General features: G+C 34.1%; 5 protein-coding genes, 1 long non-coding RNA gene and 3 other non-coding genes across 9 annotated transcripts; 3 read left to right on the top strand and 6 right to left on the bottom strand.

Moving 5' to 3' along the window:
• Positions 1-7686: 7686 nt before the first annotated feature.
• Positions 7687-8648, top strand: LOC142233799 (uncharacterized). Its single transcript, XM_075304830.1, has one exon. It carries the CDS (start codon positions 7726-7728, stop codon positions 8539-8541), a length of 816 nt encoding a protein of 271 aa, XP_075160945.1. The 5' UTR covers positions 7687-7725; the 3' UTR covers positions 8542-8648.
• Positions 8649-15526: 6878 nt separating this feature from the next.
• Positions 15527-16240, top strand: LOC142235785 (uncharacterized). Its single transcript, XM_075307043.1, has one exon. The coding sequence runs from the start codon at positions 15527-15529 to the stop codon at positions 16238-16240; it is 714 nt and encodes a 237-aa protein (XP_075163158.1).
• A 7302-nt stretch (positions 16241-23542) lies between these two features.
• On the bottom strand, positions 23543-25312 carry LOC142233386 (uncharacterized). The gene is made up of 4 exons (XR_012721398.1): positions 24957-25312; positions 24528-24891; positions 24132-24463; positions 23543-24067 (listed from the first exon to the last, which is right to left on the bottom strand). It is a non-coding gene; the product is annotated as an uncharacterized LOC142233386 (long non-coding RNA).
• A 6298-nt stretch (positions 25313-31610) lies between these two features.
• LOC142233385 (tRNA (guanine(37)-N(1))-methyltransferase) lies at positions 31611-32208 on the bottom strand. Its single transcript, XM_075304281.1, has 2 exons — positions 32073-32208; positions 31611-32012 (listed from the first exon to the last, which is right to left on the bottom strand). Exons 1-2 carry the CDS (start codon positions 32202-32204, stop codon positions 31836-31838), a joined length of 309 nt encoding a protein of 102 aa, XP_075160396.1. The 5' UTR covers positions 32205-32208; the 3' UTR covers positions 31611-31835.
• Positions 32140-33946, bottom strand: LOC142233384 (tRNA (guanine(37)-N(1))-methyltransferase). The gene is made up of 2 exons (XM_075304280.1): positions 32279-33946; positions 32140-32216 (listed from the first exon to the last, which is right to left on the bottom strand). Exon 1 carries the CDS (start codon positions 33766-33768, stop codon positions 32299-32301), a length of 1470 nt encoding a protein of 489 aa, XP_075160395.1. The 5' UTR covers positions 33769-33946; the 3' UTR covers positions 32140-32216; positions 32279-32298.
• Positions 33947-39287: 5341 nt separating this feature from the next.
• On the bottom strand, positions 39288-41899 carry Klp64D (kinesin-like protein 64D). The gene has a single exon (XM_075304824.1). The coding sequence runs from the start codon at positions 41804-41806 to the stop codon at positions 39773-39775; it is 2034 nt and encodes a 677-aa protein (XP_075160939.1). The 5' UTR covers positions 41807-41899; the 3' UTR covers positions 39288-39772.
• A 5660-nt stretch (positions 41900-47559) lies between these two features.
• Positions 47560-47724, top strand: LOC142237298 (U1 spliceosomal RNA). Its single transcript, XR_012722435.1, has one exon. It is a non-coding gene; the product is annotated as a U1 spliceosomal RNA (small nuclear RNA).
• Positions 47725-51194: 3470 nt separating this feature from the next.
• On the bottom strand, positions 51195-51267 carry TRNAV-UAC (transfer RNA valine (anticodon UAC)). The gene has a single exon. It is a non-coding gene; the product is annotated as a tRNA-Val (tRNA).
• Positions 51268-54680: 3413 nt separating this feature from the next.
• On the bottom strand, positions 54681-54753 carry TRNAV-UAC (transfer RNA valine (anticodon UAC)). The gene has a single exon. It is a non-coding gene; the product is annotated as a tRNA-Val (tRNA).
• Positions 54754-72089: the final 17336 nt, after the last annotated feature.

Below are 72089 nucleotides of genomic sequence, written 5' to 3'. Positions count from 1 at the left end.
TTCATATAAAAATTTCAATATTTTTAGGGTTTGGGTGGATTTTTAAATTTTTTGGGGGTGGTCACGAATTAAAGTCCTTTTCGCTCTAGGACGCTGAATTTAGGAGATATGGGCAAAAGAAGTTTTTCATATAAAAATTTAAATTTTTTTAAGTTTTGGGTGGATTTTTCAATTTTTTTGGGTAGTCACGAATTAAAGTCCTTTTCGCTCAAGGACGCATATTTAAGGAGATATGGGCAAAAGAAGTTTTTCATATAAAAATTTCAATTTTTTTAGGTTTTGGGTGGATTTTTCAATTTTTTTTTTGGGGTTGGTCACGAATTAAAGTCCTTTTCGCTCTAGGACGCTTAGTTTAGGAGACATGGGCAAAGGAAGTTTTTCATAGAAAAATTTCAATATTTTTAGGGTTTGGGTGGATTTTTAAATTTTTTGGGGGTGGTCACGAATTAAAGTCCTTTTCGCTCTAGGACGCATATTTAAGGATATATGGGCAAAAGAAAGTTTTTCATATAAAAATTTCAATTTTTTTAGGTTTTGGGTGGATTTTTCAATTTTTTGGGGGTGGTCACGGATTAAAGTCCTTTTCGCTCTAGGACGCTTAGTTTAGGAGATATGGACAAAAGAAGTTGTTCATATAAAAATTTCAATTTTTTTAGGTTTTTTTAGGTGGTCACGAATTAAAGTCCTTTTCGCTCTAGGACGCATATTTAAGGAGATATGGGCAAAAGAAGTTTTTCATATAAAAATTTAATTTTATTAAGTTTTGGATGGAATTTTTAATTTATTTGGGTAGTCACGAATTAAAGTCCTTTTAGCTCTAGGACGCTTAGTTTAGGAAATATGAGCAAAAGAAGTTTTTCATATAAAAATTTAATTTTTTTTAAGTTTTGGGTGGATTTTTCAATTTTGTGGAGGTGGTCACGAATTAAAGTCCTTTTCGCTCTAGGGCGCTTAGTTAAGGAGTTTTTCATAAAAAAATTTTCATAAAAAATTTCAATTTTTTTAGGTTTTGGGTGGATTTTTCAATTTTTTGGGGGTGGTCACGAATTAAAGTCATTTTCGCTCTAGGACGCATAGTTTAGGAGATATGGGCAAAAGAAGTTTTTCATATAAAAATTTCAATTTTTTTAGGTTTTGGGTGGATTTTTCAATTTTTTTGGGTAGTCACGAATTAAAGTCCTTTTAGCTCTAGGACGCTTAGTTTAGGAGATATGGGCAAAAGAAGTTTTTCATATAAAAATTTCAATTTTTTAGGTTTTGGGTGGTTTTTTAAATTTTTTGGGGGTGGTCACGAATTAAAGTCCTTTTCGCTCTAGGACGCTTAGTTTAGGAGATATGGACAAAAGAAGTTTTTCATATAAAAATTTCAATTTTTTTAGGTTTTGGGTGGATTTTTCAAGTTTTTGGGGGTGGTCACGAATTAAAGTCCTTTTCGCTCTAGGACGCATATTTAAGGATATATGGGCAAAAGAAGTTTTTCATATAAAAATTTCAATTTTTTTAGGTTTTGGGTGGATTTTTCAATTTTTTGGGGGTGGTCATTAATTAAAGTCATTTTCGCTCTAGGACGCTTAGTTTAGGAGATATGGGCAAAAGAAGTTTTTCATATAAAAATTTAAATTTTTTTAAGTTTTGGGTGGATTTTTCAATTTTTTGGGTTGGTCACGAATTAAAGTCCTTTTCGCTCTAGGACGCTTAGTTTAGGAGATATGGGCAAAAGAAGTTTTTCATATAAAAATTTCAATTTTTTTAGGTTTTTTTTAGGTGGTCACGAATTAAAGTCCTTTTCGCTCTAGGACGCTTAGTTTAGGAGATATGGGCAAAAGAAGTTTTTCATATAAAAATTTAAATTTTTTTACGTTTTGGGTGGATTTTTCAATTTTTTGGGGTGGTCACGAATTAAAGTCCTTTTCGCTCTAGGACGCTTAGTTTAGGAGATATGGGAAAAAGAAGAAGAAAATTTCATTTTTTTTAAGTTTTGGGTGGATTTTTCAATTTTTTTGGGTGGTCACGAATTAAAGTCCTTTTAGCTCTAGGACGCTTAGTTTAGGAGATATGGGCAAAAGAAGTTTTTCATATAAAAAATTAAATTTTTTTAAGTTTTGGGTGGATTTTTCAATTTTTTGGGGGTGGTCACGAATTAAAGTCCTTTTCGCTCTAGGACGCTTAGTTTAGGAGATATGGGAAAAAGAAGTTTTTCATATAAAAAGTTCAATTTTTTTAGGTTTTGGGTGGATTGTTCAATTTAGGAGATATGGGCAAAATAAGTTTTTCATATAAAAATTTCAATTTTTTTAGGTTTTGGGTGGATTTTTCAATTTTTTGGGGGTGGCCACGAATTAAAGTCCTTTTCGCTCTAGGACGCATATTTAAGGAGATATGGGCAAAAGAAGTTTTTCATATAAAAATTTCATTTTTTTAGGTTTTGGGTGGATTTTTCAAATTTTTGGGGGTGGTCACGAATTAAAGTTATTTTCGCTCTATGACGCTTAGTTTAGGAGATATGGGCAAAAGAAGTTTTTCATATAAAAATTTTAATTTTTTTAGGTTTTGGGTGGATTTTTCAATTTTTTGTGGTGGTCACGAGTTAAAGTCATTTTCGCTCTAGGACGCTTAGTTTAGGAGATATGGGCAAAAGAAGTTTTTCATATAAAAATTTCAGTTTTTTAGGTTTTGGGTGGATTTTTCAAATTGTTGGGGGTGGTCACGAATTAAAGTCCTTTTCGCTCTATGACGCTTAGTTTAGGAGATATGGGCAAAAGAAGTTTTTCATATAAAAATTTATTTTTTTTAAGTTTTGGGTGGATTTTTCAATTTTTTTGGGGTGGTCACGAATTAAAGTCCTTTTAGCTCTAGAACGCTTAGTTTAGGAGGTATGGGAAACAGAAGTTTTTCATATAAAAATTCCAATTTTTTTAGGGTTTAGTGGGTTTTTAAATTTTTTAGGGTGGTCATGAAGTATTGTCCTTTTCGCTCTAGGACGCATACTTAAGGATATATAGCCAAAAGAATTTTTATACCCTGCGCCACACTGTGGAACAGGGTATTATAAGTTAGTGCATATGTTTGCAACACCCAGAAGGAGACGAGATAGACACATGGTGTCTTTGGCACAAATGCTCAGGGTGGGCTCCTGAGTCGATATCGCCATGTCCGTGAACACATTTTCGTAATCAAAGTCTAGGTCGCAGTTTTAGTCCAATCGCCTTCAAATTTGGCACATGTTCCTAATTTGGGTCAGAATAGAACCCTATTGATTTTGGAAGAAATCGGTTCAGATTTAGATATAGCTCCCATATATATCATTCGCCCGATATGCACTAATATGGACCCAGCAGCCAAAGTTTTATACCGATTTACTTAACATTTTGTACAAACATAACACTTAGTCGTATAGTCAAGTGTGCAAAATTCGATTGAAATCGGTTCAGATTTAGATATAGCTCCCATATATATATAAAAAAAATAATAAATAAAATTGGATTGAAATCGGTTCAGATTTGGATATAGCTCCCATATATATCTTTCGCCCGATATGGACTTATATGGCCCCAGAAGCCAGATTTTTGGCCGAATTTGGTTGAAATTTTGCACAGGGAGTAGATTTAGCGTGCCAAATTTGGTTGAAATCGATTCAGATTTAGATATAGCTCCCATATATATCTTTCGCCCGATATGGACTTATATGGCCCCAGAAGTCAGAGTTTTGGCCCAATTTGGTTGAAATTTTGCACTAGGAGTACAATTAGTAATATAGTCATGTGTGCCAAATTTTATTGAAATCGGTTCAAATTTAGATAAAGCTCACATATATATGTTTTTCTGATTTCGACAAAAATGGTCAAAATACCAACATTTTCCTTGTTAAATCGCCACTGCTTAGTCGAAAAGTTGTAAAAATGACTCTAATTTTCCTAAACTTCTAATACATATATATCGAGCGATAAATCATAAATAAACTTTTGAGAAGTTTCCTTAAAATTGCTTGAGATTTAAATGTTTCCCATATTTTTATACCCTGCGCCACACTGTGGAACAGGGTATTATAAGTTAGTGCATATGTTTGTAACACAAAGAAGGAGACGAGATAGACACATGGTGTCTTTGGCAATAATGCTCAGGGTGGGTCCCTGAGTCGATATAACCATGTCCGTCTGTCCGTCTGTCCGTCTGTCTGTGAACACATTTTTGTGATCAAAGTCTAGGTCGCAATTTAAGTCCAATCGCCTTCAAATTTGGCACATGTTCCTAATTTGGGTCAGAATAGAACCCTATTGATTTTGGAAGAAATCGGTTCAGATTTAGATATAGCTCCCATATATATCTTTCGCCCGATATGCACTAATATGGACCCAGCAGCCAGAGTTTTATACCGATTTGCTTGAAATTTTGTACAAACATAACACTTAGTCGTATAGTCAAGTGTGCAAAATGTGATTGAAATCGGTTCAGATTTAGATATAGCTCCCATATATATCTTTCGCCCGATATGGACTTATATGGCCCCAGAAGCCAGATTTTTGGCCGAATTTGGTTGATATTTTGCACTAGGAGTACAATTAGTAGTATAGTCAAGTGTGCAAAATTTGATTTAAATCGGTTCAGATTTAGATATAGCTCCCATATATATCTTTCGCCCGATATGGACTAATATGGTCCTAAAAGCCAGATTTTTGGCCCAATTTGGTTGAAATTTTGCACAGGGAGTAGATTTAGCATTGTTGGTATGCGTGCCGAATTTGGTTGAAATCGATCCAGATTTAGATATAGCTCCCATATATATCTTTCGCCCGATATGCACTTATATGGACCCAGAAGCCAGAGTTTTATCCCGATTAGCTTGAAATTTTGCACAAGGAGTACAATTGGTAGTATAGTCATGTGTGCCAAATTTGATTGAAATCGGTGCAGCTTTAGATATAGCTCCCATATATATGTTTTTCTGATTTCGACAAAAATGGTCAAAATACCAACATTTTCCTTGTTAAATCACCACTGCTTAGTCGAAAAGTTGTAAAAATTACTCTAATTTTCCTAAACTTCTAATATATATATGTCGACCGATAAATCATAAATAAACTTTTGCGAAGTTTCCTTAAAATTGCTTCAGATTTAAATGTTTCCCATATTTTTTTTTTACTAAAATTGTGTTCCACCCTAGTGCATTAGCCAACTTAAATTTTGAGTCTATAGATTTTGTAAAAGTCTATCAAATTCTGTCCAAATCGAGTGATATTTAAATGTATGTATTTGGGACAAACCTTTATATATAGCACCCAACAAATTTGACGGATGTGATATGGCTTCGAAAATTTAGATCTACAAAGTGGTGCAGGGTATAATATAGTCGGCCCCGCCCGACTTTAGACTTTCCTTACTTGTTTTTTACTAACATTGTGTTCCACCCTAGTGCATTAGCCAACTTAAATTGTGAGTCTATAGATTTTGTAAAAGTCTATCAAATTCTGTCCAAATCGAGTGATATTTAAATGTATGTATTTGGGACAAACCTTTATATATAACACCCAACACATTGGACGGATGTGATATGGTATCGAAAATTTAGATCTACAAAGTGGTGCAGGGTATAATATAGTCGGCCCCGCCCGACTTTAGACTTTCCTTACATGTCTTTCTTTTCATTTCAGGTATTACCAAGACCGATGGAAGGCAATGTACCGTCGTTTGCGGCTAGGTCAAGTAGACCGTCATGTAGGCTTTGCCGTTCTGAGTACGGGCGGCAGAGGAAAACGCGGGCATACTGCTTCGGCTGCGGCAACACTGTTTGCGGAGAGCATAGCATACTTTTACATCGCTGCAACACTTGCGCACAGGGCAGGGGACAAGAAGCACACGTTCAACAACAATAATTTTTAAATTTTTTTTATAATAGTCTTAAGAAAATTCAAGCAAAAAAACTTAAAAAAATTGAAAAAATTATTTTTGTATGTAGAATTTAGTTATAAACAATAAAAACAAAGCAAAAAATCAAAAAAAATTGTATATGAAAAAAACATGATTTACAAAAAAAAGGTCCGTAGGGACCTTTTCACATGGCCGTGAAGTTCAGAACTGTCACTCATCGGAGGGTTAAAAGCACTTCCAAAAATGTCCTCCCAAAGATGTTTTTTACTACACAGGAAGTTCTTTTAATTCAATTTTTTATAGCTCGCTGTTTTTATATTTTTAATGGGTAATATTAACTTTTTTTGTTTCAAATAGATTAAAACGCGAGTAAGAGTTAATAAAATGGAACAAATTATTCAAATTTTGTCGAAAAAAATGCTAAATCCATTCAAGAAAAATTGCGAATTTTTGAAAATATTTAAGGTCAAACGTTTTAGACTAGCATTAGAGTGCGTTAAAAATCATAAAATATTATAAAAAAATATTTATTTGCAAAATATCACAAATTTTTTGAATTCACATCCAAATTCAGTGCAACGTCTGTTGAAATGGTGGACATCCGTCCTATGACAAGCCCATGTTAAATTCATCGCTTCTGTGCCAATTTTGCACCACTTCCGGATCCAAAAATAACACTTTCATACTTTTTTGGCGACGCTTTTTTTGCTAGGGTGGGCTGACCTCTCCGATAGACTAGAAACATAAAAGGAGCTTCTTCGTTTCTACGAAGGCGGCCGGTTGCCGAGTTTAGTTTTCTCCGATGGGAAGCCATTCCAAATTGAGCAGCATCATTACCGCCGATGGTAATGGTGAGGACCGCCGTAACGGACGATGGTCGCTTCCCGCTCGAATTCATTTGTTGTGGGGTCCAAATAAATACTGAATATTATCGGTAAAATGCCTTAAATGCCCAGTTTGAAGCCTTGGCAGACAAATATTCCGGCACACTCAGCACGCGTCAACCAAGAATGGCTTAAATATGGGGTTCCTCGCTTCCTTTCTACCGCATTGCGGCGTGGATTTCGATCAAATCTGGCCATTCACTTTCGTACACGGTTCTCACAGTTTTACTACAGCAGAACCCAATGATTTGTGATTTAAGAAGAGTAAACAAACACAAAGAAAAAATACTTTCCTCCGAAACGAAATCATAGACTAAGTAAACCCCAATTTATTCTACGATTCTTTTTTATTTGCATTTAAAGAAAATATTTTAGCCTCCGAAAGAAAATTTCGTTTGTCCAAAAATGTCATTCCTCAGAAAAGTTTTCTTTCAATGCAGAATATTCTAAAATGTGAGTTTTCCGGCAAAATTTGTTTCTTCATTGCAGCGAACTTTATACAAAATACATTGTGATAATGACAATCTCTTGGAATGTTTTCAATTTGCTCCTAATCGCTGCAGGCTATCATCTAAACAAGACTATCAAATTGTTATCTCATATACCATAAAATCATCGAAGATATCTTAAACAGGAAACAAGATTTTGCACAAAATTCAGATAACAAAAATTATACTTGCTTGCGACAAATCTTTATTCAAATAAGGGACACTATTCCAAATAAACAAACATCTGAGTCACCAGAATATGAAAAGTTTGCAGTGTGAGGGAGGGAGATGGAAAGTGAATTTCTGGGCCAACGATAAACTCTGACCCATGAGACAACAAAAGTATACGTTAGGTTTATCGCAGCATTAAGAAAAACAAGATAAGAAATTTAGAAATATATCACTGATTTCCCATATGGTTCCTATAAATGGTGGACGATGTTGGGTATTCCAGATATTCTTCCAACGAAAGTAAAACGAAACATACAATGAAATTCTTAGCTGTACTGGGATTAGTAGGGATTTGTGCCATAGGCTCTTTGGCCATGGTACCTCCACCAGCATCAGCACCAACTACGGGAGCAAATGGAGGCATCGTTGTCATACCCACACCACCACCAGCTCCAACCATGGCTCAGGACTTGGATGAGATAATGCGCATGATCAACTTCTTGCAAATCAATCAACTTATGCGTCGTTATCTGCTCAACGATGCGGAATTCCAATCTTTTGTTCGTATCATCAATTCCCAGGATGCCTTCCTCACCTACATGCATTTCCGTTCGCAACCAGAAGTTATGGCTTTCGTTTCCTGGGTCAACGCTCAAATCTTGGCCTCCGGTGGTGAATTCAAACTAGAAGAAGGTGAAGAAATGATGTCCATCTTTAATACCTCACCATTCTGGGCTAACACCGTCTTCGGTTGGCAAGGATTCATCAGTGAATTTATGCTCTACTATCCTTCAAATATGATAAGTGCTCATGTTAACATGAAATTGACTCAAAATGGTATCTTTGCGCAATTGTGGCAACGTTTGGTTGCTTTGAAGCCCGTTTATGAACGTGTCATTGCTGCTCCTCAAGCTCAACGTGTCGCTGCTGCCCTTCAGTTACATGGCATTGACGTTGCCCAATTGGATACTTTTATTCGCAGTCAGTTTGGTTGGCAAGTACCCCCAACTCTTGCCCCAACATCAACCACCACCGCCGCCCCGGCTGTTTCTAGCACTACCGTGACCCCATCGACCACATCTGGTACCATTGTTGAACCTTCTGCCGCAGTTCCTGTAGCCCCAGTTGCATAATCTCCAAAGTTTAAATTGGTATAATTTATATTATCACCTTCTTCAGTATAATTCATAATATTGTCAAGATATTCTATATCCGTATTTATAAAGACTTTTAAAGCATGGTTAGAGTTCTATTGATTTATTGACCACAACAAAAACATCCTATAACGAATTGGTTAAATATGGCATAGGTGAAATGCCTCTTCATCTTAAAAGTAAATAGTAGGCTCCAGTGCAGTCAATAAATACCAATACACTCTCGTGGACATTTGAGAATGTATCCAGCTGGACCATATATGGGTAGAAAATGCTTCGAAAATTGTCATTAAAACTGAGCCAATGAAATAATTTCATAAATACAATGAAACGTTTCGTTAATGTAATGACTATCTATTAAATAATGAAACATTTCATTTTTTTATTAATGGCAATATTCATTATTTTAATGAAAAATTTTCATTATTCCAATGAAAACATTTCATAGGCTCGATTTTAATGAAATTTTCTCTGTGTGTTTAGGATCCATTTTTTCACCCACCACCATAAGTTGGTGATTTTGTTTATTTTTAAAACTTTTGTTAGAAATGAACTTTTCACAATGAAATTTTCTTTATATCAAGTTTATCTAAAAACTTTTATCAGCTAAACTTGGGTATACATTTTAATGACCGTAGAAATAAGTTCAATGCTAACTAAAGCAGAAGAAAATTTTCACACACTTCTCAAAAATATATAAAAACAGGTAAGTAAAGTCTAAAGTCGGGCGGCGCCGACTATATTATACCCTTCACCACTATGTAGGCCAAAATTTATGTTACCATCTCAACTACTTCACATTTGCTGGAAGCTATATAAAGGAGGCAATTTTTTTACTTCTACAAAAACTCTAGATTTAAAATTTAAATCGGCTAACGCTATCCAGTTAATTGGAGGAAACTTCCATTGAAAATGGGTCTAAAATGTGTAACAGTCTACCATATTTCCCCAACACTGGTGTACGTATATATGGGAGCTATATACAATCTGAACCTGATTTTGACTAAATTTGACATGTACCACTGTGGTATCACAATGGACTGAATAGTCTAAGTGAGCCTGATACATCGGGCTGCCACATAACCTAACCTACCCATAGTCAGAATAATAATTCTGCTATCTATGCGAAATTTCAAGTAAATGGGAGTATAACTTTGACCCCCTGGTCATATGAGTGCAAATCGGACGGAAGATATATATGGGAACCATATCTAAATCTGAACCGATTTCAACCAAATTTGGCACAATTACCGATACTACTAAATGTACTCCTTGTGCGAAATTTGAAGCAAATCACGGCAAAACCCTGGATTTTGAGGCCATATAAGTTCAAATCGGACGAAAGATATATATGGGAGCTAAATCTGAATCGATTTTGACCATATTTGGTACATACAATAGTATCGTTAAAAGTACCGCTTGTGCAAAATTTGAAGTAAGTCAGGGTAAAACTCTGGCTTTTGAGACCATATAAGTCCAAATCGGGCGAAAGATAAATATGTGAGCTATATCTAAATCTGAACCGATTTTAACAAAATTTGACACACTTAACGATACTATTAAACGTACCTCTTGTGCAAAATTTGAAGCAGATCACAGCAAAACTCTGGCTTTTGTGGTCATATAAGTTCAAATCGGACGAAAGATATATATGGGAGCTATATCTAAATTTGAACCGATTTCAATCAAATTTACCAAGCATTGGTAGAATGTCAATTCCACCCTCTGTGCAAAATTTCACGAAAATCGGTAGTAAACTTTGGCCTCTGTGGTCATATGAGTCTAAATCGGACGAAAGATATATATGGGAGCTATATCTAAATCTGAACCGATTTGGCTGATATTTTGCAAGATTTTCGAGATTCATAAAATATTTGGATGTACGTTATTTCAAGAAAATCGGTTGATAAACACGCTAACTATGACCAAATCGGGGATAAATATATATGGCAGCTATATCAAAATCTGAACCGATTTTTTCCAAAACCAATAGCGATTGTCTCTGTCCCAAGAAACGGCCCTATGCCAAATTTGAGGACGATCGGACTTAAATTGCGAGCTGTACTTTGTGCACAAAATTACATATACAGACAGACGGACGGACAGACAGACGGACATCGCTAAATCGACTCAGAATTTAATTCTAAGCCGATCGGTATACTAAAAGAAGGGTCTATGACCACTATTTCTTGGCGTTACTACAAATGCACAAACTTATTATAATACCCTGTACCACAGGGTAAAATTGTAATTGAATTTAACTCTTAAGCGTTTTATGTTGGTGAGCAGGAATATTTTCGTGAGTGTAATTCGTTACTCATTTTGGTTTGTTAATCACGCACACTCACGCTGTTGTCATGAACGTGACTCACGCACGAATCACGAAAATTTTCGTGAGTCACGACAATTTCGTGTCACGTGCACACCTGTACTGGATGCCCTAGGTTCCTTTGGTATGGGAACCACTTTATGCATCTTCAATACATCTGGATACTCAGACGAACTTATCATTTAATTAAAAATACCTACCAAGATTGGAGCTATTTCCTCAGCACATTGTTTCACAAATTTTGGAGAAATGTTATCATAACCCGTACCTTTATTTACTTCCATGGACAATATAACATGTGTAATTTCATCTAATGTAACATCATCAAGTCTAAATACATTCATAGCCGCAGAAAGTGTTCTAAGTGAATTAATATCATCATCATCAGGAAAAACTAATATCTGTCTCTTTAGACCCCAAACAGCAGTAAGAAAATACCTGTTAAACGATTCAGCCATAGTTTCATCACTCATTACATTTCCGTCAGAATCATTGAGACTAATCCCATTTGTACCTGACCTACCAATAACATTATTAATGAAAGTCCAACACTTCTTTGGATCATTTCCAAAACGACTTAAATTATCTCTGTAATATTCTTCTCTACACTTCCTATTTGCATATCTCACAATCTTACTTATCCTTTTCAAAGCATCCTCAATTCCTTTCCTCCGTCCCAACCTTCTCCTCTCTTTCAACAACTTCTCTTTAAGAATAATCAAATTCTGAAGCTTTGATTTCCCGAAGCCAAAATTTTCATCCGAAATTTGAAATCTTGGGACATTTTAATGGTGAGTGTCGGTCCATGTTTTGATATAGCCCCCATATAAACCTATCTCCGATATTTGGTTTATATAGGTCCATATTTCGGTATAGTTTCTATATCTTCCGATTTGACATCTTGTGGGCATGGAAGCCCAATTTTTATCCGATTTGAAATTTCAAATCTGTGAGTGCTTTAAGTCAGTTAAGAGCTCTGCGAATATTGGTATATAAAGATACAAATATCATTAATATTAGTGTTTATTTTGTTATTGCCCGCATAGATAGATTGGCTCATATTTAATGCAACAAACCAAAGCGCTATATTTTTATACTCTGCGCCACACTGTGGAACGGGGTATTATAAGTTAGTGTATATGTTTGCAACACCCAGAATGAGACGAAATAGACATATGGTGTCTTTGGTAATATTGCTCAGGGTCGGCCCCTGAGTCGATCTATCCATATCCGTCTGCCTGTGAACACATTTTTGTGATCTAAGCCGAGGTCGGAATTTTCGTCGAATCGACTTAAAATGTGGCACAAGTATGTGTTTTGGGAGAGAAAAGAACCTTATTTCTTTGGAAGAAATCGGTTCAGTTTTAAATATAGCTCCTATATATATCTTTCGGCCTCAGAAGCCAGAATTTAAATTGATTTGCTTTAAATTTTTACACAAGGAGTGCAATTTATAGTGTCGTAAAGTATGCCAAATTTGGTGGAAATCGGTGGAATCGGTTTAGATATAGCTCCCATATATATATATATATATATATATATATATATATATATATATATATATATATATATATATATATATATATATATATATATATATATATATATATATATATATATATATATATATATATATATATATATATATATATATATATATATATATATATATATATATATATATATATATATATATATATATATATATATATATATATATATATATATATATATATATCTTTCGCTCGATATACACTTATATGGCCCCAGAAGCAAGAGTATTACCCTGATTTGCTTTAAATTTTGTACAGGGAGTAGAATTAACGTTCTCGATATACATGCCAATTTTGGTTGAAATCGGTTCAAATTTAAATATAGCTCCCATACATATCTTTCGTCCGATTTACACTCATATGACCACAAAGGTCAAATTTGTAATCCGATTTAAGTGAAATTTTGAACAAGGGGTAGAATTCACATTGTAGCTATCCATGCCCAATTTGTTGAAATCGGTTCAGAATTAGATATAGCTCCCATATATATGTTTTCCGATTTCGGCAAAAATGGTCAAAATACCACATTTTCTTTGTAAAATCGCCATTGCTTAAAACTTGTAAAAATGACTACAATTTGCGTATACTTCTAATATATATATCAACCAATAAATCATAAATAGACTTTCGCGAAGTTGCCTAAAATTGCTCCAGATTTAAATGTTTCCCATATGTTTTTAGTAACATTGTGTTCCCACAGCAGAGTATTGGCCGACATAAAGTCAATCGACTTTAGTCAATAAAGTCAAACAAATTTGGCCAGATCGAGTCAGATTTAGATATATGTATATGGGAACAAAACCCTTTATAACAGGTTGGCTGATAAGTCCCCGGTCTGACACATAGATGGCGTCGCTAGTATTAAATGCATATTATTATACCCTGCGCCACACTGTGGAACAGGGGTATTATAAGTTATTAATATATATATATATATATATATATATATATATATATATATATATATATATATATATATATATATATATATATATATATATATATATATATATATATATATATATATATATATATATATATATATATATATATATATATATATATATATATATATATATATATATATATATATATATATATATATATATATATATATATATATATATATATATATATAGTCGATATAACGAAATGTACAAATATAACACTTAGTCGTATAGTCAAGTGTGCAAAATTTGATTGAAATCGGTTCAGATTTAGATATAGCTCCCATATACATCTTTCGCCCGATATGGTCTTATATGGGCCCAGAAGCCAGAGTTTTGGCCGAATTTGGTTGAAATTTTGCACTATGAGTACAATTAGTAGTATAGTCACGTGTGCAAAATTTGATTGAAATCGGTTTAGATTTAGATATAGCTCCCATATATATCTTTCGCCCGATATAGACTAATAGGGTCCTATAAGCCAGAGTTTTGGCCCAATTTGGTTTTTGCACAGGGAGTAGATGTAGCATTGTAGCTATGCGTGCCAAATTTGGTTAAAATCGATTCAGATTTAGATATAGCGCCCATATATATCTTTCGCCCGATATACACTTATATGGACCCAGAAACCAGAGTTTTATTCCGATTAGCTTGCAATTTTGCACTAGGAGTACAATTAGTAATATAGTCATGTGTGCCAAATTTGATTGAAATCGGTTCAGATTTAGATATGGCTCCCATATATATATGTTTTTCTGATTTCGACAAAAATGGTCAAAATACCAACATTTTCCTTGTTAAATCGCCACTGCTTAGTCGAAAAGTTGTAAAAATGACTCTAATTTTCCTAAACTTCTAATACATATATATCGAGCGATAAATCATAAATAAACTTTTGCGAAGTTTCCTTAAAATTGCTTCAGATTTAAATGTTTCCCATATTTTTTTTTTACTAAAATTGTGTTCCACCCTAGTACATTAGCCAACTTAAATTTTGAGTCTATAGATTTTGTAAAAGTCTATCAAATTCTGTCCAAATCGAGTGATATTTAAATGTATGTATTTGAGACAAACATTTATATATAGCCCCCAACACATTTGACGGATGTGATATGGTATCGAAAATTTAGAACTACAAGGTGGTGCAGGGTATAATATAGTCGGCCCCGCCCGACTTTAGACTTTCCTTACTTGTTTTTTTTTTTTTTGGTTTGTCTTTATGAAATTGTTTTTACATCCAGGAAGAGAATAAACGTTTATCACAAAAAGTATATACTTTTCTTCCAAATAAACTTCCTTACAGCGAAAAGCAAATGAGAAACGAACGTTGTTTGTCTAAAATTTCGTTTGGGAGGAAAGAATTATTTTTTTGCGTGTGTAAGCTGTCAGACCAGCGGTTTAGAAATGATAGCAACCCACAGTTGATTGCAATATGTATTAGCCACCCTGTATTTCTGAATTTCGATGAAAAATAACAAACTTTGCAGCTAGCGTACGAAAATTGATATTTATTTCAGCTAATATAGTTTGCTATTTAAAAAAACTTTATCAAAAGCTTTTAGCAAACATGTTTGCTAATTCGGCAGTGTTTGTTTGTCATTTCAACAAAGAAAAATTCAAAAAGAAAAATTAGCAAACTGATTAAACTAAAAATGTTGACCAATTTAGCGGTTCCAGTGAATCCAGAAATTTTCATACATTTAATACGAATATACAATTTTTCTGTGCGAATTTAGTCATTTTTTGAGAGAAATCGCAATGTTGTTGGATTATTTTGTGACAGAATATGTCATGATTACAGATAAAGCATGATCATTCCAAGAATTAAGAATGGCTTTTATCTTTGATTCGCCATAACAACATTAAAATTTTCTAGAAAATCGCAGTTTGTCAGATAAGGAAACTTGTGTCAAAAGTGACACTATTTCAAATTAAGTTTCCTATGATTCATATCAGGAGCTATTGGTCTAGTTGTGAACTCTGGTATATTCTACTGTGATGGCATTCTTCATATTTACCATTTAAATTTTTTGCCAAATAAGATAAGAAATTCGAAATTATGTTTCATATAAATATTACCAGTTGGTCAATATCCAGACCATTCAACATACGAAAGTCAAGAGATTTGTGGAATCATGAAGGTCTTTACCGTTCTGGGAGTAATCGCTATTTGTGCTTTAGCCTCTTCGGCCGCCCCAAAAAAAGTTGTTGAAAATCCCATAGTTGTTGTACCTACACCAGCTCCAACCATGGTCCAGGATTTAAAGGAAATATTGCAAATGGTGAACTTTAGGCAGATCCAGGAACTCATGAGTCGATATCTGCTCAATGATGCCGAATTTCAGTCTTTTGTGCGTATTATAAATTCCCGAGACGCTTACCTCATGTACATGCGCTTCCGATCTCAGCCCGAAGTTATGGCTTTCGTAACCTGGGTAAGAGCTCAAATTAAGGCTTCTGGTCAAAAATTCAAAATCAAAAAAATGGAAGGAGAAATGGCTCTCATCAATGTGTCACCATTTTGGGCAAACACTGTGTTCGGATGGCAAGGTTTTGTCAGCGAGTTTATGTTACATTATCCGGCTGATATGATCACAGTTCATGTCAGCATGAAAGTGGCTGAAAATGGCATTTTTGCACAATTTTGGCAACGTTTGAATGCCTTAAAGCCGGTATACGAACAAATCATGGCTAGTCTGGAAGCTCAACGTGTTATTACTGCCCTACAAATGAACGGAATCGATGTTGCCCAATTGGATACATTTATACGCAATCAATTTGGTTGGCAATTACTTCTTCCTGCGGGTACCAATAATACCACCGTTACCGCAAGCATTCCCGCTTTCTAACAAGTTTGCCAGGATCTGTCTTGGTAGTCTTTTTAAATATTCGATATACTTATTCCTCCCTATTTAATAATTCCATAATACAATACAATACACTTGAACATTTAATACATCTATATTGTCAAATTGAAATATCATCCATAGACGATAGCTAAAAAGATTTGTTTTACTCATGGGTTTTGAGTATAGAAATTGTACACGCAAAAAAATAATTCTTTCCTCCCAAACGAAATTTTAGACAAACAAAGTTCGTTTCTCATTTGCTTTTCCATGTAAGGAAGTGTATTTGGAAGAAAAGTATATACTTTTTGTGATAAACGTTTATTCTTTTCCAGGATGTAAAAACAATTTCATAAAGACAAACTCAAAAAAAAAAAACATTGTTTTCTTGCTAATTGCATTTTCCCTACCATCTTTCTCACATCCACGAGGTTTTTTAGTTCTTAACACCTTTTCCTGTAATACCAACAATGTAGAAGAAATTATACGATTTTATAAATTTTTAAATTTTTTTTAACTTTCGCCTGGACGGAGAATCGAACCGCGGACCATGCACTTTGTAAGCCAATACACTAACCACTGAGCTATGTACCTGTTATGGTCATCAATAGATAAATATCCATATAAGTTATATTTATATAGCATAGCTTGCGGCGCCCACGAACCGAATAAACAAAGTTTATTTAACAGAAACAAACATTTAGTTTGGCACCGTGGAGCAGTGGTTGCTACGTCCGACTTGCATGCCAAGGGTCGTGGGTTCGATCCCTGCTTCGACCAAAGTTTTTTTTTTTTTTTTAATTTTTTTACATATATTGTAGATATGTTCGGAAGATTCCGAAAAAATGTTCAACATTACATTGTAGTATGTTAAATTTTGAACTGTAAAATGTGTCTTATGAAAGACTTAAAGTCAGAAAAGAAAAGAAAAGTGTTTGATATAAACGAAATGGACTGTGTTGTTATTTCAAAAATAACTTTTTTTATTGAAAAATAAAAATTTTGTAACAAACGAATTTTTTTGGTGATAAAAGTTTAAAATTTTCGAAGCAATTCAAAAAACTCTAACAAAAAAAAAACGTTTTCGGTAAACGTTTTCCAAACGTTTTTTCTTTGCGTGTATGTAAGTCCATACGTGATATATATTAAATCAAACAAGTATATACAGCAGTAAGTTCGGCCGGGCCGAATCTTAAATACCCACCAAATATTAGGGTTTCCTTTGAAATTTTAGGAGGGCTTGAGGACAATTCCCGAAGATAAATTTAAAGATTTCACCTATGAGGACTATATCAGATTCTGGATTTATAAGAACCATTTTTGTTTGAGTTTTAGAGGAATCATTAACATCTCTTGTAAGTGTGCAAGAAAATTATAAAATAACGTCTTGATTTGAAATCTTAAATCTGTAGATTTTCACCCGAGAAGTAAAATCTGGAAATTTTTAATTGAGTTTCAAGCAATTTTCATGATCAGTGCGCCTTCTATACCCTCAAGAAGTGAAGTCGGTCTATACGCAGGCATTACTAAATGGACCGATAAAAACTTAATCCGATACACGTTTTTGTGAGCCTAAAATGCCAGAATATTTACAATTTCAGGCAAATCGGATAAAAACTACGGTTTCTAGAAACCCAAGGAGTTAAATCGGGAGATCGTTCATATGGGGGCTATACTAAAATATGGATCGATATTCACCGTTTTCGGCACACCTCTGTATGGCCCGAAAATACCTCTAGATTTCCAATTTAAGGCAAATTGTATATAAACTACGGATTCTATAAACCCAAGATGTAAAATCGTAGATCGGTCTATATGGGGGCTATACCAAAACATGGAACGATACGGACCATTTTCGGCACACCTTTTGATGGTCCTCAAGTACCTCTAGATTTTCAATTTCAGGCAAATTGGATAAAAAACTACGGTTTCTATAAGCCCAAGACTCCAAATCGGGAGGTCGGTTTATATGGGGACCATACTAAAACATGGACCGATGCTCACCATTTTTGGCACACATCTTCACGGTTCTAAAATACCTCTCGATTTCCAATTTCAGGTAAATTGGATAAAAACTGCGGTTTCTATAAGCCCAAGAAGTAAAATCGGGAGATCGGTCTATATGGGGCCTATACCAAAACATGGACCGATACTCACAATTTTTGCCACACGTATTTGTGGTCCAACAATACCTCTAAATTTCCAATTTCAGGTAGATTGAATAAAAACTGCGGTTTCTATAAACCCAAGAAGTAAAATCGGGAGATCGGAGATCGGAAAATTTTCAGCACGATTGCTTCATTATTGAAGACTGTAGCGTGATTACAACAGACAGACAGACGGACATCGTTATATCGTCATAGAATTTCTCCCTGATCAAAAATATATATACTTTATATAGTCGGAAATCGATATTTCGATGTGTTACAAACGGAATGACAAACTTATTATACCCCCGTCACCATTCTATGGTGGTGGGTATAAAAAGATCGATCAAATACGTATATAATTCAGTTTGACAAAATTTTCTATAGACATAAACTTTTGACAAATTTTCTATAGAAATAAAATTTTAACAAAATTTTCTATAGAAATAAAATTTTCACAAAATTTTCTATAGAAATAAAATTTTGACAAAATTTTCTATAGAAATAAAATTTTAACAAAATTTTCTATAGAAATAAAATTTTGACAAAATTTTCTATAAAAATAAAATTTTGACAAAATTTTCTATAAAAATACAATTTTAACAAAATTTTCTATAGAAATAAAATTTTCACAAAATTTTCTATAGAAATACAATTTGTTTTGTTTTGTTATTGTTGGTTTTGTTCTTTAAGCATTGTTGTCGTTTTTTTATTTCAGCTTAAAACCATACATTGACTAAACTACAAGAGTAGCTTAACCAACAGAGGAAAAGAATGTTTGTCAAATTTATTTGGGCAAAGCCCTATAGACTGCAAGATGGTTGGATGGACGCACGTTTCGGAATTACCACATTCCTCATCAGCATCCTCTACTTGCAGCAAAACTATCAACAAATTATCAGAATAAATTCAGGCAGTTTATTAAACCCAACAAAAACCACACTTGAACCCTCCGAAAAAATGTTTTACATTGATAGCCGGCTTATGCCAAATGAATTCGAAACAAACATATCTCTTTTCCTATGCCACTGTCAAATCATCGATTTGAATTCACATGGCTGGGTTTATTTTGAGCGTGCCTCCTCTTCTTTTTCCATTTGTTTTGTTTTGTTATTGTTGGTTTTGTTCTTTAAGCATTGTTGTCGTTTTTTTATTTCAGCTTAAAACCATACATTGACTAAACTACAAGAGTAGCTTAACCAACAGAGGAAAAGAATGTTTGTCAAATTTATTTGGGCAAAGCCCTATAGACTGCAAGATGGTTGGATGGACGCACGTTTCGGAATTACCACATTCCTCATCAGCATCATCTACTTGCAGCAAAACTATCAACAAATTATCAGAATAAATTCAGGCAGTTTATTAAACCCAACAAAAACCACACTTGAACCCTCCGAAAAAATGTTTTACATTGATAGCCGGCTTATGCCAAATGAATTCGAAACAAACATATCTCTTTTCCTATGCCACTGTCAAATCATCGATTTGAATTCACATGGCTGGGTTTATTTTGAGCGTGCCTCCTCTTCTTTTTCCATTTGTTTTGTTTTGTTATTGTTGGTTTTGTTCTTTAAGCATTGTTGTCGTTTTTTTATTTCAACTTAAAACCATACATTGACTAAACTACAAGAGTAGCTTAACCAACAGAGGAAAAGAATGTTTGTCAAATTTATTTGGGCAAAGCCCTATAGACTGCAAGATGGTTGGATGGACGCACGTTTCGGAATTACCACATTCCTCATCAGCATCCTCTACTTGCAGCAAAACTATCAACAAATTATCAGAATAAATTCAGGCAGTTTATTAAACCCAACAAAAACCACACTTGAACCCTCCGAAAAAATGTTTTACATTGATAGCCGGCTTATGCCAAATGAATTCGAAACAAACATATCTCTTTTCCTATGCCACTGTCAAATCATCGATTTGAATTCACATGGCTGGGTTTATTTTGAGCGTGCCTCCTCTTCTTTTTCCATTTGTTTTGTTTTGTTATTGTTGGTTTTGTTCTTTAAGCATTGTTGTCGTTTTTTTATTTCAGCTTAAAACCATACATTGACTAAACTACAAGAGTAGCTTAACCAACAGAGGAAAAGAATGTTTGTCAAATTTATTTGGGCAAAGCCCTATAGACTGCAAGATGGTTGGATGGACGCACGTTTCGGAATTACCACATTCCTCATCAGCATCCTCTACTTGCAGCAAAACTATCAACAAATTATCAGAATAAATTCAGGCAGTTTATTAAACCCAACAAAAACCACACTTGAACCCTCCGAAAAAATGTTTTACATTGATAGCCGGCTTATGCCAAATGAATTCGAAACAAACATATCTCTTTTCCTATGCCACTGTCAAATCATCGATTTGAATTCACATGGCTGGGTTTATTTTGAGCGTGCCTCCTCTTCTTTTTCCATTTGTTTTGTTTTGTTATTGTTGGTTTTGTTCTTTAAGCATTGTTGTCGTTTTTTTATTTCAGCTTAAAACCATACATTGACTAAACTACAAGAGTAGCTTAACCAACAGAGGAAAAGAATGTTTGTCAAATTTATTTGGGCAAAGCCCTATAGACTGCAAGATGGTTGGATGGACGCACGTTTCGGAATTACCACATTCCTCATCAGCATCCTCTACTTGCAGCAAAACTATCAACAAATTATCAGAATAAATTCAGGCAGTTTATTAAACCCAACAAAAACCACACTTGAACCCTCCGAAAAAATGTTTTACATTGATAGCCGGCTTATGCCAAATGAATTCGAAACAAACATATCTCTTTTCCTATGCCACTGTCAAATCATCGATTTGAATTCACATGGCTGGGTTTATTTTGAGCGTGCCTCCTCTTCTTTTTCCATTTGTTTTGTTTTGTTATTGTTGGTTTTGTTCTTTAAGCATTGTTGTCGTTTTTTTATTTCAGCTTAAAACCATACATTGACTAAACTACAAGAGTAGCTTAACCAACAGAGGAAAAGAATGTTTGTCAAATTTATTTGGGCAAAGCCCTATAGACTGCAAGATGGTTGGATGGACGCACGTTTCGGAATTACCACATTCCTCATCAGCATCCTCTACTTGCAGCAAAACTATCAACAAATTATCAGAATAAATTCAGGCAGTTTATTAAACCCAACAAAAACCACACTTGAACCCTCCGAAAAAATGTTTTACATTGATAGCCGGCTTATGCCAAATGAATTCGAACCCAGCCATGTGAATTCAAATCGATGATTTGACAGTGGCATAGGAAAAGAGATATGTTTGTTTCGAATTCATTTGGCATAAGCCGGCTATCAATGTAAAACATTTTTTCGGAGGGTTCAAGTGTGGTTTTTGTTGGGTTTAATAAACTGCCTGAATTTATTCTGATAATTTGTTGATAGTTTTGCTGCAAGTAGAGGATGCTGATGAGGAATGTGGTAATTCCGAAACGTGCGTCCATCCAACCATCTTGCAGTCTATAGGGCTTTGCCCAAATAAATTTGACAAACATTCTTTTCCTCTGTTGGTTAAGCTACTCTTGTAGTTTAGTCGAAATACAATTTTGACAAAATTTTCTATATGTTATACCTCATTTTTTCATCTTACTATTTTCTAATAGTTATGCTCAAGTTATTCTCTAAATTATATGCCCCATCGCAGGCACTGCATGCCTCAAGTTGTTTGCTGTGAGATTTGCAAAGCTTTTGTATGTCTCTTACGCATCTAATGAAAAAAGAATGCCGAATCAACAAAAATTAATAATGCTAAAACATATTATACTTACCAATGCTTCACAAATTTAGTTTTTTGGTCGTCACGTTTTCCAAGAAATATTGTAATTTACTCGCCTACTTACTTTATGTGAAGAAAATAAACTACCAAGGCGACCAATTAGTTTTTAGCAATGGCGATATGGGGATGTGATAGTTAATACCATAATAATACCAAATGGGAATGATTTGATATAAAGTGGTATCAAAATTGAAAGGTAACGTGAACCAATCGATTAACACCAAACGATAATGGCCACGTACCGCCTTTTTTCTACCAACGTAGCAATAACTGGAAAAATCAGCAAATTAGATACTCACCCTATCGCAGATGTCATAACTTGGAGCCCGGATGCCATGATTCTACAGTTGTCCGAATATGATACAATTTCAAAGCCGTCAGGATGGTGCGGAATTGAAGATTGATAGGGGTTGAATTGAACGTGAGTAATCACCCCAACTTTGAGAACTCACTCTACGAGGCCTTGAATTGTTATGTCTATATTACACATACCACAGGTGTCAGCAGAAATAATTAAAAATCCAACGTTTTGGTTTCTACTTGTAGGGACTTGTTTTCGATGTCCTCGAATGCCCTCGGTAGATCAACCGAAAACTGTTGTTGTGCTGTAAAGTTTACGGAGTCCATGTTAGCAAGTGACAGCTGGAAAAATCTCCTCAAGGCTTGGGAGGAGTTGATTCCTCAAGTGTCTTGGCTACTGGCGAGAGAAGGGAGATCGGTCTGTCCGAGTCTTTACCCGACTTCAGTAGAAGAATCACGCAACCCACATTCCAGAGATCGGGTATAATGAGTGATTCCAAGGACAAATTTAGGAGTCTGGCCAAGTATTCAACACCCAGTATTCACAGATGCTACAACATTAACATAGAAATTCCGTCGGGGTCCAACGGCTTGGATGGTTTTGCACTGTTAATCACAATGGTCACTTCGGCTGAGGTAAATTTTGGAGTGTAGTTGGCGTTCAGAGAACTCTAACTGTTCACTTCAACTTAACTGCTTCAAGTGCTTTAACTATGTGTTTCGTTTGTGGTCGTCGACTATCTTACTAATCTCTACCCAATAAACACAAACGTTTGAAAAATACTAAAATGCAATAATTTTTCAAACATTTTTTCAAAGGATTAGGGTAATATTCAAGTTGAGAAATTGTTGAGAAAATCGCGTTCTCAACAAAAAACAGACATTACCCTCAACAGTAAAATTCAACACAATAGCAATAATCTCTCAATTGTAATCCTCAAATTGAAATGCATTGCTACTCAATAATTCCTCAAACAGTTTTCAATGTGAGACAAATTAAAAATTAATATTGCTGCGAATATTTTCTAACCACAATTGGCATGAAAGTCAATCCCAGTTCTTACTGAAAGTCAATACTAAATTTCTAGTGATTTTGTACATTTTATTAATTTTTTTCGTTAAAAATATAATAATATTAAAAATAACATTAACAATATATAAAAATAATAATATGTTATAATACCAATCAAAACATAATTATCTTATTAAAGGTATTAATAACTAAAACTATCAATACAACTTTAAATAACTTAAACATTTTTCATGTATAATTTCCCCCATAATGTTGGTGTCACATAACTATTAATTAATTAATTATTAATTAATATGCTGACAATTTCAAATAATAACTATCGAGGAACTTGCTGGCCTGCGTGTTAGAATAGATTCCATCAAGTGGAATTCACAAAATATCAAACTGATGACGGAATGTAAATTGATGTTATGCACATTTTCATCCAGAAGTTCTTGATTTAGGAACTGTTGCACTTTGTTTTAATTGGTTGCACTTTGCAAGTTTTCTGGAATCTTTTCTTTGTTGTTTCCTTCATCATTTTTTCACCGGTCAACATCTTCCAAGAATATAACATCCAATGATTTTAGTTTTCTGCAAAACAATCGAGTTTTGTGATTTCCATTACGTTTTCATTTCACTTTTTATTTTGACTTACCAATTTGTATTTCTTCCAACTGACCACGTACTTCGTGATTTCCTCAAGAACGTTGGTGTTACAAAATTGTTGTTATTAAAATACTGGCAATTTTCAGGAACTTGATGACCAGATAATTGGAATAAATTTCCAGCAATTTCAATTCACAAAATAACAAATTAAACCGATGATGCACATTTTCATCCAGAAGTTCTTGATATAGGAATTGTTGCACTTTTTTTTAGTTGGTTGCACTTTGTAAGTTTTCTGAAAACTTTTCTTTGTTGTTTCCTTCATCGGTTTTTCATCGGCCAACATCTTCCAAGAATATACCATTCAATGATTTTAGTTTTCTGCAAAACAATCGAGTTTTGTGATTTCCATTATGTTTTCATTTCACTTTTTATTTTGACTTACCAATTTGTATTTCTTCCAACTGACCAAGTACTTCGTGATTTCCTCAAGAACGTTGGTATTACAAAATTGTTGTTATTAAAATACTGGCAATTTTCAGGAACTTGATGGCCAGATAATTGGAATAAATTTCCAGCAATTTCAATTCACAAAATAACAAATTAAACCGATGATGCGATATAAATTAAACTATCGATGTGATGCGAATTATCATCCAGTAGTTGTTGATATGGAAAAGCATAAATACCAAGTTTTTTTGGTTGCACTTTGATTTATGGAAACTTTCTCTTCTCGATAAGCCACTACCATTTTTCATCGGCCAGCCTCTTAATGTGTCCAAGAATCAGCATCCAAATATTTTAGTTGTCTGCAAAGAGATTTGAGTTTAGTGACTTCCTTAAAGTTTTCATTTCGTGTTTTAGTTTTACTTACCAATTATTATAAGCAATTTCAATTGCTTATTAAAAAATTTCCACATTTTTGTATTTCTTCCACGAACTTTGTTGTCCAAAGTAGTATTGAAAACCATGTGGTTTTTTCGTTGCATTTCAGGGTAGTGTTTTGTCAAAGTTTTCTCTAATTATCTTCAACACATTTTCAAAGTTTTCGTCAACATTTTGACAAATTGGTTGTAATTCGCAAACAATTTGAAGATGAATTGAAGATGAGCTTTTTCAAGTCAAGTTGAATTTATGTTGAAAATGATATTTACCCTCAAACTGAAGAGGTGTTGCATTTGAAAAACGCTCATCCTGTGTTTATTGGGTATGTTCAGTTGTGAGTCCCGTCGCTAGTGAAAATAAGTAATGGGCTATGTTCTTGGTTTCCCTTAAAAAAGATTTCACTTTCCGCTTTGCTTTCACCAAAAAAACATTTTAATTGTCCTTGCAGTTAACGTTAGTTTACCTTCCAATTACGCTTTAGGGAACACAAAAAATATGCACTTATGCGTTCTTAGTATTATGAACCAATTTAACAAACTATTGGGAGGAGATTCTTTAAAGATAGTACGCCTTATTCCATAAATAAGGAACATTCTTTACCAAATATGTTATATAGTAATTTTCTTAAAAAAAAAGAAATAGTTGATGCAAAAGACTTTTGGCGAACGATAGCTAAAATGAGTAATTTACTTAAGGAACCTTATATCCAAATGTATGCATACTTGTAGAATGTAGACTCTAAATTAAACCTTGTGAAAAATAATATAAACTAACTATAAATTTTTAATTGGTGTTTCTTCCAACAAAATTAAATTGTTAAATTTTTGCTCTTTTTCAAAGAAGCTGAGCAATAAGAAGATCTTGGTTTTTGTGATCTTTCCGACAAATTTATAATTCGAATCCTATCACGCAAATTAAAAAAAAAAAAAAAAAAAAACAAGTAAGAAAAGTCTAAAGTCGGGCGGGGCCGACTATATATACCCTGCACCACTTTGTAGATCTAAATTTTCGATACTATATCACATCCGTGTTGGGGGCTATATATAAAGGTTTGTCCCAAATACATACATTTAAATATCACTCGATCTGGACAGAATTTGATAAACTTCTACAAAATCTATAGACTCAAAATTTAAGTCGGCTAATGCACTAGGGTGGAACACAATGTTAGTAAAAAACTATGGAAAACATTTAAATCTGAAGCAATTTTAACGAAACTTCGCAAAAGTTTATTTATGATTTATCGCTGGATATATATGCATGTATTAGAAGTTTAGGAAAATTAGAGTCATTTTTATAACATTTCGACTAAGCAGTGGCGATTTTACAAGGTAAATGTTAGTATTTTGATCATGTCTAAATCTGAATCGATTTCAACCAAATTTGGCACGCATAGCTAGAATGCTAATTCTACTCCCTGTGCAAAATTTCAACTAAATCGGAGGTAAAAATTGGCCTCTGTGGTCATATGAGTGTAAATCGGGCGAAAGCTATATATGGGAGATATATCTAAATCTGAACCGATTTCAACCAAATTTGGCACGCATAGCTACAATGCTAATTCTACTCCCTGTGCGACATTTCAACTAGGTTAGGTTTGGTTAAAGTGGCAGCCCGATTAAATTTCAGGCTCACTTAGACTATTCATTCCATTGTGATACCACATTTAACTAAAAGTACCTATTACATATGGGCACTTCTAGTCTTAACCACTGAACCTTCTCTATTATTTACTTTTGTGGAACCAACCAGATTGTTCCAAAAACATTAATAAACTGCTTAATTTAACGTCTTCCAGGTCCGCCGTAATCTAAAGCTATATGCTCCTAAAATTCGCTTACGCCTTACACAAAAAGCAGGACACTCACACAAGAGGTGTTTAATTGATTCATTTTCCTCCACATCATGACAGCTTATGCAATAGTCATTATACTTCGCACCTATAGTTTTTGCAAATTCGCCTATCAGGCAGCGACCCGTTATAGCAGATATCAGGAGTGCTATCTGACGCCTTGAGAACACTAGCATATCTAGTGTGCGGCTTAATTTTAAATGGGGCCATATTTGCTTGGTGTCGTTACAACCCTAGCAATTCTCCCATTGAGTATTGGCCATCATAACAGCCTTCTCACGCAGTAAGAGCTTGCAGGAGGCCAGAGGCATACCAACAGATTCTACACGCAGAGAAGGAATATGATCACCTCAAACATGTTTCAAGAGCAAAATGTTATTTTTGTATGGTGACCTACATGTTTGTCACTAAAATGTTATTTTCTCGTCAAATATAACCTGCTTGCCGAAATCAGATACATGATTTTCGAGAAAATAACATGGTTGCGAAAACCATGTTACATGGTCACCACTCAAAAATAACATTTTGCTCTTAAAACATGTTTGAGGTGATCATATTCCTTCTCTGGGTGTAGTTCCCCTGGAATATGTAAGGTAGTTCCTAGCCTTGCTAACACATCTGCTTCGCAGTTCCCCGGTATGTTCCTATGGCCAGGCACCCATATTAGGTGAATATTGTGCTGCTCAGCCATCTGAGAGATTTGCGGCAGTCGATGGCCGTTTTCGAGTTAAGGAACACAGAGTCCAAGGATTTTATTGCAGGTTGACTGTCTGAGTATATATTAATGCCAACATTTCGCCACCTCTCTTATTGCTAATATGTCAGCCTGAAAAACACTACAGTGATTAGGTAATCTTTTCGCTATTCGAAGTTCCAGATCTTTAGAATATAATCCGAAACCCACTTGTCCATCCAATTTGGAGCCATCAGTGTAGAAATCTATATATCGTTCTCCGGGGCCTGTGTGCACCACGCCTCACTGTTGGGAATTAGAGTTTCAAACTTTTTGTCGAAAAGTAGTGTCGCCAAAGTATCCACTACGTTAGGTACATCTGGCATTATTTTGAGGACCGAACTGTAACCGTAACTTTTTTCCGACCACAGCGATAGCTCACGCAACCGCACAGCCGTTGTTGCAGCTGACTGTTTGGCCAAAATGTCTAAAGGCAATAGATGCAGCATGACATTACGGGAATTTGTTCCTGTCTTGCTGAATGCGCCTGAGATACACAAGCACGCCATACACTGAACTTTGTCTAAATTTGTCGGCTGGTGAAGTGCCGGAACACCATATAGCATTATAGGTCTAACCACTGCGTGTATAGCCAATGCACAATTTTTGGTTTTAGGCCCCACTTTTTTCCTATAGCCTTTTTGCACGACTACAAAGCTACCGTTGCTTTCCTCGTTGCTTTCTTCAATATTAAGCTTAAAGTTCAGCTTCCTGTCCAAAATAACGCCAAGGTATTTTGCACACTCAGCAAAGGGAATTTCAATACCCCCTAAGGAAATGGGCCTAACCGTGGGAGTTTTGCGCTCATTGCAGTACATGACTAGTTCTGTCTTTGCAGGATTTACCCCAAGACCATTATCTTTCGCCATTTCTCAGTCATCTGCAGGGCTCTCTGTATAATATCTCTGATTGTGGATGGGAATTTTCCCCTGACTGCTAGCGCCACATCATCTGCGTATGTCACCACTTTTATCCTTTCTTTTTCTAGGGAAACCAGAAGGTTGTTTATAGCAACATTCCAAAGAAGATGTGATAGAACTCCTCCTTGAGAAGTGGCTCTGTTCACATACCTTTCTATGTTTGCTTGTCCCAGTGTGGCTGAAATACGTTTCTTTGTTAGAAGTTCGTCTAACAGCCTAAGTATACCTGGATCAACATTCAGAGTTGTCAGTCCATTTAAAATCGAGCTCGGATGGATGTGCCAGAACATGGTTCGACCGTCTGATTTCCAGGAAAATGTGTATCCAATAGTACCTCCAGCGTCTCCTCACTGGACGTTGTCCAATTGCCCTCCGATGTTTTAATGAAACCTGGAGCGGAGTTAGTGGATGCTAGTACCTTCCGTAGTCTGGAAGCCTCGGACGTATTTTCAATACTGCTGCAGTATTCATTCCAAGAGTTATGCTGAGCCTTTCTCAGTTCTCGCTTGTATTCTCTCAGATTCTTCTTGTAAGAGTCCCAATCCTCAGGAGCTCTGGTGGACTTTGCTTTGTTAAAGAGCTTCCTGCAGGATTTCCTCATATTACTTAACTCCGTAGACCACCATGGTGGTCGATTTTTTCCTCTTAGCTTCCCTCTAGGGCATGCAGCTTTCAGTGAGATGTTGAAGGCCTTAGTAATCCTCTCCACTGCGTGTTTGATATCTTGCACAGTGCTCATATTTGTCTCTGGTATTTCCGGTATCATCATATTGAACGATTCCCTATACATATTCCAATCAGCATTCCTAACATTTGGCTTTCATTCAGTTCTTGCGAGGCCAAGGTGACGTCCAAAACCTCTTGCCTGTTTTTAGTGACAAAGGTTGGGGCATCTCCCTTATTGCAAACTACCAAAGTAGTACGCAAAATAAACTCTAGGAGTGACTATCCTATTAATGTCACCACTTCCCCATATACTATGATGTGCATTTGCATCGCATCCCATAATGAGTTTTGTCTTTGTTTTCAATGACTCCTCAACTATGGTGTTAACGGCACATGGAGGCATCTCCCTATCATGTCCCATGTAGACCGAAGATACCCAATATTTGCATTTGGCTAATTCTAAACTGGCAACGACAGTGTCAGTACTGCACATTGAAGGAAGCAGAAACAAGTTGAGCTCGTTTTTAGCATTATACAGGCTCGATTTACATCATTACCAGTATACTGCAATAGTTTGAACCCCGGAGTACTTAATTCACATATTTTGTTTCTATAAACATATGGTTCTTGAATAAGAACTATATCTATGTCCCCTTTCATCAGGAGAACTTTTAAGGCAGAACATGCAGCCTTAGGTTAGGTTAGGTTAGGTGGCAGCCCGATGTATCAGGCTCACTTAGACTATTCAGTCCATTGTGATACCACATTGGTGAACTTCTCTCTTATCACTGAGTGCTGCCCGATTCCATGTTAAGCTTAATGACAATGGAACTCCTTTTTATAGCCGAGTCCGAACGGCGTTCCACATTGCAGTGAAACCACTTAGAGAAGCTTTGAAACCCTCAGAAATGTCACCAGCATTACTGAGGTGGGATAATCCACCGCTGAAAAACTTTTTGGTATTCGGTCGAAGCAGGAATCGAACCCACGACCTTCTGTATGCAAGGCGGGCATGCTAACCATTGCACCACGGTGGCTCCCTTACAATGGTGAAGATTTATCTGGAGGATCCGTTGGGCCATCGAGATTTTCAACAACCGTCACATCAGCCGTTTCAATCGAGTTATCAAGAATGTCCTATTCAGAGATCTCGGTGACTCTCGCAATAACCATAGGTTCAACTTTAGTGAGTTTTGAGGCTGTAGAAACCTCCTCTCGCATACGGTGTCTATCCATGTCTGCATCTTTGGTATCTCCCCGAGGGGAATGTTCCCCGTCAGCATTTCGAAGTTCGTTATACATACACACAAACAAATTTTTGTATGATTCAATCACGAAATTAATTGATCCAATCAATTTTTTAATTGAAATGTCTTCAATCACAGAAATGATAGTTTCAAATAAAAAATTTATTGAAAGTCAATTAGAAAATTAATTGATCCAATTAAAAAATTAATTAATTACTATTAATTTTTGTTTCAATTAAAAAAATTGTTGAATCAATTAAATTTTTAATCGATTATTTTTGTACCCTCCACCATTGGATGGGGGGGTATATTAACTTTGTCATTCCGTTTGTAACACATCAAAATATTGCTCTAAGACCCCCTAAAGTATATATTCTGGGTCGTGGTGGATTGTATTGCAAATGGGCCATATCGGTTCACGTTTACGTATACCCCCCATATTAACGGACCCTCAGATTTGGCTTGCGAAGCCTCCAAGAGAAGCATATTTCATCCGATCTGGCTGAAATTTTGTTCATGATGTTAGTATATGGTCTTTAAAAAACATGCAAATATTTGTCCATATCGGCCCTTGGAGAAGCAAAATTCATCCGATCCGGTTGAAATTTAGTACGTGGTGTTAGTATATGGTCTCTAACAGTCATGCCAGAATTGGTCCATATCGGTTCAAAATTATATATAGCCCCATATAAACCGATCCCCAGATTTGACCTCCGAAGCCTTTTGAAGGAGCAAAATTCATCCGATCCGGTTGAAATTTGGTACATTGCACTAGTATATGGCCGATAACAACCATGCCAAAATTGGTCCGTATTGATCTTTAGTTATATATATTTACGTATTTAATCGACCTTTCTTTTGTCTAATATATATCCCGCATGGACTAACTTACAATTTAGAGGATGATGTTAAGACCCTCACGGTCGGAAGGGACGGGAAAGTGGGCGATGAGACCGTTCGAAAGTTTCTACGCAATCCTTGATGGAGGGTACATAAGATTCGGCCTGGCCGAACTTACGGCCGTATATATATATACCTCAATTAAAATTTTCATTGGAAACATTTTCGTGAAATTTTTTCTGTGTACTTACAGATTGAATAATCTTGCAATACTTGTGATCTTTGCACCAGTTTGAGGTTTTCATTAGCGCGGGAGATAAAAATTGAAATTATGAGGAAGTTATATTGTTGTTTAATTAATTTAGTTAAGGAAAACACACATGTATATCAGTCCTTAAGGCGGTGGTGGGGTTATATTTACTTGAGGTGAACATTTCATACTCAAAAAGATCTATGTCTTTTTAATGGGATTACATATGTTCATAAAACATAAAAATTTCAAATTGTGTACTAATGCTAAATAAAATCAACTAGAACTAATGAAAAAGGTATCATTGGAAGATGACGGTAAGGTTATAATTAAACAACTCCCATTGTTTCATGGGTTGATTTAAAACTTCAGATTTCCTAATTTATCTGAAACATTTTTTGTATTTGCAGTTGCTTTCTTTGCATTCTTCAATGGTTTCGATGTGGACGCTTTAGGTTTCTTCACAACCAAATCTTTGTGAAGTTCTCGAAGATTGGCGTCCACCAATTCCTGTTTCTTGGTAACGACTTCCTTGATCTGTAATTAGGTGGAGTAGTTAATAAAACGAACAGTAAAATATATGACTTCCCATTTTACCTTTTTTAGTTTACCCTGAACTTCCTTGGGTTTCTTTTTCTGTTTCACATCATTTACTTTGAAAATGTTTTTAGTTTTCTTCGAAACTGCTCCCGCTGCACCACCAGTTTTTTGTTTTGATCTGCGACCCATGTTTAGCTAAATCTGTAATAAAAATATCAAACATATCAATAAAGCTATGTGTTTCATGAGAGAGATTTATTTACTTTATTGAAAATGAATAATATTAAGGACTTTTGATTTTGCTTTTTGAAGTATCTGTAAACTCGTCATTAGCTTCGATGTCCAAACTTGCTTTTCGTTTCAGGTTATTAGTTATATTCTCGTTTGAATTACCTATTGGTTGGGTTAGTATTTCCTTAGTTAAGAAAAAGGATAATCTATACATATCCTTGTTGGGTGCAACATTGCGTACAAAATGTACACCTTCTAGATTGATACCTAGAGGCATCTGCAAATTTTCTTCAACCAATCGCAAGACTAATTCTTTGGTATCTCTGCCCTTGGCGAAGGAGTATACATGGACTAGGGGGTATTTGAAATTAGGCTTAGAAAAATCCAAAATGTTTTCCTTAAATTCTTCTATGAACAAGCCTCGGAATGCTGTCAGGAATTCAACAGCCATTGCTGGCAAGTTCATAGTTATGTGCATTTTGAGTTTTACGTCTTTCTCATTAATACTTTGCCAACGCTTTAGCAAATCCTGCTTTATTTCTTGCATTATAAAATCACGTCCATCTTTATTAAATGTTTGCGCAGTACTCTGGCATTTGTTGCGTTTCATGTTGTGCTGTAGCCATTTAAAACTTTCGGGGTTCAAATCATTGGCCAAAACAAAACATTTCTTTTTTGCCGCTGGTACGGAAAAGGGTCCAACACCGGCAAATACATCGTAGAGTACATCACCAGATTTGAGCATATCAACTACTCGTTCATGTTCGGTAGAGAGACGAGGATTCCAATAGACTTTTGAAAAGTCAAATTCAAAGAATACACCATTCTCCTTAGTCTCGACTTGATACCGGGGCTCTCCTCTAAGCAGATCAAACTTAAAATTACGGTAAGTGTTGTCGATCGTAGCCGCTTTATTGACTACCGTCTTGCAATTTGCCACTTTATCCAACAAAACTTGTCCTATAAGATCCCTGTAGGGCAACAGATGATCCCTTAAATTCAAATGCACAATATGGCCAATGCGGGAATACGAAGTCAATCCTTCCTCGTCTTTGGGCAAGACAGCCTTGAGTATTTCATCAGCTCTCCAATTGTCATAACAAAGCTGAATTTCCATAAAACCAAAGTTTTCCACAGTTATTTCTTGTTTTTGTAAATCAGAACATGGCAAATCCTCCCAGCATTTTACAGGGCTGGGATGCAGAAGTATCAATCGACCTTCCACGTTATTTTGCATCATTGGTTTTACTGGCTTCATTTTTTCCATTTTAAGCAACACTTTTTTCACCATCGGCATAACTCGTTGAGCCTTTTCTTCTGGCACCCATAAACGTGGTACTTGTATGGCTTTATTAAACTGTTCCGTATTCAATTCTATCATTCCGAATACCTCATTGGGGGGTTTCAAGAGATCACAATCCATGTTTTTCCAATAATGCCGTAAACGTACTAATTGATTCTTGGGATTAAAAGAGAAAAATATTCCAACTCGACAGATATGCCCCAGACTAGTTTGAATCATGAATGTACCCAGGGAATATTGGGACAGTTCAATCAGAAAAGTAGGTCAAACCAGTTTTTATATTACAATCCGTTCAACAGACTATGTTACCAGGCTCAAGCATTCTTGTGCAATTTCATTGATAACTTCCCAAATTATTTTTCTGACCCAATAATTATATATTTTTTTTTTTTACAAAATTTACCTCTTCCCGATAGAGATCACGTTGACATTTGTACTACATTAGTTAGTGTTGGAAAGCGACACTCATAGGTGATTGAGATTGTGTAGATTCACTCTCCTTTATCGAGAAAGCAATGCCATCTACATGGGTTATAGATGACTCTATGTGAACGAACACAACACTGACGTTAAGCGTCTGAGGAATTAATGTTTCTTGTTGAGAAAACACATATAAAAGTTTTAAGATTGATATATTGCTTCACAAATTGTGTAAGATTACATCTTTATATATGTTCACTGGGATAATCCAAAGTAGGACCGACCTTCATTTTAGGAAAGCTGGAAAGAACGAAGGGCAAAATTCCAAAGAAGCAGCAAACAATGGAAACTTACTCATGCGATTTACAGACTATCAGTTGTTCCGGACGGAATGTCGGTGTTTGTAAAGAATCTTAAGGGCACCTTATACGGTCGGATAAACCCTACGACACAACACGTTGCGGCGACAAATCCGCTAGTATAAGACCATGTTCGCGTGTTGCGGGGACGTGTTGACATAAAATCAAAACAACTTTGATTTTTTCCAGTTGGGAGGCACAAAGCTTCACGTGTAAGGGGATGTTCGCCAAACATTAGCAAAAACAAATTTATTTACATAATTAAAACAACCATTTCTGCAATGAAATTAATGAGGGATCGCTAATTCAGCTTGGAATTTTTATTGTTTCTTCCATTTTTTCTGAAAAAATGGCTTTAAACCTAACTTTTCGTCCATCTTCATTGTTTGTGTTTATGCTTCTTCTTATTTCTTCATGTTGTTATCATAATTGTTCGTGCAGTGTGAGGGTAAAACTTGAACGAACACACAACAAATAGGCGAACCTCTGTCGTAGTGTTTATCCGACCGTCTAAGGTCCGCTTTACAGTGTGTCAGATCGATACGACTTGTCGGCGATGACTAAATAATCGGTAAATGAGTTATCGATCCCATAAACCTGCAGCAGTATCGATTCTGCCTTCGGACTTAACTTATAAATTGCACAATATATGGGATATGTTCGACGAGAGCACTGTCCGGAATAACTGATAATCTGTAAAGCGCATTAGTCTTTAACACACAAGACAAGAGTATATAAAAATTTGTTGTTGTATTATAAGTTCGGTGCAGCCGGCTATGAAGCTTTACAAACTTTGATACTGAATGACTATGAGTGTATCAACTTTACGCAAGAGCGCAATATATGAAATGTGTGTGCTATGTTTGATTTCCGAACCGAAAATTTAACGCAATCAATGTCCTGGATCTTCTCAATCCATGACTTGGCAAGATTTGGCAATAATGTAATCAAAATCATATATATGACCGGTACTAAATTTATGTTTCACATGTACAAATCAAAACTAAAGGTACCCAGCAAAACAAGAGCTTCCAAATACTATGTAGTTTGGATCCCCAACTTGTGATCCTGAAGTATATAGAACGGAAGTACTTCGTTTTCGGATCCTTTGCATTGCTTTAAAAGTTATGCCTTGAAAGTTCATTTGAATGAAGAATTAAAAAAAAAACTAAAAAAATAGTTGTTCCACAAATATTTATTTTTAAGGTCATCCCGGGATCCTCCATCAATTTTTGTCCACTTCTGATGAAGTTTTACATTTTAGCTAAGTTTTACAATTCAAATGTTTGTGATATGATTGAAATATGACACCAAGTTATTACATTCTAACTACTACTCGATATGTTCTTTATTATGCGCTTTACAGACAATCAGTTATTCCGGACGACAGTGCTCGTGTCGAACATATCCCATATATTGTGCACATTATAAGTTAAGTCCGAAGGCATAATCATGGGATCGATAACACATTTACCGATTATTTAGTCATCGCCGACAAGTCGTATCGATCCGACACACTGTAAGATTCTTTACAAATACCGACATTCCGTCCGGCATAACTGATGTCTGTAAAGCGCATTAGTATGAAAGAAACAATATAGAACACTAAAATATGGAACAGGTGATTCAAATCGCTCCAGTGGTATTTCAAAATTAATTTCAAATCTCACTTATTTTTTCAAAAGATTTTTCTATGTTGTGCATCGGTCTTGTTTTGTACTTTTCCTTTTGAATATATTTGCCTTTTCCATGGAAGTGTGAGTAAAGTCGCACAGGTTAAAATTCCAGCGAAGGTAAAATTTTTAATTTTATTTTTATTGTTTTTTTTTTTTTAATTTTTATAAATTTTTACAATTTTTGACTTTAGCCAATTACCGCCCTCTGTCCCCATATGAGGACACCTGTTTAAAGTCAAACAACTATGAGCTACACGTTATTTTTGTAATTTTAAATACACGTATGACAGCTTTATACTGTATCTGATCTATGAACAAAAACCGACCAAATGTTTTTTTTATACCCTCCATCATAGGATGGGGGTATATTAACTTTGTCATTCCGTTTGTAACACATCGAAATATTGCTCTAAGACCCCATAAAGTATATATATTCTGGGTCGTGGTGAAATTCTGAGTCGATCTAAGCATGTCCGTCCGTCCGTCCGTCCGTCTGTTGAAATCACGCTAACTTCCGAACGAAACAAGCTATCGACTTGAAACTTGGCACAAGTAGTTGTTATCGATGTAGGTCGGATGGTATTGAAAATGGGCCATATCGGTCCACTTTTACGTATAGCCCCCATATAAAGGGACCCTCAGATTTGGCTTGTGGAGCCTCTAACAGAAGCATATTTCATCCGGCTGAAATTTGGTATATGGTGTTGGTATATGGTCTCTAACAACCATGCAAAAATTGGTCCACATCGGTCCATAATTATATATAGCCCCCATATAAACCGATCCCCAGATTTGGCTTGCGGAGCCTAAAAGAGAAGCAAATTTCATCCGATCCGGCTGAAATTTGGTACATGGTGTTGGTATATGGTCTCTAACAACCGTACAAAAATTGGTTCATATCGGTCTATAATTATATATAGCCCCCATATAAACCGATCCCCAGATTTGGCTTGCGGAGCCTCAAAGAGAAGAAAATTTCATCCGATCCGGCTGAAATTTGGTACATGATGTTGGTATATGGTCTCTAACAACCATGCAGAAATTGGTCCACATCGGTCCATAATTATATATAGCCCCCATATAAACCGATCCCCAGATTTGGCTTGCGGAGCCTTAAAGAGAAGCAAATTTCATCCGATCCGGCAGAAATTTGGTACATGGTGTTGGTATATGGTCTCTAACAACCATGCAAAAATTGGTCCACATCTGTCCATAATTATATATAGCCCCCATATAAACCGATCCCCAGATTTGGCTTGCGGAGCCTCAAAGAGAAGCAAATTTCATCCGATCCGGCTGAAATTTGGTACATGATGTTGGTATATGGTCTCTAACAACCATGCAAAAATTGGTTCACATCGGTCCATAATTATATATAGCGCCCATATAAACCGATCCCCAGATTTGGGTTGCGGAGCCTGAAAGAGAAGCAAATTTCATCCGATCCGCCTGAAATTTGGTACATGATATTGGTATATGGTCTCTAACAACCATGCAAAAATTGGTCTACATCGGTTCATAATTATATATAGCCCCCATATAAACCGATCCCCAGATTTGGCTTGCGAAGTCTCCAAGAGAAGCAAATTTCATTCAAATTTCATATATGATCTTTAACAACCTTGGCAGAATAGATCCATATCGGTTCATAATTATATATAGCCCCCATATAAACCGATCCCCAGATTTGGCTTGCGAAGTCTCCAAGAGAAGCAAATTTCATCCAATCCGGTTGTAGTTTGGAACGTTAGTATATGATCTGTAACAACCGTGGCAGAATAGGTCCATATCGGTCCATAATTATATATAGCCCCCATATAAAACGTTCTCCAGATTTGACCTCCGGAGCGTCTTTGAGGAGCAAGATTCATCCGATCCGGTTCAAATTAGGAACGTGGTGTTAGTATATGGTCGCTAACAACCATACCAAAATTGGTCCAATCACACAAAAATTGGTCCATATCGGTGCATAATCATGGTTGCCACTAGAGCCAAAAATAATCTACCAAAATTTTATTTCTATAGAAAATTTTGTCAAAATTTTATTTCTAGAGAAAATTTTGTTAAAATTTTTTTCGGTTCATAATAAAATTTTCATCATTGTCAAAATTTTATTTCTATAGAAAATTTTGTCAAAATTTTATTTCTATAGAAAATTTTGTTCAAATTTTATTCGGTTCATAATCATGGTTGCCGCTCGAGCCAAAAATAATCTTCCAAGATTTTATTTCTATAGAAAATTTTTGTCAAAAGTTTATTTCTATAGAAAATTTTGTTAAAATTTTATTTCTGTAGAAATTTTTGTCAAAATTTTCTTTCTATAGAAAATTTTGTCAAAATTTTTATTTCTATAGACAATTTTGTGAAAATTTTATTTCTGTAGATAATTTTGTCAAAATTTTATGTCTACTTTGTCAAACTGAATTATATACGTATTGGATCGATCTTTTTTGTTTAATATATACCACGTATGGACTTACATACAATTTAGAAGATGGTGTTAGGAGGTTTTAAGATACCTTGCCATCAGCAAGCGTTACCGCAACTTAAGTAATTCGATTCTGGATGGCAGTGTTTAGAAGAAGTTTCTACGCAATCCATGATGGAGGGTACATAAGCTTCGGCCTGGCCGAACTTACGGCCGTATATACTTGTTTTTTTGATAAAGAAGTGTCATATACAGTGGGTAAAATACTAATTATTATTCGGATATCTTTCGTAAAATACTTTCAATAGTATTATGTGTACCAATGATCTAAAATCTATAATTCTTCGCATATAATATCTCGATTGTGTGTATATAAAACTGTTAAGTTATTGCAATAAAAAAGTCTAAAATTGTACAGCCAGGTAATGGAGATTTTCATACTTAATATGCCCAATGTCCCACATGGGGACACCATTTTTTCTAAAAAGTATCATTTTTTTATTTATTCGTTACTGAGTTAATAAAAAAAACTCATAAAATCAATTTTTCCGGCAGTTAATGGGTTAAACGGCCTTAAAAAGAAATGCTTGTAGAACAAATTCCAATTATTTTGCCGGGTTATTTTAGCGGTTACATTTTTGAATCGTTTATCTTGTCATCCAAGTTTTAGCAAGACTTGATAAAAATTTATTTGTACTGTTTTACTGCAAAACCTAACATAACTTGGAAGGGGAATGAAGCATCAATTCAATAAGCATCTATTCAATTTCTTTCTACTTTCAAATTGCTGTTATTAAATAAATTTGTATTTACCATTTTTTCCCAGATACTATTCAATTAAAACATTTTTAAATGTTTTCATGGTTTGTATAAATTATATTTGATTTTTATTAATTTTTGTTTGTTAAAATATTATTGCATCTATCGATGGTGCTTAAAATGTAAATGCCATAAAATAAATAAATATATATTATTAGGTATATGTATGCATTGCACTTATTATTGTTAAATAATGATGTATGGATCCGTCTATTCGTCAGCAGAATCTATTGTAATGAATTCGTAAATTAGTTTTCACTGGTAAAACAAAAAATAAAGTGAGAAAAATGCCTCAAAATTAATACTTAAAGCACACTAAAATTATATGAGTATTTGTGCGTGCACATGTATGTTTATGACCGTGATGATGAGACCATCATATGAAAACAATAGTAGGTGAAAAATAGAGCCAAGACAAACCAGCATTGTGAACGGAAAAGAGAAGCAAAAAATTCGGGTGATAGTTGAGAAGATTCGCATATTTCTCGATATCCCGCACAAGCGGGAAGGTAAAGGTCAGCTCAATATCGCCGTGCTGTCGTTGGTCGTGGAACACCCGATGTTCGGGGTCGTGCAGAGGCAATTGACGACTTAACACGCACAGGCTGTGTAACCGAATCGGAATTATAGCTAAGGTATACATGCGAGAGATCCACAAAATCATTGGCATCCTTATTAGATGTCTTAGAGTCCGTTATGTGTTTCCGCATATTGTTCCCAGTGTAGGCTACACACTTCAATTGCCATTCTCCAATATCTTCATTCCAATGAGTGTATTGATTAATCATCGATTGATATTCCTTGGGTATGTAGGAATTGAGGACCAACTCGCAAAGAGCCAATTCACGTGACAGTGAACGTATATTTTCATAGATGGCCTCTTTTTCGCGTTGATGTTCCTGTTGTTGATCTGCCAATTCTGATTTGACACCCATAAGCATTTGCATTACCCGATGTATTTTCTTGGTAATCCCAGTGTTTGCCTCTTGCAAGGAGGAATAGCGTTCCTCGATGTCAATGCGTTCGGTTTCCTTTTGTTGTAGTGTTTCTTGAAGCATCTGTTCTGCCTTTTCCCTTTCTTCCAATTCTCGTAGTGATTGTTCCAATAATTTTTCTTGTGTTTGTGCCTTTTCCAATAGATTTTCTCCACCAACCAAGATTTTTCCCTCCAAAGACATAAGTTTATTGCGTAATTGCTCTTGTTCGGTTTTAGTTTTCGATATTTCCATTTGGTGTTCCTTTTTGCGTTTTTCTAATGCCTCTTTCTTGGCCTGTTTCAGTTCCCTTAAGCGTTGTTTTTCCAAGGCCCTCTCAGTCATTTGATGTTGTGTTTCAGCCAAAACTTCTGCCTCGATTTCATCATCGTCCTCTTCGTCCTCCACTTCTTCCTCCTCCTCTTGGGGTTCTTCCTCGTAGCCCTCTTCCAGCTGTTTACGTAAACGTTCAATTTCCTCCTGGAAATGCCTGAGCAAAGCATCCTTCGGCTCTTCGTTGATGTGCATGCGATTCTGTATGTTTTTGGTACGACTAGCATAACGCAATGTCGAAATAGTTTCCATATAGTTGGTATCAGCTGGGGAAATTGTGGCACACATAACCGTTTTCGAATTGCCACCTAATGAATCTTGCAAGAGACGGGTTAGTTTGGAGTTTCTGTATGGAATGTGTGAGCTCTTCCCATCCACCAAAGCACTAATAACATTTCCCAATACCGAGAGAGACAAGTTGATTTTGGTAGCTTCTTTCAAACGCTGCCCGCTGGCCTGAGTTTTGCTTTGTCTTTCAGAACCGGCCAAGTCGACCAGCTGCAACTTGCCCATTCGAACATGCTGCTGTCCTCCCTCAGCTAATTCACTGCGCTCAATTGTTATCGAGAAAATGGCATGCGATCTAGAAGATTCCTGGTTCATTTTTGTTGCCCCAACTGCCCGATTCTTATTGCCCAATTTCATAATGTTTTCCAAATCATCAGCATTGTGAACAACATAGCCACTCAAATCTTTGACAAAAACTCCTATGTCAGGCCTTTCTTTTACTTCCAAACTTTTGGTAACATCCTTACCAAGCAAATCGCGAACTTCTTCATTGTATATTTCCATGTAACTGACACGGACTAGAAATTTTTGGTTTTCTTTGGCTTTAGCAATATGACCAAATATATGGGCAAAAGCATTTGGAATTATTCCCTTGGTCTGTGGACTTTCAGGATTCCCAGACATGGTATAGGTTTTGCCCGTTCCAGTTTGTCCATACGCCAAAATGGTGCCATTGTACCCTTCCAACACTTTTTCCACAATGGGCCTTGCAGTGTCTACATACAAATCCAACTGGCTGCTATCCCCATCGAATACATTGTCGAAGTAATAGTTTTTGGGAGGTTCATTTGCAGTGGCGTTGGGTTTAACAACAGTAATAGCTCTCTTAAGTTTGTCTACTTTGATGACACCCAACGACCCAGAAGCTATTTCGTTTTTGTCCATAGGACGAGCTCGGACCACAACTCTAACATTTTCCACTTCCGCCTCCTGTTCTTGATTTTGTTGATCGTTAGTCATCGCTATTTTTTCTACAATTTTTCACAGATATTAATTTTTTCGTCTGGTTGCTTAGCTAAGAAGAATCGATTTTTTCATCAGCTGTCATTTTTTCACCAACCACCAAAACAAATATACGAGTGCAGAGTTGTATTCGAAAAATAAAAAAATTTTACCAACCCAATAAACACAGGATGAGCGTTTTTCAAATGCAACAACTATTCAGTTTGCAGGCCGGTATGCACCTCTAGCGAAATTTTCGGTAGCAAAAATTTATTTAAGTCTACAACAAAAAAACAGGGCTGTGTACACAAATTTTAATCCAGCTAATCGCTTTTAAAAATTGTTAATATATGTTCCAAATATTCCTCAAATAAATTGTTTATTATTTACAGACCTTTTAAAACTTTTACGCACACAATGATTGTAATAAATTAAATGTTTGCTGCCAAAATATGCTTTTGACAACCCTGTTATTTTCATTAGAGGTACGTACCAGTTTACGAAATTGAACGCTACCGAAAATTTCGTTAGCATAAATAGCAATGCATTTCTTATGGGAATGAAATTTTTCGCTAGGCCTTGAGGGTAAATATAATTTTCAACATAAATTCAAATTGACTTGAAATAGCACATCTTCAATACATCTTCAAATTACAACTTCCAATTTGCCAAAATGTTGACGAAATCTTTGAAAAGGTGTTGAAAAGGGGTTTAAAAAGGTGTTTTCAGCTTGAAAACTGAACATAGTACTCAGCTTTAAGGTAAGTACTATGTTCGCTTTTCGAGTTGAAATTTTCGCGGTTACTTTATTAAAACAGTTCAATATGAAGCAGACAAATTAACTCAATTGATGCGAATTTTCTCGTTCCCCTAGATTTCGGCAAGACTTTACAGGAATATTTTGGTTTTAATTTATAATTTTGATTATTTCAGGAAAAGTAATCGCGAAAATAAAGTGATTTTCAACTCGAAAACCGAACATAGTACCCACCTTTAGCTGTAAAAAATGTTTGCTGTTCCAACTAAATAATGTTTGCTGAAACAACTACATGGTACTGCTGTCCCTTTTTCATTTTTGCTATTATGAGTAACAAAATTTTTTGGTATACTATAAAAAACATTATTGCCACATAAAATAAAAAGCAATGTCCGTCGACAATATGACAAGATCGCATTTATCTGATAAAAATTGTAATGCCTTGATATTTTTAAGAAGTTACTTAAAACGATGAAGTACCAAAGGATTAACACAAGAGTAAAGGTGGGTATTAAGTTCGAGTTTAGCCGCTAAAATCGTCATGTTTTCACGATTACTTTTCTTTAATAATCCATTTTAAGGAATATAAATTTTGTGAAAATTTGCTTTGGGATATTCCCCATCAAGTTATAATGAAATCTGCGACTAATATGTATAATTTTATGACGTTTTTTACTCATTTAGTTTTCACTTTAGTGAAGGTTAGGTTAGGTTAGGTTAGGTTATGTGGCAGCCCGATGTATCAAGCTCACTTAGACTATTCAGTCCATTGTGATGCCATAGTGGTGAACTTCTCTCTTATCACTGAGTGCTGCCCGATTCCATGTTAAGCTCAATGACAAGGGACCTCCTTTTTATAGCCGAGTCCGAACGGCGTTCCACATTCCAGTGAAACCACTTAGAGAAGTTTTGAAACCCTCAGAAATGTCACCAGCATTACTGAGGTGGGATAATCCACCGCTGAAAAACTTTTTGGTGTTCGGTCGTAGCAGGAATCGAACCCACGACCTTGTGTATGCAAGGCGGGCATGCTAACCACTGCACCACGGTGGCTTTAGTGAAAATTAGCGGCTAAATTCGAACTTAATACCCACTTTAAGAGAAAATATATCTAATCTAAACAAAATCCTTAAAAGTTTTTGCGGAGTAAGACAGCGATATGAAATTGCTTTTTAATTTATTTTTAGCATAATTTTTTGTTTTTCTTTTCTTCGACTAATTGTTCTTACAAAATATCTGAAAACAACTTTATTCCACATTGTATTTCCATTAGGGCTATCACCCGGGATAAATCCCGAATCCCTGGATTTTTTTTGAATCCCGGGATATTTCGGGATCCCGAAAAACTAATTCCATTTTGTTTAATTGGTGGCTTTTTAGCATTATTTATTAATAAATTGAAGAAGTTGAGTTAATAAACATTTATGGTACACCTTGAGTAAGAATTTATTGTACATGAAGTATACTATAAAAACACAATTGCATCAAAAATCTGACTAAACAATAAGAACCTCCTTTGAACAATGAGTTCATGTGAAATGGAATTTGTGTGATTGTTTGAAATAAATTTTTAGTTAAAAATCTAAAAAACAAATAATTTTTTAAGTAACGTACACCGACAGAATTTTTTCGTAAAAAGAACGAAAAATTCGTACTTTTTATGAGGAATCTTCGTACTTTTTATGAAACAATTTTTTTCTTTTTATGAAAATATTTCGTACTATTTTTTCAAAAATGTTCGAACTTTTTTAGGAAAAATTTTATTATTATATATTATTAATAATAATATAATTTATTATTATTATTATTGCTTCACTTTTATTCATAACCCAAATGAGAAGTAGCATAGATATGTAAAGGGTGATTCTTTTGAGGTTAGGATTTTCATGCATTAGTATTTGACAGATCACGTGGGATTTCAGACATGGTGTCAAAGAGAAAGATGCTCAGTATGCTTTGACATTTCATCATGAATAGACTTACTAACGAGCCACAACGTCGAATTTTCAGTGAATGGGCCCTAGAAAAGTTGGCAGAAAATCCGCTTTTTTATCGACAAATTTTGTTCAGCGATGAGGCTCATTTCTGGTTGAATGGCTACGTAAATAAGCAAAATTGCCGCATTTGGAGTGAAGAGCAACCAGAAGCCGTTCAAGAACTGCCCATGCATCCCGAAAAATGCACTGTTTGGTGTGGTTTGTACGCTGGTGGAATCATTGGACCGTATTTTTTCAAAGATGCTGTTGGACGCAACGTTACGGTGAATGGCGATCACTATCGTTCGATGCTAACAAACTTTTTGTTGCCAAAAATGGAAGAACTGAACTTGGTTGACATGTGGTTTCAACAAGATGGCGCTACATGCCACACAGCTCGCGATTCTATGGCCATTTTGAGGGAAAACTTCGGAGAACAATTCATCTCAAGAAATGGACCGGTAAGTTGGCCACCAAGATCATGCGATTTGACGCCTTTAGACTATTTTTTGTGGGGCTACGTCAAGTCTAAAGTCTAAAAAAATAAGCCAGCAACTATTCCAGCTTTGGAAGACAACATTTCCGAAGAAATTCGGGCTATTCCGGCCGAAATGCTCGAAAAAGTTGCCCAAAATTGGACTTTCCGAATGGACCACCTAAGACGCAGCCGCGGTCAACATTTAAATGAAATTATCTTCAAAAAGTAAATGTCATGGACCAATCTAACGTTTCAAATAAAGAACCGATGAGATTTTGCAAATTTTATGCGTTTTTTTTTTAAAAAGTTATCAAGCTCTTAACAAATCACCCTTTATAAAAAATAAAATAAAGGAATACACTCAAGCACATTATCAGAGGCAATCCTATGTCGCGAACGGAAATTTTACAATTTCAATGAAACTTCTTCGTTATTTTAAAGAAAATGTGTCGTAGTTTTTATGAAGAAATTTTAACGCAGAATGATTCGTAATATATTCATAAATTCGTAAAAACTACTTCACAAAAAACATGACATTTGAAAAGTTTCTTTAAAAGTAAGAAACTTTTACGAAGAAAAATTAACGTAGAATACTTCGTAGATTTGTATAATGTTCTTCGTAAAATTTATGAAAATGAATGAAAATTTCGAATAATAGTTAATGAAGAATTCTTCGTAAAATTAATGAATTTTTTCGGTTTAGTCTTCCGAGTTTGATTAAAAAGTTAATTGTGTCAATTAATTTTTTAATAAAAAATTTTAAGTTTTTCAATCGTTGATTTAATTAATTTAATGTTTCTATCTGGATTAAAAAGTTAATTCTTTCAATAATTTATTAATTGAAACAATTTGGAACTTCAATCAACTTTTTAATTGGAAATATTTTGGTAATATTTGTTTCGGTAATGTAATGTAATATTTCTCTTGAATTCTATGATTAACGCTTCTTTTATTATTTAAACTTTTTGATAAAAAAAAAAAACATTGGTCACGTATACACACAAATTTTTTTCTGATTCAATCACGAAATTAATTGGAAATAAAAAAATATTTGAATAGAAAAGAATGCAATTAGAAATGTAATTGATGTCGATTGTAAAACTCATTTTCTTAAGTGACTTTGTGTTTTTATTTTAATTAAAAATTGATTGTATCACTTAATTTTTTAATTAAAATTAAAAAAAATGCAATCATTTTTATAACTGGCTCAAATTCCCGAGTTTGATTAAAAAATTAATTGTGCCAGTTAAAAAATTTTCAATTATTGATTTAATTGTCTTAATGTTTCTAGTTTGATTAAATAGTTGATTGTATCAATTAAATTTTTAATTGAAAAAGTTTTCAGCTTATTTTTTTAATTGAAAATATTTTTTCTGTGTAGTTTAATACCGCGAACATACTGTCTGCTCATGAAACCTAAAATCATAGCGAAACGAATCGTTCGTCAAGAGTGAAACTAAAATAACATAAGATATATAAGATTTTTGATTTTCTATCGAACACCGAAACAATTGTGATTCCACAGACTCTAGTTCTCGAGATATCAACGAGTGATTTTTGACGTTTCGTTCGTCTCGAGTAGGGATGACAGATTTTGAAGAGACAAAAAGAGCATATTACATAAAGTAAACCACGTACATACAATAAACCACTTTCAACTCAAGCTAATTTTCTTACAATTCTTTGTAAGTCATTTGTTTAGTGTTTTTGTGAAAAATGTTATTGAAAGAAGTTTATTTACATTTAGAACAGAGTACAATGTGAAGAAGCAAGCAATCTCGTAGTGTGACATTTACGTATGTTCAGGTTACTTTTACCATTTATTGAAACGCGTTGTAGTAATATTTGTTGTGATGCATACGAAGAGCACAAAAAGAGTACTTAACTAAAAATAGAGCTTTTTTGCGTGCTCTTTTGGCCTATCTTGTTTGAAGAGCACATTTTGTAAAAAAGAGCACATGTGCTCTTTACAAGAGCACGTCTGGCATCCCTAGTCTCGAGGCAAACGAAAATTCCACGAACAAACAGATAAAGTGACTTTCAACTTGAAAAAACCGAACATAGTAGTGGACTAAAAGTGTTATTTGTTTAATATCTCCTTATCCATTATTCTTTATGATTTAATATCATGTTTTTGATATATTAAAGACTGAGTCATTCCTCTCCAGGCGAATGCAAGTTCCATGAATGGGAAATGAATCAACTTGGTACTATAAAACCAGTTTAGTACAGTTTTATATATGCTGCCATATTGAAATGCTTCAAGTACCATCACTGGCATATACCATTGTTAAATTCAACACATGATGTTTATAAATAGCAATACACCACTAGTGGTGGTGATTTCACGCCAATAACCACCACCAGCATTTGCCATGGTGGAACTGATAACGAAAAACCCAAGAATCTTATTATTTTATTGAAACGATGTGAACGCAATAGTGTGCGTTTGTTTATCGACGAATACATTTTGCATCAAATTTTAAACACTTATGGACATGATTCTCATTGGGTTGAAGTTTTTGGTGGTTGTTATAGATGGGCCTTAGTTGAGCAAAGCATACTTACCTGGCGTAGGGGTTACCGTGATCACGAAGGCGGTTCCCCCGGAGTGAGGCTTGGCCATTGCACTTTCGGCTGAGTTGACCTCCGCGATTATTCCTAATGCGAATAACTCGTGCGTGTAATTTTTGGTAGCCGGGAATGGCGTACGCGCCGTCCCGACATAAATCAATAAATTTCAATCCAACAAATGCTGTTGTTTAGCGGGCAGAAAAGAATTCAAAAAAGGAAACCAGGGCAATCGCAGCACTCTCGTTTGTCGGCGGCGCTGAAAATGCCCGCACTTTGCCACTATGCGCGGCGCTATTTTAACAAAAGAAGCCTTTCGCACTTTTGCCTATTTTTTTTTAGAAAAGAACCTAAAAAGTACATTTTCCGGACAAAATGCAAAAAAAGTGCGCATTTTATACAAGAAAAGAAAACGCCATAATACTCCTGTGAGCAGAGAATGAAGCCGCCGAGTCGCGCCGTCGATTTTAGCCGCCGCCGACCAGTTTCTTCCAGCCGAAGCCGCTGCCGAATATATCGACTCATAATTAGCCGCCAAGTAATCAAAAATATTGATTTAAATCAGAAAAATTTATTAATAATTGTTGTATTTTTTGTTAAAATGTTTAACATTCAACCCAAAATCCATCAGTATCATGTTTCTATAATAGCTTTGCAACCATTTAGCTCAGAAAATGTAAATGAAATGAAAATTTGATTGTAAGTTTGGTTGTACAACTAATCTCATTACCATTCGGATTACCTCAAATCGATTTTATAATGGATAATTGTCCGCCGCCGAATAGACGAATTTATATCGGCTTAGCCATCAAGCCGCCGCCGCCGGAGGCAAAAAATTAGTATCAGCCGCCGCCGGCAAAAATGGGTCGGCTTCATTCTCTGCCTGTGAGATTTATTTATTAAAAAAAAGAGTGAAGTCCGGTCATTACACTTTGGTTCGTTCGTGCATACCAGGGATTGAAAATGCCAGTATTTTCTTCAATATCTTTTCACCCTGGTCAGTACCCCCGCGCAGTGCTGCCGCTAGTGAAATATTGAGTGAAGTAGATTTTGGAAAAAAGTGGAGTAGATTGAATAAAATTGAAGTAGCATACATTTTTGAAAACAAAACAATAGAATTCATTTTATTATACCCTCCACCATAGGATGGGGGTATATTAACTTTGTCATTCCGTTTGTAGCACATCGAAATATTGTTCTAAGACCCCATAAAGTATATATATTCTGGGTCGTGGTGAAATTCTGAGTCGATCTGAGCATGTCCGTCCGTCCGTCTGTTGAAATCACGCTAACTTCCGAACGAAAGATGGTATCGACTTGAAACTTGGCACAAGTAGTTGTTATGGATGTAGGTCAGATGGTATTGCAAATGGGCCATATCGGTCCACTTTTACGTAAAGCCCTCATATAAACGGACCCCCAAATTTGGCTTGCGGGGACTCTAAGAGAAGCAAATTTGGTACATGGCTTCCGCATATTATCTCTAACAACCATCCACATCGGTCCATAATTATATATAGCCCCCATATAAATTGATCCCCCGATTTGGCTTGCGGAGCTTCTAAGAGAACCAAATTACATCCGATCCGGCTGAAATTTGGTACATGGTGTAAGTGTATGGTCTCTATGCAAAAATTGGTCCACATCGGTTCAATGATTAAAACCGCTATGTTCATCGTAATTAAAGGAATAGGAAAAACAATTAATTAATATGGGAAAAAATTTAAAAATTTGAAGCAGAAGAAAAAGTGAAGCAGATTTTTGTAAGAAGGAGTGACTAAGTAAATTTTGTGAAAATGAAGCAAAATACTTCGATTGAAGTAGTAGCGGCAGCACTGCCCCCGCGAATGATTTAGTACCTTTTGTGAAGACATTTCAGATTATTCAGATTTATGGTACAATAGTTTCGAAAAAAATTTTAATATTTTGAGAATGTCTTTAATTAACAAAGTTATTTGCTAATAGTCTTTTACAAATTTGCCAAAAAAGACAGTTCATGCGGGAAGAAAATCTCTATTTTGTAAAAGCCATAGTCAAAAAACACGATTTTATTGAATTTCAAGAATGTTTGAGTTGAAAAATCATGTGATTATATATTACGCTTCCGCACGAAATTTTCTAAATAAGAAGTTATAGAATAATGCGAACCATTACAGTCACGGTCGACATTTGAGACAAAAACTACCAAAAAAGTATTATTTCGAAAAATGTATTTCTTCAGAAAGTTTTGTAAAAATTTTATTTCTGCACAAAATTTTTTTCCTTTGGGAACTTTTATCAAAATTTTATTTTATTTTTTGTCAACTTTTATTTCTATAGAAAATTTTGCTTCTTTAACAAATTTTGTCAACATTTTATTTCTATAGCATATTTTGCCAAATTTTTATTTCTGTTAAAAAATTTATCAAAATTTTACTTCTATTTCTACAGAAAATTTTTTATCGATGGAAAATCTTGTCAATATTTTATTTCTATAGAACATTTTGTCAAATATAGCAAATTTTGTCAATATTTTATTTCTATAGAACATTTTGTCAAATTTTTACTTCTATAGAAATTTTTTGCCAAAATTTTATTTCTACAGAAAATTTTGTAAAATTTTTTTCATTTATAGAAAATTTTGTCAAATTTTGTAACTATCGAAAATTTTGTCAATTTTTTTTATCTATAGAACATTTTGTCAACATTTTTTTTTATCTATAGAAAATCTCAAAATTTTATTTCTATAGAAAATTTTGTTAAAATTTTATTATTATAGAAACAAATTTTATTTCTATAGAAAATTTTTTTCAAAATTTTATTTCCATAGAACATTTTTGTCAAAATTTTAATATTTATCTAAAGAAAATTTTGACAAAACTTTATTTCTATAGATAATTTTGTTAAAATTTTATTTCTATAGAACATTTTGTCAACATTTTATTTCTATAGAAAATTTTGTCAACATTTTGTTTCTATAGAAAATTTTGTTAAAATTTTATTTCTATAGAATATTTTGTTAAAATTTTATTTCTATAGAAAATTTTGTTAAAATTTTATTATTACAGAAAATTGTGTCAAATTTTATTTCTATAGAAAATTTTTGTCAAAATTTTATTTTCATAGAAAATTTTCTATCAAAATTTTGTTTTTATAGAAAATTTTGTTAAAATTTTATTTCTAAAGAAAATTTTGTTAAAATTTCTAAAGAAAATGTCAAAAATTTATTTATATTTATCTGCAGAAAATGTATAAGTACCATGAATTCTACCAACTGTGGAAATCCGCTTTGTAAGCGGATATAAAACTAAAAACAAAACAATATTGAAATTAAGGAGTTGACAAACAAAATTTTATTTTCTTTAAAATTCAGTCTAAAGGAGTTCTTGACAATAGTCTTGTAGTAAAGAATACTTTTTCGCTTCAAAAAATACCTTTTTGTACTTTCTTAAAAATTGTATTTTCCATCCCTGGTGATAATACAAACATTTAGAAAAAAATAAAAGTTCTTAGACCTTAATTATTTTCCCTTACAGATTAAAAAAAATTGCTTCAATACTAATTGGTTACTGGAAAAAGTTTGATATCAATAATTCTAAATTAATTTAAAATAATAAAAATTAAAAACAAAAAAAAACGAGTACCTGGTTCCATCCAGGATCGAACTGGAGACCTTCTGCGTGTAAAGCAGACGTGATAACCGCTACACTATGGAACCACTTGGCGTTTCTATGTCTAATTGAGCATATACACAAAAATAGAACCTCGAACAAAATGTATGTATAAACCCATGTGTAACGTTCACACATACATACAGTGCGACAAATTAAAGAGAGAAACAGCGTTGCCAGTACGATGGGAGAGTTAGCATTTGAGTATTGGTGGTGACTTTATACAGGTTTTTTCTTAATAAAAATGGACACTATAAATAATTTTGGTAGGTTTAATTTCGCGGATACTCTTTTAAATGAATATTTTATTTGTTTCACAATGAAATTTTCTCGGTTACTTTGATAACATTTTTCTCGATTGATGCATGGGGTGTTTTGGTAAAAAAATCAAAATTTAAAATGGAAGCATCAATTTAACAAGTTTTTGTTTCATTTAAAGCAACATAAAATTAATTGTGAAAATATTTGGCATTCACCTGCGATAGAGAATATAAAAATGGTCTTACAGCCACAAAAATGTGAATCCAACATGAACAAAATATAAGTTTATTTTAGAAAATTTTAACAAAAACATTTTACTAATTTTAAAATGTCGCAAATAAGTTAATATTTGTTTTGTTAAATTAAAAAAAAAAAGATACAAAAATAAAATTTGTTCTATTAAAGGGTGATACGGTCAAAATTTGGTCAATATAAACTTGACGTATTTCTTTCAATTTTGCATTTAAAAAACCTGAACACCCCTCATTTTGAAGGTGTGTTTGTAGAATGTTGCTCCTATTTTGATTTTGGAATTCACTCTTCAGTTGTCAAAATGCCGTCCAAGCAAGAAGAGCAGCGTATCAAAATTTTGCTCGCGCATCGCGAAAATCCGCACGCAAAGCTAAAAGTTGCCAAATCAACCGTTACAAATGTAATTAAAGTGTTTGGGGAACGTTTGTCGACAGCCAGGAAGTCTGGATCGGGGGGAAATCGAAAACCGGAAGCCGCTGAGACGATAAAGAGAGTTGACGGTAGTTTCAAGCGAAACCCTAACCTCTCTCTCCGAGATGCCGCAAATAAGCTGGGTGTATCGTCTACAACCGTGCATCGAGCCAATAAACGAGCCGGACTATCGACTTACAAGAAGGTAGTGACTCCAAATCGCGATGATAAACAAAATACGACGGCCAAAGCGCGATCCCGGAGGCTGTACACGACGATGCTGACGAAGTTTGACTGCGTGGTAATGGACGACGAAACCTACGTCAAAGCCGACAAGCAGCTTCCGGGACAGGAGTTTCAAAGTTCCCAAAGAAATATCTGGTTTGGCAAGCCATCTGTACCTGTGGCTTGAAAAGCAGCATTTTCATAGCTTCCGGGACTGTCAACCAAGAAATTTACGTGAAAGAGTGTTTGAATAAACGTCTGCTGCCTTTCCTGAAGAAACACGGTTGTTCCGTACTGTTTTGGCCGTATTTGGCATCTTGCCATTACGGTGAAAAGGCCATGGAGTGGTTCGCCGCCAACAACGTGCAGGTGGTTCCCAAGGACAAGAACCCTACCAACACGCCAGAGCTCCGCCCAATTGAGAAATACTGGGCTATTGTCAAGCGGAACCTAAAGAAGACCAAAAAACTGCTAAGGACGAGCAGCAGTTCAAGGCAAACTGGCTTTCTGCAGCGAAGAAGGTGGACAAGGTGGCTGTACAAAATCTGATGGCAGGTGTCAAGCGTGAGGCCCGGCAATTCGGATTTGGAAAAGCGAAAGCCTAACTGAATATTTTTCCTGAATTTTATACTAATTGAACTTGAAAAGAAATTTAATTTGATTTTTTTAAATGAACGATTTCACGGATTTACATGCGTTTTCCCTTGACCAAATTTTGACCGTTCACCCTTTATTGAAGAAAATTGTTTTTTTTTCACAACAATAAGTAAATATTTTTAGACATATTCAAGAAAGTTAATCAGACATTTGATAAAATTTACAAGTGTTGGCTTTTTAAGCCAAGGAAACTTTCTCTAACAACCCTGTATTTGGGACCTTATTCCCGGTTATAAATGATGATCTTTTACTAAACTAACTTAGATCCTGTTTGAAACCGAAACTTATAATGTCTATGAACGTGGTCGTAATTTTCTCGTTTATTCTTAATCTTCGGAACTGTCAAACATAGTTTGACATCCATGGCTCATCTATAGGCCTGTTCGAAACCGAAACTTTTTACTAGCATTGGTAAAAATTTGACGTAAATCGAGGTGAGTATAATTTAACTAGCCCAGGGGGCTAGTAAGAAATTTGACATTTGTTGAAAATTCTTGACATTTACGACATCACTAGGCTTGGCATGCTTTGCCAAAATGAACAAAATGTAGTTTTATTTATTGAAGAAATGAGTACACAAAATTAGCAATTGTTTTTCACCATAGTGAATTGATATCTCACCATAGTAAAAATTTTCGGTTTCGAACAGGCCCTATATAATAATATCTATGCCCTGGGCTAGTGAAATTATACTCACCTCGATTTACGTCAAATATTTACCAATTCTAGAAAAGGTTTCGTTTCGGTTTCGAAGAGGTCTTCAGTACCAATGGACAGCCATCCTTCGTAAAAAATGACGACTTTTTATTTTCGATATGAAATAGTTTTGTCCATTGAGAAATGATAAATTAAAGTTATACTAATTCAACCATTTTATGAATTTTTATATACAATTAATTAAAAATGAATAAAAAATAGACTAAATTTCGGTTTTTATTTTTGCTAACGATGAAATTCATTGCGACGTGAGATCGACCATAATCAAAATGACGATGGGGTGTCTTTAGTGTACAAAAAATAATGATAACTTTCCAGGATTAATACTACACCTAAAAAAAGTGAACCCACCGTGGAAGAAAATGTAGGTTTATTTTAGAAAATGTTAACTAAAATAGTTTTCTAATTGCAACATGTTATAAATAAGTTAATACTTTTTGTCAAACTGAAGAATTTTTTTTAAAAATAATTAATTTTTTTTCTGTTTAAGAAAATTTCATATGTTGAAAGAAAAAATTGGATTTAAAAATTGTTAAAATCTCTTTAGCGCTGTACGAAGTACACAGGCAGTACACAGACAGGTACAATTTTAGTAAAATTTACTCATTTGAGAGACGTATGAACTCAATTTAAGTAAACTTCTGCCATTTTAGAAAAATATGAACTATTTTATTTTGTAGTAAAATTGTGCGCTATATTTGTATACAACTTTTTTTCTTATTTTTAGTTCACGTCATTAAAGTTAGCAAAAAATTATTCGAATAAGGAACATTTACTCATATTGTGCAAAATTTAACTAAAATCAACTAATCTTCATGAACTAAAATAAAGTTCAGTTAGCATTAGAGCCTCTTTTTTCTGGGTGTATATGTAGTAAATTTTTCGAATAGATAAAAATAAAAGCATAATAATAAAAAAAGATGAAAAAAATCCAACTTGGTTCCATCCAGGATCGAACTGGAGACCTTCTGCGTGTAAAGCAGACGTGATAACCGCTACACTATGGAACCACTTGAGTAATTGCCAACTAAGTTCAGCTTTGTTGGTGTCTCAAATAATTTATGCCAAAGTTCGACGCCTTGAGTACAATTCAACAACGGTTAATATTAATTTAACATTTTGAACAAAATGCCTTTCTGCGTTTATTGTTCCATAATGAAATAAATGAGGGGTTAACGTACAATAAAAGATTTTTAAACTTCTGTTTTATTGGTAGCAGCCTTCTGATTGGAAAAGAAAATGAGAGAGGTTGAAAAATTGTTCTCATTTCAACAGTGGTGTCAATATAGTGTTTGTAATTTCTTGGTATCCCAGTGTTCACTTATATATGTATAATTGTAGTCTGTGCTATCCCAATGAACACAATGATAAGCGTTTTTTTATATGCGTATCAATTTTTAGGGTGAAAGCAAAGACAATAACTTAGGAAGATTGGCATGCGTCAACCGAATGTTGCATTGACGGTGTTAGTTCCATACATGTTTTTTTAAATGAACAACTTAATTTTCTTAATGAAACAATGTTAAATTTTAGGCAAAACAAAAAAAATACATTTTCCCCTTTATGGAAATTTATTTCCTACACTTAATTTCTTTTTATTTGCATTTTAATGCAATTTCAATACTTGTCGTAACGCGTTTGGTTCGATAAACGAAAAGTATGGACCTAACACCGTAAATGGTTTGATGTGCTCAGTAGCCACGTGTATTGTCTCTGGGTGAAAGTTATACTCTACATATATTCAACTGCCTTCAACACATTCTCTAGATTGTTTCAAACATAGAAATTAATTTAAATTTGGGATATTGTGTTTAATAATTGACATGAGAAATGTTTGATGTTGAATTAAATTTTGAACGTATAGCCTGTTTCTTTGTTGAGAACACGATTTTCTCAACAATTTCTCATACTCGTATTGAATTCTAAGTTATTTCTTAAAAAAAAATATGCTTGAAAGTGTGCGGCATTTCTCCCACAGTTGTGTTTTTTGGAATGATTCAGAATATCTGTGTTGCTTAAAAAATAAATAAGCATAAATTATCAGATAGTTTATACTAAGTTTTTGCTTTATTTGCTACATATAAAAAAAAATACTTGGTGTATCACGTGAGGAACAGGGCTGTCAATAAAACAACAAGAAAAATCGTCACATTTTTCGATAAAAATCGTCATAATCGGCACTTGCATTTTAAAAATTGTCAAAAAAATCGGCAATATAAATAATATTTTTGTTGGGTAAACACAAAACAGAAGTATTTATTTCATATACAAAAACAGAAAATTAATGTACATTACTGTGCATTTGAATAAAAAATGTAAAGAAATCAGTTTTGTATACAAAAACAATAGCATAAAAATCATTTTCTGGGTAAGGCCGGTATGCACCTCTAGCGAAAAATTTCATTCCCATAAGAAATGCATTGCTATTTATGCTAACGAAATTTTCGGTAGCGTTCAATTTCGTAAGCTGGTACGCACCTCTAATGAAAATAACAGGGTTGTCAAAAGCATATTTTGGCAGCAAACATTTAATTTATTACAATCATTGTGTGCGTAAAAGTTTTAAAAAGTCTGTAAATAATAAACAATTTATTTGAGGAATATTTGGAACATATATTAACAATTTTTAAAAGCGATTAGCTGGTTTAAAATTTGTGTGCACAGGCCTGTTTTTTTGTTGTAGACTTAAATAAATTTTTGCTACCGAAAATTTCGCTAGAGGTGCATACCAGCCTGTAAACAGAAATATTTGAAACTCAAGAAAAAGTTCCGTGTTTTTAAAAACAGGTAATTTTTTTTATGGTGTTTCCGATAGATATGTCTATATGCGGTTACTTTTACTGTACTAGAATTTTATCATAATTAGTAAAATTTCTATTGCACATTCTGAGTAAATCATTATCAATTGTGGTATTAAAACAACTTGAGTTAATTAAGTTATTTTTGAACAGAATATTCCTTCCAATGAATTATTCTCCAGCTTTCATCTAATTTTTGTATTATGCTTAAAATGGAAGAATCATGATTATTTGTACGAGTTTTGACAAAATTCGAAAGTACTCCACGTTTTGTTTACGATTTTTTTCCAAAAATTTTCAAATTTATTTTAATATTTTCAAATCTTTCTTAAAAATATAAAAACTTTAACTCCGTTCTTTATACACATAGTTTGGGGAGCTAAACTGTCTAAAGAACGCAATTAATATCGTTAACGCAGTTAATAATACAAAATCCCTAGAAATTTAGTGTTGACTTTCAGTTAGAACTGGGATTGACTTTCATACAAATTGTGTTTAGAAAATATTCGAAACAATGTTAATTTTTAATTTGTCTCACATTGAAAACTGTTTGAGAAATTATTGAGTAGCGATGCATTTAAATTTGAGGATAACAATTGAGAAATTATAGCCATTGTGTTGAATTTTGCTGTTGAGGGTAATGTCTGTTTTTGTTGAGAACGCGATTTTCTCAACAATTTCTCAACTTGAATATTATCCTAATTCTTTGAAAAAATGTTTGAAAAATTATTGAATTTTAGTATATTTCAAACGTTTGTGTTTATTGGGATGTGTCTAAAGAACGGAATTAATATCGCTAAAATCGGAAAAATCGAAATTGTTCATTTTGTGAGTAAAAAATTGTCAAAATGCCGATAAATCGGCGAAATTGGCAGCCCTGGTGTGGAAGTACTGGCCTGTTTAGTATGTATTTATTTAATTTAAAGTGTTGACATCACCGATCTCTTTTAAATTGTGCCGATCAGTTGGACAAGAAATGAGCGAAGCAAAACAAAAGAAAACAGTAAGACTCTTGTCAACGTCTGTAGTAAGTGGTGATGGTTAGCGTCCGTATAATTCATAGTTGTACATTTATTTCGTTTATTTATTTCTACGCAAACTTTTTTGTTTTGTCGGTATTTGTTTTAACTCTGTTCTAGTGAAGTTATGTTAATCGAATAAAAAAACAGTGATAGAAAAAAATCTGATTAGTTAAAAAATAACCATCGAAAATAAAATAGAATTTAATAAATCTAAAAAAATAATAATGAAATTCTGTATGGCAACAACGCCTTAAACAATATTCCAACTACTTCTATGTCAAGTCTGTAAACAATTGAATGTATTCCTATTGACTACCCCGTCAATTTACTACTTTCACTAACCCATCTTGTGATAGAAAAGGAACTTGGTGCCAATGTTTTTCGAGTCGTTTGTTGTCCCTCTGAGATGTTTGTTTTATTTATCGATTCATTACAAAGTGAGAGTTTGAAAATACTATCTATATTTCATCCCTTTGAGAGCAGTGTTGCCAATTTGGTGCTTTTAGCACCAAATTTAGTGCTTTTTGATTTCTAAAAAGCACCAAATTGCCTTTTTGGTGCCTTTTCAAAAAAAGCACCAACTTGGTGCTTTCTGGCATTTTCATTTAGTGCTTTTGGTGCTTTTTTATTTTGAACAGTATTAAGTTTAATTGATACAAAAATTTTGATTAGACTTTCAAGAGCCGAAGAAACTCAAATTTATTGCCAAATATAGAATTTGATTGTTATGAAGTTGGTATTGATTATTTTTTAATTAATATTGTTATTTAGGGTATTCTGTAGGAAAGTCGAACGATGAGTGCCGAATTTTTTAATTTGGTAAAGATGTCATTAAAAACGTTGTATTAAATTCACAAAAGCACGCAGAATTGGAATAAGCAATAGACTTCTTCCATATATTAATATTTTGAAAGTTGAAAAACATGACTGATCAAAATGAATAGCGGTTCATAATGGTGAGTACTAAGTTCGAGTTTTGCCGCTAAAGTGAAAACTATATCAGTAAAAACGGTATAAAATTATGCATATTTGCTGCAAATTTTATTATAATGGGGAATAGCAACAAAGTTTGTATTCCTTAAAATGAATTATTAAAGAAAAGTAATTGTTGAAAAATGACTATTTTAGCAGCTAAACTCGATCTTAATACCCACCTTAACTTCTTAAAATTCAATTCATAATTCATCTTCGGAACTTTTTTTTTTTTTTTTTTTTTTAGTAGAGCATTTAATTTTCGATTTTGTGGTGGAAGGTGGTATGTTAGAATTTATAAAATATTTTTGGTGCTTTTTGGCCTTGGGGAGTTGGCAACACTGTTTGAGAGTTTGAATTAACACGAATGTGTGGTGGTTATTCTTTGTGTTCCAATAATATTCGTGTTGAGTTTGTACATTTTGTTGCAGTTTTCAATTTATCATCTGTTGGTTTCTATGCTTTCATCAACTCTAGTTAAAGAATCTTTAGATATGTGAGATCTTATCACGAGGAATTTCAATTGGCGGTAAGTACACATAGTGAAAATAAACTAAACATTTTATTGGGATATTCGTATGGGCTTCTCGGTTGCCACATTTGGTAGAATTCTTCATGGTTTGGTAAATTTTGCAAAATATTCCTCTTTGACAACATTTTCTCTATAAATAAAGTTTTGACAAAATTTTCTATAGAAATAAAATTTTGACAAAATTTTCTATAGAAATAAAATTTTGACAAAATTTTCTATAGAAATAAAATTTTGACAAAATTTTCTATAGAAATAAAATTTTGACAAACTTTTCTATGGAAATATTTTTTTTTCTATATTAACTTTATTTGCAATCTATTTACATACAGAAATAATTAGCAAATGTAATAAATAATGAGTATCTTAAAAAAAAAAAGTTAACAGAGAAGTTAAGATTCCGCGAACTTAACAAAGTGAATAAATTTCATTTTGGGCTTATTTATTCATGTGACTATGTGATTATTTTATCTTAAGTAGGGAAGGTCTAAAATATACTTTCGTTTTAATCTCTTAACTTCATTGGTATCGTCTAAAAGAGTAATGACCAGTACGTTAGAGTGGGACTTAATCTATTGAGATATTGTATGTACTAATCTTTACAATTGCATCCTTTATTTTTGGTGTATTGAGATCTTTATGTATACAGTTATTATTTACAAACCAAGGTGCGTTTGATAACAATCTTAAGGTTTTTGAATTTTCTATAGAAATAAAATTTTGACAAAATTTTCTATAAAAAGAAAGTTTTGACAAAATTTTATTGTTATAGAAAATGTTCTATAAAAATAAAATTTTGACAAAATTTTCTATAGATATAAAATGTTGACAAAATTTTCTATAAACATCAAATTTGACAAAATTTTCTTTAAGATAAAATTTTGACACATAAAAATAAAATTTTGACAAAGTTTTCTATAAAAATAAAATTTTGACAAAATTTTCTATAAAAATAAAATTTTGACAAAATTTTCTATAAAAATACAATTTTGAAAAAATTTTCTATAATAATACAATTTTAACAAAATTTTCTATAAAAATACAATTTTGACAAAATTTATTATAAAAATAAAGTTTTGACATTTTCTATAAAAAGAAAATTTTGAAAAATAAATTTTTCCATAAAAATAAAATTTTGACAAAATTTTCTATAGAAATAAAATTTTGACAAAATTTTCTATAAAAAGAAAGTTTTGACAAAATTTTATTGTTTTTATTGTTTTGACAAAATTTTCTATAAGATAAAATTTTGACAAATAAAAATAAAATTTTGACAACATTTTCTATCAAGATAAAATTTTGACAAAAATTTCTATAAAAATAAAATTTTGACAAAATTTTCTATAGAAATAAAATTTTGACAAAATTTTCTATAGAAATAAAATTTTGAAAAAATTTTTGTTCCTTTTCAAATGCAAACGGTGTTGTCTTTGCAGTTTTCAATTTATGATCTTTTGGTACAACGGTTTCTATGCTTTCATCAACTCTAGTTAAAGAATCTTTAGATATGTGAGATCTTATCACGAGGAATTTCAATTGGCGGTAAGTACATATAGTGAAAATAAACTAAACATTTTATTGGGATATTCGTATGGGCTTCTCGGTTGCCACATTTGGTAGAATTCTTCATGGTTTGGTAAATTTTGCAAAATATTCCTCTTTGACAAAATTTTCTATAGAAATAAAATTTTGAAAAAATTTTCTATAGAAATAAAATTTTGACAAAATTTTCTATAGAAATAAAATTTTGACAAAAATTTCTATAGAAATAAAATTTTGACAAAATTTTCTATAGAAATAAAATTTTGACAAAATTTTCTATAATAATACAATTTTAACAAAATTTTCTATAAAAATACAATTTTGACAAAATTTATTATAAAAATAAAGTTTTGACAACATTTTCTACTAAAAGAAAATTTTGAAAAATAAATTTTGCCATAAAAATAAAATTTTGACAAAATTTTCTATAAAATGAAAGTTTTGACAAAATTTTATTGTTTTTATTGTTTTGACAAAATTTTCTATAAGATAAAATTTTGACAAATAAAAATAAAATTTTGACAAAATTTTCTATCAAGATAACATTTTGACAAAAATTTCTATAAAAATAAAATTTTGACAAAATTTTCTATAGAAATAAAATTTTGAACAAATATTTGTTCCTTTTCAAATGGAAAAAGTGTTGTCTTTGCAGGGCTTTTCGGCAACATTGTGGTAACACCATAAAATGTTGTACCATTTTTCCCAAACGAAATCACCAAAGATATCAGGTATCTAAAAAGTGCCGTCAAATTCAAGATACATATGTTGACAGCAAAGTTAAAAAATAGTCCTAGACTTTATTATTTCAATTATAACATCGGCTTTTGTACGTAGGGGAATTTATAGAAAAGATCAAAAAGGAATCATAATTCTACCGCAACCATGAACCAAAGTGAACATTTCTTTAGGTTGACACATACAAAAAAGATAAGACCAACGCACGTCAGGTTGATGACATTTTAGTAAAAGTGAAGGAATATGTTTGCTATATACAATCATCAACCTTTTGCAAATCCGTCACACTGATCTTGAAATTCATCTCATTCACATTAAGTTCTATCTTCCCTTGGCATTTTCGCAAGAGTTTCTTATCGTCTTGGTTTTGATTATCCATTGTGTGGGATATTTTATATTTGTTTTAATGTTAAATAAAAAAGTTTTACGTCTTTTTTACTAAAAATATTCATCATAAAATTTATATAGCTTCATTGCGTTGACGTATGCTTGCTGAGTTGAGTTTGACGTCGTTTTGGTTTGAAGTGATACAACAGAACTCTATGGTTTTATCACTTTTTGTATCGCGATAAGAATGAGCTCTGTAAATAGAAAAGAAGTGAAAAATATTTGTGCCATTTGGATTGCATCAACACTCATCTGGAGTAACCGCTAGAAATCGGATGTTTCCTTAAGACTTCGCAAAGCGGAAATCGGTTCACTCAGTAACTATGGCGAAATCGGGATAGCTTCGTCAACCAATACAAAAAGATTCATTAAAATTCTCAAAAAAAAAGTGAGGTAAGACAACATAATGCATATTGGCAATCAATAACTGACCTTGTTATGGGTTGGGTTATACACCGAAAGAATTTTCTTCGTAAAAAGAACGAAACATTTCGTTAAAAGTGCGAAATTTATCATTGTTTTACAACCAAAGAAACTTTTCATTAAAAGTACGAAATATTTCGTTTTTTTTGCGAAGAAAAGTTCTTACAAATTTTCGTAGTTTGTACGAAACAACTTCGTATTTTCTATGAAAAAGTTTCATACTTTTTTCGTTGTTTTTATGAAGTTTTCGTACTTTTTACGAAAAATTTTCATGCTTTTTATGAAATTGTTACTTACTTTTAATGAAACAACTTTCGTACATTTTGAGAAAGTTTTTCGAACTTTTAGAAAAAAAAATTGCATTTAGTTGTAACAAGTTTTAGAAGTGTCATCACTACTTTACATAGTAAGTTTTTGAATAACATTTAGTTTGGTTGCTTCACATTTATTTATAGCATGCTATCACACAAATGAGAAGTAGCATAGACATGCATTAACAAATAATAAATAAAGGAATACACACAATCACATTATCAAAGTCAATTTTATGTCGCGAACGGAAATTTTTCAACTTCAATGAAACTTCTTCGTTATTCCAAAGAAAATCTTTCGTACTTTTTATAAATAAATTTTAATGCAGAATGTTTCGTAAAATATTCGTAAATTCGTAAAAACTTCTTCACAAAAGTCATGAAATTTGAAGAAAGTTTAGTTAAAAGTATGAACCTTTTACGATGAAAAGTTAATGTAGAATATTTCGTAAACGTTTCGTATATTCGTAAAATGTTCTTCGTAAAATTTACGAAAATGAATGAAAATTTCGTTGTTTTAATGAAAAATTCACAAATAATAGTTAATGAAGAATTCTTCGTAAAATTAACGAAGAGAATTCTTTCGGTGTATTGCCTCAGATTGCGCTATTCCTTTCGTGAGCAATGACCTTTTCAAAGATTTCTTGTATACCTTAAGATCTACAGCAAACAAAAAATAGAGGTTGATCCTTAGTCGGCTGTCTTCTTATAGATGTGTGTACGTGTCTTTAAACACACACGATCAACATATACATTGTGGGGTTAACGTCCTTAAAGTTTTTGTCCTTCATGTCTATGGCTGTCCGCTTTAGGAATAGATGTACAAACTATGGTACATCTCCACGGACATTCAACTTAAATTGGAACGCATCGATTTAATGGAAGGCTAACTAAAAAGTAAAAACAAACGAAACCAAGAAATGTATCCATAGATCTAGTGTGTTCAATGAAAGATAGCATTTTATCGATCGAATTCGAGTAAGACTCTTTGTTAATTAAAAATAAAAATATGCATTAGTTTTTATACCCTCCATCATAGGATGGGGGTATATTAACTTTGTCATTCCGTTTGTAACACATCGATATATTGCTTTTAAACCCCATAAAAAGAAAAGAATATATAACAGGTTGGCTGATAAGTCCCCGGTCTAACAAAGAAAAACACATTTTTTTTGTCAAAATTAGCTTTTAATATTCAACATAGTTCCCTTCAAGACCGATACAACGATTGTAACGACCTTCCAATTTTTTATACCCTAATCCACATAGTGGTTAGGGTATAATAAGTTTGATCGGCCAAAAAATGTGCCTACCAGAAATATTGATTTTAGACCCCTTAAAATATATACCGATCGACTCAGAATCACCTCCTGAGTCGATCTAGCGCTTGGTGTCCGTCCGTCCGTCCGTCCGTCCGTCTGTCCATGTATTTGTTGTTCACAGGATTCCGGTCGCAATTATTAACCGATTTGGATGAAATTTAGTACAGGGTGTTTTTTGGGCACAAGGACGAACGCTATTGAATTTGGAAGAAATCGGATCAAATTTAGATATAGCTCCCATATATATGTATCGCCCGATTTCGACAAATGGAGTCACGTTGCGCTTTTTTACAAACCGATCGTCATCAAATTTTGCACATAGTAAACTTTTTCATCACCCTTTAAGTCTGCAAAATTTCATCGAAATCGGTTCAGATTTAGATATAGCTCCCATATATATGTATCGACCGATTTTCCCAAATTTGGCCGTAAAACACTTATTTATCAACCGATCGTACCCAAAGTTGGCTAAATGTAATCTTCTATAGCACTACCTGTATGTGCAAAATTTCATCGAAATCGGTTCAAATTTAGATATAGCTCCCATATATATGTATCGCCCGATTTTGAAAAATTTGCCCCTAATAACCTTATTTTTTACCATAGGGGCCTCATTTATTAACTGATCGTACTCAAATTTTACACAAAGTGACCTTCTGTGGTATCAATCATACCTGCAAAATATTATACAAATTGGTTCAGATTTAGATATAGGTCCCATATATATGCATCGCTCGATTTGACCATAATACTTTTATTTATTAACCAATGTTACTCAAATTTCAAATTGTGATGTACTAGCCGATCCTATTTAGACTTACATGTAGCTCTTACATAAACCTATTGCCCTATTTGCAGACATTTGGATTTATTACCCCACAACTAATTGACCGATTTCCTCTTTTTTAATAATGGACTCAATATTAGTGGCATACTAAATGTTTTGGAGCAAAATAAACTATAGCTCCTAATATTAGACATTTCTGTTCAGATTGTGACAAGACACCCATAAACATGTACCCTCCTTTATGTTCTCCAAAACCTATACCAATGATACCCCACAAATGCTTATGTTTACTAATTCAGTAGGTGTGGTTTAGGGTATGATATAGTCGGCCCCGTCCGACTTTCTACTTTATTCACTGGTTTGATATCATTTTGGTAGTACTCCTTCGGTTTTGCCTCAAAATAGGCCTCAGTTTCGGTGATCACCTCTTCATTGCAGCCAAATTATTTCCCTGCGAGCATCCTTTTGAGGTCTGAGAACAAGAAACAGTCACTGGGGGCCAGATCTGGTGGGTGGGGAAGCAATTCGAAGCCCAATTCATGAATTTTTGCCATCGTTCTCAATGACTTGTGACACGGTGCGTTGTCTTGGTGGACCAACGCTTTTTACTTCTTCATATGGGGCCGTTTTGCCGCGATTTCGACCTTCAAACGCTCCAATAACGCCATATAATAGTCACTGTTGATGGTTTTTCCCTTCTCAAAACAATCGATAAAAATTATTCCATGCACATCCCAAAAAACAGAGGCCATTACATTGCCAGCGTACTTTTTAGTCTTTCCACGCTTCGGAGACGGTTCACCGGTCGCTGTCCACTCAGCCGACTGTCGATTGGACTCAGGAGTGTAGTGATGGAGCCATGTTTCATCCATTGTCACATATCGACGGAAAAACTCGGGTGTATTACGAGTTAACAGCTGCAAACACCGATCAGAATCATCAAAACGTTGTTGATTTTGGTCAAATGTGAGCTCGCGCGGCACCCATTTTGCACAGAGTTTCCGCATATCTAAATATTGATGAATGATATGACCAACACGTTCCTTTGATATCTTTAAGGCCTCTGCTATCTCGATCAACTTCATTTTACGGTCATTCAAAATCATTTTGTGGATTTTTTTGATGTTTTCGTCGGTAACCACTTCTTTCGGGCGTCCACTGCGTTCACGGTCCTCCGTGCTCATTTCACTACGTTTGAATTTTGCATACCAATCATTTATTGTTGATTTCCCTGGGGCAGGGTCCGGAAACTCATTATCAAGCCAAGTTTTTGCTTCCACCGCATTTTTTCCCTTCAGAAAACAGTATTTTATCAAAACACAAAATTTCTTTTTTCCATTTTTTTCACAATAACAAAAGTTGCTTCACAAAAGACGTTCTATCTCACAAACTAATTGACTTACAGACGTCAACATGACATGAATCATTAGAAGGTTGGTACTATATAAAAATAATATGCATTTAATACTAGCGACGCCATCTATGTGTCAGACCGAGGACTTATCAGCCAACCTGTTATATTCTGGGTCGTGGTGAAATTCTGAGTCGATCTAAGCCTGTCCGTCCGTCTGTTGAAATCACGCTACCTTCCACTAAAAGAAAAAGTTTCGTTATATTAACGAAATGTGTCGTTAAAAGTCAGCCAATGAAACAAATTCGGTAATACAACGAAATTTTTCGTTATTATAACGAATTTTCTGTCAATCAACGATACGTTTCGTACTATTAACGAATATTTTCATTGTATTAATGAAAATGTTTCGTTATATCAATGAAAATTTTTCGTTGGCTTGTAATGAAATTTTCTTTGTGTGTCCGAACGAAACAAGATATCGACTTGAAACTTGGCATAAGTAGTTGTTATGGACCACTTTTACGTATAGCCCCCATTCTAAACCTCTTAGAGAAGCAAATTTCATCCGATCTGGTTGAAATTTAGTACGTGGTATTAGTATATGGTCTCTAATAACCATGCAAAATATCGGTCCATAATTATATATAGCTCCCATATAAGCCGGTTCCAAGATTTGACCTCCGGAGCCTTTTGGAGAAGCAAAATTCATCCGATCCGATTGAAATTTGGTACGTGGTGTAGTATATGGTCTTTAAGAACCATGCCAAAATTGGTCCATAGCTCCCATATAAACCGATATAGTACCAAGATATGGTTTTGGAGCCTCTTGGAGGAGCAAATTTCGCTCGATTCAGTTGAAATTTATTGCATTGTGCTAGTATATGGCCGCTAACAACCATGCCAAACTAGGTCCATATTGGTCTATAGTTATATATAGCCCTCAGATAAACCGATCCACAATCATACAAAAATTGGTCCATATCGGTTCATAATTGTATAAAGCCCCCTTATAGCTTTATAAGGGGGCTTTATCCCCATATTTCAATTCTGGCTCTCTAATTACCGCGCAAAAGTCCATATATTTCCATATTTTCCATATTGTTTCACAATTTATTTCATATTGGTGTAGAACTTTTTTGCTCACTGTATACCTGTTTTGTCTAATATATACCACGTATGGACCAAAGGCCTGCACAAGCCTATTCGAAGTAGAGGTGTGCACGTGACACGAAATTTTCGTGACTCACGCGTGATTCACGCTGAGGGCAAAGGCGTGAGTGTGCGTGATTAACCAACCAAATGTCGTGCGTGAGCGTGATTCACGAAAATAATATCATAGAGAGCGTGCGTGAGTAACGAATTTCGGAAAAATACGCTCACGAAAATAATCCCGCTTAAGAACATAAAATGCTTAGGAGTTGAATTCATTTATAATTTTTGTGATATTCTATGTGTTAAGAGTTTTATAACGCTCTCTATTTTAATCATACTCATGTTTTCAGTCAGGTTCTGTAGGTAAATAACTCATATAATTATTCGTGAGTCACGAGGTTTTTCGCGATTTTTGTGCGTGAGTGTGCGTGAATACAAATTTTCTTTTCTTTTCGTGAGCGTGAGTCCTGCCAAAAAATATCGTGCGTTAGTGTGCGTGAATAAGATTTCTCCGTTGTGAGTTTGTAAGTAAAATATTACTCACGTGTACACGTCTAATTCGAAGTAATCGATGTTCTAGTGAAGGCAATACACTCCACGAATAATACTTCAATTAATGAATAGAACAGAAACACTATAAAGCGATTACAGGTCAAGCATTGCAGAGACATCACATTCAAAAGGAAGTTGTACATTTTTTTCAATATTTTGGTTCTGTTGTAATCGTCCCGATACGAGAAAAAGATAACATTTTTAGTGAAGATAGAATCAGTGATGCCAAGTTTTATAATCTAAATTTAGTGCTTTTTGATTTCCAAAAAGCACCAAATTTCCTTTTTAGGTTATTTTCAAAAAAGCACCAACTTGGTGCTTTCTGGCATTTTCATTTATGTTTTTTTTTTTTTCAATTTGAACAGTAGTAACAGTACTAAATTGACGATATCTTCTTATACAAAAATTTGGATTAGACTTTCAAAAACTTAAGAAACTCAACTGTATTGCCAAATATAGAATTTGATTGTTATGAAGGAGGTAGGTATTGATTCTTTTTTTAATCAATATTGGTATTTGGGGTAGTCTTTATAAATGCTTAGCGACGAGTGACGAATTTCTGAACTTGATAAAGATGCCATTAAAAACATTTGTATTAAATTCACAAAAGCACTCATAACTAAAATTAGAAATAGACTCCCTCCAAATATTAATATTTCGAAATTTAATGTCGAAAAAAAGTTTTTCTCCTCTGAAAATAATAGTGTGAAATTTTAAAGACATTACTGATCAAAATAAATTAATAATTTCATAATCAAATCATGCTTCAAAACAAAAGTTTTATAATCAACATATTTGGAAGAGTTGTGCATTGAATTTTAGCTGGCTTTAGTAGTTAGTAGAGGGAGTAGGTATGTTAGAATTTAAAATATATTTTTGGTGCTTTTTACCCTTCGGGAGTTGGCATCACTGGATAGAATACTTTGCTTTAGCAAAGACGTAACTTCGTATGCGACACGAAGTAACTATCAACCGAAAAATAAACACAATCGTCGATTGATTGGCAGAAGTCAGTAGAGTTGGGCGATCCCGGCTCACTAAAGTGAACGGTCTTTTCAGATCCGCCCCTAAAAAGGAACTAAAGGGTGATACGGTCAAAATTTGGTCAAGGGAAAACGCGTGTAAATCGGTGAAATCGTTTATTTAAAAAATCAAATTAAATTTCTTTTTCAAGTTCAATTAGTATAAAATTCAGGAAAAATATTCAGTTAGGCTTTCGCTTTTCCAAATCCGAATTGCCGGGCCTCACGCTTGACACCTGCCATCAGCCACCTTGTCCACCTTCTTCGCAGAAAGCCAGTTTGCCTTGAACTGCTGCTCGTCCTTAGCAGTTTTTTTTTAACCCCACAACATGGCAACACTGCTATTGATCTCCCTATTTGTCATCTGGAGAGCCTAACAGCCACAATTTGGCTGAAATTCATAATCTGAAGGTAATTTATTTCCAGAAGGAGCTATACCAAATTTAGTTTATATCGGTCGATATAACTTCCATATATACCGATCTCCCAATTTGATCCCTTGGACCCATAGAAACTGAATTTTTCATATGGTATTCCCTAATTTTATTATTTATTCAGATAAAATACAAATACAATTCTATTTTGTAATCATTTTTCCTGAAAAATTTTTATGGTAAAAGTACCGCTTCACTAAATTTTACTTAATATTCATTTAAATTGTTTTATTCTGCAAAAATTAAATCAATAAAAGATTACGAGAATACTCGATACGTCTTAATTGTCCATTTAATTGTTCATACACGAAATTTGCAATATGCTGCATTTCGTTGAATACAGAGGCAAAAAATAAAGTAATCTTTACCGACACTCTTAGACACTTAGAGAGCAGAACATTTTAAAGAATTTTTGGAAATATTCCAGAATACTTAATTGACAATTTTAATTTAATTCAATATAATTTCGAATGAGTTTCAATGGTTGCAACATATACATAGAAAAACCCATGCACTCAAAACAAAAAGACCTCACCTTAAAGAAATATGAATTAATTTTGAAGAAAGTTGAATTTCGTTTAGTGTCAAAAGACAATTTTATTTTTTAGAAAAATGTTTACCACATGTTAGTTAATAGTTTCCTACATTCATTCATTGATACATAAAAAAAAAATAATTAAAATATGATTTTTTTACATAATTTTGTACTTTTGTACTTATGGACTTTTCCATAAAACAGATGTACGTTTATATTAAATTACTATTTCATAAAATGCATGAACCTTTACATAATGTATCCAAAAATAACGGCTTTCTCTCAGCGTGAGAGAACCACAACAAAGTATTACTACAATTTATGAACTATATCATTGGTACATTATTCATAAAATAAATGAATTATTGTTTTTTTTTGTACTACAGAAAGTGAATACATCTCACAAAATTATTGGTATATCTTTTACTTCAAAATAAGAACGGCTTACTTATATCTTTCTACAAATAAGCCATAAACCCTAAAGCTAAGACCCCATAAAGTAAAGGGTGATACGGTCAAAATTTGGTCAAGGGAAAACGCGTGTAAATCGGTGAAATCGTTTATTTAAAAAATCAAACTAAATTTCTTTTTCAAGTTCAATTAGTATAAAATTCAGGAAAAATATTCAGTTAGGCTTTCGCTTTTCCAAATCCGAATTACCGGGCCTCACGCTTGACACCTGCCATCAGATTTTGTACAGCCACCTTGTCCACCTTCTTCGCCGCAGAAAGCCAGTTTGCCTTGAACTGCTGCTCGTCCTTAGCAGTTTTTTGGTCTTCTTTAGGTTCCGCTTGACAATAGCCCAGTATTTCTCAATTGGGCGGATCTCTGGCGTGTTGGGAGGGTTTTTGTCCTTGGGAACCACCTGCACGTTGTTAGCGGCGTACCACTCCATGGCCTTTTTACCGTAATGGCAAGATGCCAAATCCGGCCAAAACAGTACGGAACAACCGTGTTTCTTCAGGAAAGGCAGCAGACGTTTATTCAAACACTTTCACGTAAATTTCTTGGTTGACAGTCCCGAAAGCTATGAAAGTGCTGCTTTTCAAGCCACAGGTACAGATGGCTTGCCAAACCAGATATTTCTTTGCGAACTTTGACAGTTTTATGTGCTTGAAAATATCTGCTACCTTTCCCCTTCCTTTTGCGTATAAAACTCCTGTCCCGGAAGCTGCTTGTAGTCGGCTTTGACGTAGGTTTCGTCGTCCATTACTACGCAGTCAAACTTCGTCAGCATCGTCGTGTACAGCCTCCGGGATCGCGCTTTGGCCGTCGTATTTTGTTTATCATCGCGATTTGGAGTCACTACCTTCTTGTAAGACGATAGTTCGGCTCGTTTTTTGGCTCGATGCACGGTTGTAGACGATACACCCAGCTTATTTGCGGCATCTCGGAGAGAGAGGTTAGGGTTTCGCTTGAAACTACCGGCAACTCTCTTTGTCGTCTCAGCGGCTTCCGGTTTTCGATTTCCCCCCGATCCAGACTTCCTGGCTGTCGACAAACGTTCCCCAAACACTTTAATTACGGTTGATTTGGCAACTTTTAGCGATTTTGCCAGCTTTGCGTGCGAGTAGCTCGGATTTTCGCGATGCGCGAGCAAAATTTTGATACGCTGCTCTTCTTGCTTGGACGGCATTTTGACAACTGAAGAGTGAATTCCATAATCAAAATAGGAGCAACATTCTACACGCACACACCTTCAAAATGAGGGGTGTTCAGGTTTTTTAAATGCAAAACTGAAAGAAATACGTCAAGTTTATATTGACCAAATTTTGGCCGTATCACCCTTTATATACTGGGTCGTGGTAAAATTCTGAGTCGATCTAAGCATGTCCGTCCGTCTGTTGAAATCACCCTAACTTCCGAACGAAACAAGCTATCGACTTGAAACTTGACATAAATAGTTGCTATTGATGTAGGTCGGATGGTATTGCAAATGGGCGATATTGGACCACTTTTACGTATAGCCCCCATATAAACCGACCCCCAGATTTGGCTTGCCGAGGCTCTTAGAAAAAACGATTTTAAGGAGTTTTACGATACCTTGTGATCGGCAAGTATTACCCCAACCCAAGTAATTCGATTGTGGATGACAGTCTTTAGTAGAAGTTTCAACGCAATCCATGTTGGATTCGAACTTACGGTCGTGTATACTTGTTAATTTTAAATCTAAATCAATGTCAGTTAATTATACCTTGCGCCACACTGTGGAACAGGGTATTATAAGTTAGTGCATATGTTTGCAACACCCAGAAGGAGACGAGATAGACACATGGTGTCTTTGGCAAAAATGCTCAGGGTGGGCTCCTGAGTCGATATAGCCATGTCCGTCTGTCCAGGTCGCAGTTTTAGTCCAATCGACTTCAAATTTGGCACAAGTATGTGTTTTGGCTCAGAATAGAACCCTATTGATTTTGGAATTAGATATAGCTCCCATATATATATTTCGCCCGATATGGCCCCAGA

Source organism: Haematobia irritans, chromosome 4, assembly GCF_050003625.1.
Source record: "Haematobia irritans isolate KBUSLIRL chromosome 4, ASM5000362v1, whole genome shotgun sequence".
Classification (NCBI taxonomy): Eukaryota; Metazoa; Arthropoda; class Insecta; order Diptera; family Muscidae; genus Haematobia; species Haematobia irritans.
This window is presented reverse-complemented; position numbering and strand designations above follow the sequence as displayed.

Excerpts from the sequence above, each read along its gene's own strand:
- LOC142233799 (XM_075304830.1), top strand. The coding sequence starts at position 7,726 with ATGAAATTCTTAGCTGTACTGGGATTAGTAGGGATTTGTGCCATAGGC.
- LOC142235785 (XM_075307043.1), top strand. The coding sequence starts at position 15,527 with ATGAAGGTCTTTACCGTTCTGGGAGTAATCGCTATTTGTGCTTTAGCC.
- LOC142233385 (XM_075304281.1), bottom strand. The coding sequence starts at position 32,204 with ATGGGTCGCAGATCAAAACAAAAAACTGGTGGTGCAGCGGGAGCAGTT. Across the intron at positions 32,013-32,072 it reads TTCAGGGTAAACTAAAAAAG|ATCAAGGAAGTCGTTACCAA; the intron begins GTAAAATGGGAA and ends ACCTAATTACAG.
- LOC142233384 (XM_075304280.1), bottom strand. The coding sequence starts at position 33,768 with ATGATTCAAACTAGTCTGGGGCATATCTGTCGAGTTGGAATATTTTTC.
- Klp64D (XM_075304824.1), bottom strand. The coding sequence starts at position 41,806 with ATGACTAACGATCAACAAAATCAAGAACAGGAGGCGGAAGTGGAAAAT.